Source organism: Diplotaxodon limnothrissa, linkage group LG14 (genome assembly GCF_057381915.1).
Source record: "Diplotaxodon limnothrissa isolate DT_005_m linkage group LG14, D_limnothrissa_male_GT1.1, whole genome shotgun sequence".
Lineage (NCBI taxonomy): Eukaryota > Metazoa > Chordata > Actinopteri > Cichliformes > Cichlidae > Diplotaxodon > Diplotaxodon limnothrissa.
This window is the reverse complement of record NC_140609.1, coordinates 10,129,292-10,201,380: the sequence shown is the minus strand read 5'-3', so window position 1 is coordinate 10,201,380 and position 72,089 is coordinate 10,129,292. Positions and strand designations below refer to the sequence as shown.

The 72,089-nt window shown below is 41.9% G+C and overlaps 1 protein-coding gene, 1 non-coding gene and 5 pseudogenes across 2 annotated transcripts; 5 read left to right on the top strand and 2 right to left on the bottom strand.

Annotated features, from left to right (window-relative positions):
- Positions 1-24,152: 24,152 nt before the first annotated feature.
- LOC146618454 (U5 spliceosomal RNA) lies at positions 24,153-24,265 on the top strand. The gene has a single exon (XR_014906842.1). It is a non-coding gene; the product is annotated as a U5 spliceosomal RNA (small nuclear RNA).
- A 1,099-nt stretch (positions 24,266-25,364) lies between these two features.
- On the top strand, positions 25,365-25,480 carry LOC146618453 (U2 spliceosomal RNA; annotated as a pseudogene).
- Positions 25,481-47,430: 21,950 nt separating this feature from the next.
- LOC146618452 (uncharacterized) lies at positions 47,431-51,609 on the top strand. The gene is made up of 2 exons (XM_085371503.1): positions 47,431-47,874; positions 50,929-51,609. The coding sequence occupies exons 1-2, from the start codon at positions 47,431-47,433 to the stop codon at positions 51,607-51,609; spliced, it is 1,125 nt and encodes a 374-aa protein (XP_085227629.1).
- An 897-nt stretch (positions 51,610-52,506) lies between these two features.
- On the top strand, positions 52,507-52,683 carry LOC146618451 (U2 spliceosomal RNA; annotated as a pseudogene).
- Positions 52,684-54,044: 1,361 nt separating this feature from the next.
- On the top strand, positions 54,045-54,772 carry LOC146618450 (uncharacterized; annotated as a pseudogene).
- A 2,914-nt stretch (positions 54,773-57,686) lies between these two features.
- LOC146618449 (uncharacterized) lies at positions 57,687-58,437 on the bottom strand (annotated as a pseudogene).
- A 4,344-nt stretch (positions 58,438-62,781) lies between these two features.
- Positions 62,782-71,765, bottom strand: LOC146618448 (uncharacterized; annotated as a pseudogene).
- Between the last annotated feature and the right edge of the window lie 324 nt (positions 71,766-72,089).

The following is a 72,089-nucleotide window of genomic DNA, read 5'->3' as shown; positions in this document are numbered from 1 at the left end:
CCTCGAAGTATTCCTTCCACCGCCCGACAATTTTCTCAGTCGACGTCAGCAGCGCTCCGCCAGCACTATACACAGTGCAGGTAGAGCACCGCTTTCCCCTCCTGAGACGCCTGACGGTTTGCCAGAATCTCTTCGAGGCAGTCCGAAAGTCTTTTTCCATGCCCTCTCCGAACTCCTCCCACACCCTCGTTTTTGCTTCAGCCACTGCCCGAGCCGCATTCCGCTTGGCCTATCGATACCTGTCGGCTGCCTCCGGAGTCCCACGGGCTAACCAAGCCCGATAGGACTCCTTCTTCAGCCTGGTGGCTCCCTTCACCTCTGGTGTCCACCATTTGGTTCGGGGATTACCACCACGGCAGGCACCAACCACCTTGCGGCCGCAGCTCAATGCAGCAGCTTCGGCAATGGAGACGCTGAACATGGTCCATTCGGACTCAATGTCCCCAGTCTCCCTTGGAATGCTGTTGAAGCTCTGCCGGAGGTGTGCGTTGAAGATCTCGCGGACTGGGGCCTCTGCTAGACGTTCCCAGCACACCCTCACTACGCGTTTAGGTGCACCAGGTCTGTCCAGACCCCCCACCACCTGATCCAACTCACCACCAGGTGGTGATCAGTTTACAGCTCAGCCCCTCTCTTTACCCGAGTGTCCAGAACATATGGTCGCAGGTCTGCTAATACGATTACAAAATCGATCATCGACCTACGGCCTAGAGCGTCCTGGTGCCACGTGCACTTATGGACACTCTTATGTTCGAACAGGGTGTTCGTTATGGCCAAACTGTGATTAGCACAAAAGTCCAATAACAAAGCACCGCTCGGGTTCAGATCAGGGAGGCCGTTCCTCCCAATCACGCCCCTCCAGGTCTCGCTGTCGTTACCCACATGAGCATTGAAGTCTACCAGCAGGACAACAGAGTCTCCAGGTGGAGCACCCTCCAGCACCCCCCCCCCCCCCCCCCCAGGGACTCTAAGAAGGCTGGGTACTCTGAACTGCCACTCGGCGCATAAGCGCAGATGACAGCCAGGACCCGTTCCCCGACCCTAAGGCGCAGGGAACAAACCCTCTCGTCCACCGGGAAAAACCCCAACGTACCGGCAGCAAGCCGAGGGGATATTAGAATACCCACCCCAGCCCGCCGCCTCTCACCAGGGGCAACTCCAGACTGAGACAGAGTCCAGCCCCTCTCCAGGAGACTGGTTCCAGAGCCCAAGCCATGTGTATAGGTGAGCCCGACTATATCTAGCCGGTACCTCTCAACCTCACGCACTAACTCAGGCTCCTTCCCCACCAGAGAGGTGACATTCCATGTCCCTATTGCCAGTCTTGGCAGCCGGGGGTCAGTCCGCCAGGGCCTCCGCTCCTGGCCGCCACCCGGCACACAATGCACCCGACCCCTATGGCGCATCCTGCGGGTGGTGGGCCTGCGGGAGGATGGGCCCATGTCTCCTCTTCGGGCTGTGCCCGGCCGGGCCCCATGGACTAAGGCCCGGCCACCAGACGCTTGCCCTCGGGCACCCTCCCTGGGCCTGGCTCCAGGGCGGGGCCCCGGTAACCCTATCCCGGGCAGGGTAAACTGTTCCCTCGGTATCCTTTTCATAAGGGTCTTCTGAATCGCTCTTTGTCTGGTCCCTCACCCAGGGCCAATTTGCCATGGGAGACCCTACCAGGGGGCAAAAGCCCCCAGACAACATAGCCCCTGGGATCCCTGGGACACACAAACCCCTCCACCACGATAAGGTAGCGATGCTGGAGACATTTACCTTTTCACACACTTTCCTTGGCTGAACAATGACACAGTCTTAATCTACCTTATGCATCTCTCTTTTTTTATAGAAAAGGTTTTCATGTGAATGATTTCCTTTTGTTTATTTTATACAATCTGGGCATGATCGTCATGCCAACTATATTTCATTGTTTAGTTCTGTTTGTAAGGTTCCTCTTAAAATAGTTACTGCAGAGGGACTGCATTTCCCCTCCCACGCAGGACAATTTCGTTTCTTTGGATTTCTCCACCTACCTGCACTTATTCGGCCGGCGCCGGGATATTTTTTGTCTAACCACTGTTCATCTGCCGTGAGTTTAGTTTCGTTATTACCCATTTGGTTTCGTTTTGTAGAAGGTTTGTTTACAAGGTATTTTATTGAGTTAAATATACAGTCTGACCCGTGAAGCTGTCACTGGCACGAAGAACGAGATAAGTTATCAACAACAGGCTTCTACTTTCAAGCTATTCTTGAAAGCGGTTGTCGATTTTACGTGATGACGCACAACTTTTTTTCTCATTCAGCCAGTACGTGAGCTATCAACGGTAAACAATTCAGTGGAGTAGTTCAGCCACCTTAATGTGCTGTTATATCAACTTACTCCACCAACAAAACAGTAAAAACAGTTTATGCGCGTAAAATTTATGCTGGACAGTCTGGGTGTCTCTTTAGTATCTGCTACCAGCCGTCTTTCAGGCGAGCTGCTAACCGTTATACTGCTTCTAGCCCTATTTCAGGCGAGCGGATAACTTGTCGGGCTTTGAGCCGCTATTTCAGGCAAGCGGACAAAATCAGTCTTTCCATAGACTCTTGTTAGCGAATAGTTCCTATTTTAATATACTTAGACCAGACAGACTGTCCCAGCCGATCGTTTTACGCGAGGTGTGTCAAATGTGGAATAATCACCTGGCTTCGCTGTTGCCGGTCTGTCGGGCGTCCTCCTTCAAGCCCCACCGCCGTGGGCCTGTATAAGACGTTGGCCAGGACCCGAATTTTAACGTCCCTGGACTTTCAACCCTTCCTGGAGGGCGCTCTGCAGAGGCTTCAACGCAGGTTTGTCACGGCGTCGGGACTTGAGGAAGGATACCACTGTGAAATGGAGCATAATATTATTATTAATACCAGTCCATTAACGGCTTCGAAGGACCAATTAAATGTCAGAGATTTACAGTTAACAAACAGTCAGGTGAGTAAACAACACTGAGACACTTGTTACTGATAACGTGCGGCACGGGTGAATCTCAGACAGAGAGACACATCGTACTGCAGTATTCGTTTATTTTTATAGGTTACATCGTCAATATGCAAATATAATCACATTTCCTGTTACGCAGGTCCTGATGCTGTCTGTGTGTAAGCTGTGTGTGTGTGTCACAAAGTGTGTGTGTGTGCTACAAGTCAATTTCTAAGAATAAGATAATGCAAGTCAACTTCTGCGGATGTGTATTTCTGTACTGATCTCTTGCGGTAAATGTTACAGTGTCACAGGGTCAGCTTCCTGTTTTTACAGAAAGCTGTGTCTGGTGAAATATGTGAACATAAGTATAACATAACATTTGAAGCATAATCAAATAAAACAGTAAAAATTCCATAACAACCAACTTGCGACATTGAAGATAACATGACAATTCTTCCCGAATTGTCACCACAAGTAAACGTAAGTGTAGCGCTGACATCACAAAAACGACAGATAAACACTTCAACCGAGTCGTCTACAGGGAATTTGGATTCAGAAAGTCAGGACCAAATAGACTCCTCGTCAATACCCGTACTTGAAGAACACAGACTGATATCTACCCAGGGAGTTGTTCAGGAAAGTCAGCAGGAAAGTAATGATGTGAGCGCTCCGTTTACAGTATGGCTCCCACGGAAAAAGAAAAAGAAGAAGGTAAAACCATAGCAAGAGACTTTATTAATAAAAGCCAGAGTGTAAAGATTCCCCCTATTTAGTAATAACATAAACTCTTTTCATGTATCGACAATCAATACAAGACGGTTGAACGATGTAGTGAAGTGTCAATCTGTCTTTAATGTATTACATGAAACGGGTGGGGACATTTGTCTTCTTCAAGAATGTGCCCTTCCCTTTATGGACAATGTTAGATTATAATATTATTTTATGCCATGTTAGACCCCTAATTAAAGGTTGTGAATTATTATGTAGTTTTAGTTTGCATTATTCTCCTGAATTAGAAGAAGCTGATAACTATTGCATTTGTTAAACTGATTTGCATTACATTAGACTGCTGATTTATTGTGGATGAATGATATTGTTTTATGATGTTATAAGAAATACTGTTTGCAGAAAGTCATCGCCTTATTTGTCTGATTAGAAGAGAACGGAACATGCTGGAGTTTTCTGCCCCATCTCAGCAGGAGCAGATAAACAGGGAGCCAAGGTCGTAGCTTAGGCGCCGTGTGAGAGAAAGCATGTGAATGTTTAGGCTTTTATGATAAGGTGGGGACACCAGAGGCTATAAGAGTTTGATCAATGCTCCACCATTTTGAGATCTGAGGCTGTCTGCATACAGTGTCCATCTCCCACGCGTGTGACTATTAAAATCATCGTTTGACTTAACCCGGCCAGACCAGTGTTGTTATTGTGGTTTTTCCTCTTGTCTCCATCCCCAATTTTGAACTCGTAACAGCTTGGGGGCTCGTCCTGTGGTATTGGGGTGGAAGTTAGAGGTTTGGACGGTCCGAGGTTGTCGAGCGGACAGGCACAAGCCAGTGGTCTGACGTGAGTGGGCATAAGCCGGCTTATCCAAAGGTAAGGCACTACCTGTTGAATTATTTCCAAAGTGTGCCAAATTGGACATGATTAAATTAAAAGTCTACTCACTGAAATTACTGGTAGAGGTCCATCCATCCATTCGCTTCCGCTTATCCTTTTCAGGGTCGCGGGGGGCGCTGGAGCCTATCCCAGCTGTCATAGGGCGAGAGGCAGGGTACACCCTGGACAGGTCGCCAGTCTGTCGCAGGGCTAACACATAGGGACAGACAACCATTCACACTCACATTCACTCCTAGTGGCAATTTGGATTATCCAATTAACCTACCCCCACAAGCTGCATGTCTTTGGACGGTGGGAGGAAGCCGGAGTACCCGGAGAGAACCCACGCAAACACGGGGAGAACATGCAAACTCCACACAGAAAGACCCCGGCCTGATGGTGGAATTGAACTCAGGACCTTCTTGCTGTGCGGCAACAGTGCTAACCACCGTGCCACCGTGCTGCCTCTACTGGTAGAGGGTCTGTTTTAATTTTGATGAGGATCCGCGTGTGTCTAATGCAGTTAAAGTCGGTTAAGAGTGTTTAATGAAGTTGAAAAAGTATGAAAGAAATGCTGGGTTAGAGTCCCAAGCAATTGAGTTAGAGTCTCAAGTACTTTGGTAGGGAATTGCTCATGTCGTTGGTTAAAGTCCAAATTGGTTATAAGTGTGGACCTGTGTGATTATAAGTGAGGGAAAGGCTCCATTGACCTCTAGGTTGCACTTGCCTTAGTCAGACTCTTGTTTTAGGGTGTTGACTGTTGTTTCAAAGTGTTATAAATTATTATAGGACGGCAGTCGGAAACTGCTAAGAAGCGCATTGCTCAGAGGTAACGCTTGCCAGGGTTGGGGACGCCCAATGCTTGTCCTCTTTGAGGGATAGTCAGTTGGTCACTATGTGCTTTTTTGGATACAGTTAAATTGAGTTAGGGACTTTAGAAATGAGGCCAGATACAGTTAGAGTCTGATACTGGTTAATTGATTACAAAAAAGTTAGACTTTCTTCGGTGAGACCCGTTAACTTAAATTTGTCGAAATTGTGTAGGCGCTCTTTAGAAATTAGGCCAGAGAATGTGGAAACAGATTCTGGTTAATTGATTACAAAAAAGTTAGACTTTCTTCGGTGAGACCCGTTAACTTAGATTTGTCGAAATTGTATAGGCGCTGTCAATGGAAAATTGTATTTAGTAGTCAGTATAATCTTTTAGTGATATAAGCAGTGTTGGGGAGTAACGGAATACATGTACCACCGTTACGTATTTAAAATACAAAATATGAGTAACTGTATTCCGTTACAGTTACCGTTTAAAAAGGTGGTATTCAGAATACAGTTACTTTGTTGAAATAAATGGATTACACTGCGGTACTTTCCTGTTTCATTTTGTCGCAGGTCAGGACTGTTTGGGTTTTGTTTGACAGCCACGTTCTGTTGTTCCAGGTGGCAGCGTTACGGTTGCCATGGTTACAGGGCAACGCTCTCTCTCTCTCTCTCTCTCTCTGCGACTGTGTGTTTCCTGGGTGAGAGAGCGCCTTTTCGTTGTTGTTGTTGTTGTGCTAAGCTAACAGGCAGAATGCTACAAGCATAGCTCTAAAGAATGTAGCATCATGGGCAGTGTAGTCCGTGTTGCAGGGAGAATGCACTGCCATACCCGTTATGGGTCTGTGAGTGCGAGGAGGGAGAAAAAGGGGAGTGGAAAGGTACGAGTTGTCATCGAGGAAAAACGGGAGCTGGAAGCATGTAAATGTAATAATAACCACTGCAGCCAAGAAGAGTGCCTGACGAGCCCAGTTGTAAGTAAGCTATTAAGACTCGACTGTACACCGTGTTCGTGTTTTCCTCCGAAAACAATAAGTTCCGTTGGAGCAGTCTTTCAACGCCTCTCTCTGTCTCTCGCAAGAAAAGTTGACCCACACAACAAAGTAAAGCTATTTTTTGGCTACGAGCCGACAGGGACCCCGCCGTATTAGTCAGAGGTCCCTTTACTACAGTTCGGAGTCGCGGACCTTCAGTAATAGTAATAAATCACACAGCAATAGTACATTCACGTTGTTGTAAAAAGCATGATATAGCATAATATATTAAGTAATCCAAAGTATTCAGAATACGTTACTGTCATTGAGTAAGGTAACGGAATACGTTACAGAATACATTTTGGGGCATGTATTCTGTATTCTGTAATGGAATACATTTTAAAAGTAACCTTCCCAACACTGGATATAAGTTTGCATATGATAGAATACTGCATGTAGTTATTTGTATTAGGAAATATTCAACCATGTATACTTAGAGGCATATAATCAATTGTGTGTGATCTCTAACAGGCTGCAGGCTTGGTGTGCACTCCAGGAATGCACCCCCACGTCCTGGGAGCATGAGAGTTCGTACCTTGTTTTATTGTTTTACGGTAGGATTAACGTAGCTATGTCTGTTTTAGTTTAAGTGCTTCTTTACATATAGATGAACTGCTGGACTTCCTCACCATGTTATTTAGGGTGAGGGGGAGACTGCCCTCTTTGTGACCAAGGATGTACCTTTTGTGCCTTCATGTTATATGACCCTTTGATCAGCAGGACACACACACACACACACACACACACACTGAAGTATAAAATAAAGACAGGGGGCAGTGCTCAGCGCGAGTCTCTCTGTCTGGAGGTTGCCCTTGCTAGCAAGACGTTCTGTGTGTCTCTCTTCTCTGAGTCTTTACTGAAGAAGTGTTTTAGAACATTTTCCTTAACAGGCACTAAACCTGCCAGGCCTGTCAGTGGTTGTAAATATAAGACGTCTTTGTAATATAAAATAACAGAGCTTTGTGTGAGACTGTGTGTGACGACAGTGCACTGTAGCGCTGCGAGCTATTTTTAGACGGTGTGTGAACATGCAAATGAGGTGGCTGCTGTGAAGCGCACAGAGGACTTTTGCTTCCTGTTTAGCGTGTTATTGAGTTTTATAATTATGATTTGCAAACAATGATACATGCCTGTAATTAAAACGCTGATTTTGCTGATTATAATACTACAAATAAGGTTTTGAATGACTACGCTGAATGTTTGATGTTTGGCTGGGTTTTGATATAGAAGAGACAAATCGTGCATGATTTAGACCGGCACTTCAGTCGGCAGAGTAAGATTGTGATGAAAATGATATTAAATAAATCTCTTAGTGTGTTGATACAGGTGGCTACGGGCCTGGACCAACTGCCCCCACAAGCACAGCGGCTGAAGCAAAATTATAGTAATGGAAACCACACTCAGCAAGAATCAGCAGCTGTGGAAAAGACAGCAGCTAGGAAAGAATTAGAGAAGAAATTAAGAGAAGTTTTTAACACATAAAATTGGGGCCAACAGACTTGTGGAGGTTGGGAAGGCGTCCGGAGCATCACAACAAAAAGGTGAAACACACACAAGCAGAGTAATGTGAGAGAGAGGCATGTGCTAGAGGAATGCCTTGTTTGAGAAAAAAAAAGTTAAATTAACCCACCTACAAACGCACATACACGCAATGAAGAAACAGCTTACATTCATGAACACGTGAAGATTTTCCAACAAGGTTAAAGTAGCGAAACTTAACACACACCTGTTGTTGAATAATAAAGTTTTCTCTGGTCCCCTCCCCAATCAGACCAGGAGTGACATGTTTAGCCGCATGTTCTCCTTAAATTGCTGGCTCTCTGAGTGGTGTCCCAGAAACGATGTGGGCTTCATAGATAATTGGCAAACCTTCTGGAGGAAACCTGGTCTTGTTAGGAGAGACGGCATCCATCCCACTTTGGATGGAGCAGCTCTCATTTCTAGAAATATGGACAAATTTATTAAACCCCCCAAAATATGACTATCCAGAGTTGGGACCAGGAAGCAGAGTTGCAGTCTTACACGCCTCTCTGCAGCTTCTCTCCTCCTGCTACCCCCCCCAAAAACCCATCTCCATAGAGACTGTGTCAGCTTCCAAAAAGACAAAAAACAAACTAAAAACCAGCAACAAACAACTTAAACATAAACAATTACAAAGAAAGAACAATACAGTATCCACATCTGAACCAAAGAGTAAAACAGTGAAATGTGGATTATTAAATATTAGGTCTCTCTCCTCCAAGTCTCTGTTAGTACATGACTTAATAATTGATCAACAAATTGATTTACTCTGCCTTACAGAAACCTGGTTGCAGCAGGATGATTATGTTAGTTTAAATGAATCAACACCCCCGAGTCATTCTAACTACCAGAAATCTCGAAGCACAGGCCGGGGGGGCGGTGTGGCAGCAATTTTTCACACCAGCCTATTAATTAATGAAAGACCAAGACAGACTTTTAATTCATTTGAAAGCCTGATGCTTAGCCTCGTCCACCCCAGCTGTAAAACTCAGAAACCAGTCTTACTTGTTATCATCTATCGTCCACCTGGGCCTTACACAGAGTTTCTGTCTGATTTCTCAGACTTTTTATCTGATTTAGTTCTCAGCTCAGATAAAATAATTATTGTGGGTGATTTTAACATCCATGTAGATGCTAAAAATGACAGCCTCAACATGGCATTTAATCTGTTATTAGACTCAATTGGTTTCTCTCAAAATGTAAAAGAACCCACCCACCACTTTAATCACACTCTAGATCTTGTTTTAACATATGGCATAGAAACTGAACATTTAACAGTGTTTCCTGAAAACCCTCTCCTGTCTGATCATTTCCTGATAACATTTACATTTACAATAATTGATTACACAGCGGTGGAGAGTAGACGTTATCACAGTAGATGTCTTTCTGAAAGCGCTGTAACTGAGTTTAAGAATATAATCCACCCACTGTTATCATCTTCAATGCCCTGTACCAACATAGAGCAGAGCAGCTATCTGAACGCTACCCCAACAGAGGTCGATTATCTTGTACGACTCTGGATACTGTAGCTCCTGTGAAAACTAAGGTCTCTAATCAGAAGTACCTGACTCCGTGGTATAATTCTCAAACACGTACTCTAAAGCAGATGACTAGTAATCTGGAGAGGAAATGGCGTGTCACAAATTTAGAGGATCATCATTTAGCCTGGAGAAATAGTTTGCTGCTTTATAAGAAAGCCCTCCGCAAAGCCAGAACATCTTACTATTCATCACTGATTGAAGTAAATAAGAACAACCCCAGGTTTCTCTTCAGCACTGTAGCCAGGCTGACAAAAAGTCAGAGCTATTTTGAGCCAACAATCCCTTTAACGTTAACTAGTAATGACTTCATGAACTTCTTCACAAATAAAATTTTTATCATTAGAGAAAAAATTACCAGTAATCATCCCACAGATGTAATATTATCTACAGCTACTCTTAGTACCATTGATGTTAAGTTAGACTCTTTTTCTCTAATTGATCTTTCTGAGTTAACTTCAATAATTACTTCCTCCAAGCCATCAACGTGTCTTTTAGACCCCATTCCTACAAAACTGCTCAAAGAAGTCCTGCCATTAATTAATTCTTCGATCTTAAATATGATCAACCTATCTCTAATGATCGGCTATGTACCACAGGCCTTCAAGCTAGCTGTAGTTAAACCTTTACTCAAAAAGCCATCTCTAGACCCAGCAGTCTTAGCTAATTATAGGCCAATCTCCAACCTTCCTTTCATATCAAAAATCCTTGAAAGAGTAGTTGTCAAACAGCTAACAGATCATCTGCAGAGGAATGGTTTATTTGAAGAGTTTCAGTCAGGTTTCAGAGCTCATCACAGCACAGAAACAGCTTTAGTGAAGGTTACAAATGATCTTCTTATGGCCTCTGACAGTGGACTCATCTCTGTGCTTGTCCTGCTAGACCTTAGTGCAGCATTCGATACTGTCGATCATAATATCCTATTAGAGCGATTAGAACATGCTGTAGGTATTACAGGTACTGTGCTGCAGTGGTTTGTATCATATCTATCTAATAGACTCCAGTTTGTTCATGTAAATGTAAATGGAGAGTCCTCTTCACACACTGAGGTTAATTATGGAGTTCCACAGGGTTCAGTGCTAGGACCAATTCTGTTTACATTATACATGCTTCCCTTAGGCAGTATCATTAGAAGACATAGCATACATTTTCACTGCTATGCAGATGACACCCAGCTCTATCTGTCCATGAAGCCAGATAACACACACCAATTAGTTAAACTGCAGGAATGTCTTAAAGACATAAAGACCTGGATGGCCGCTAACTTTCTGCTTCTTAATTCAGATAAAACTGAGGTTATTGTACTCGGCCCTGAAAAGCCTAGAAATATGGTATCTAACCAGATTCTTACTCTGGATGGCATTACCTTGGCCTCCAGTAACACTGTGAGGAACCTTGGAGTCATTTTTGACCAGGACATGTCCTTCAATGCACATATCAAACAAATATGTAAGACTGCGTTCTTCCATTTGCGCAACATCTCTAAAATTAGAAATATCCTGTCTCAGAGTGACGCTGAAAAACTAGTTCATGCATTTATTACTTCCAGGCTGGACTACTGTAATTCATTATTATCAGGATGTCCAAAAAACTCACTGAAAAGCCTTCAGCTAATCCAAAATGCTGCAGCAAGAGTACTGACAGGGACTAGAAAGAGAGAGCATATTTCTCCTGTTTTGGCTTCCCTTCATTGGCTTCCTGTTAAATCCAGAATTGAATTCAAAATCCTGCTCCTCACATACAAGGTCTTAAATAATCAGGCCCCATCTTATCTCAATGACCTTGTAGTACCATATCACCCTATTAGAGCACTTCGCTCTTGCTCTGCAGGCCTACTTGTTGTTCCTAGAGTATTTAAAAGTAGAATGGGAGGGAGAGCCTTCAGTTTTCAGGCCCCTCTTCTGTGGAACCAGCTTCCAGTTTGGATTCGGGAGACAGACACTATCTCTACTTTCAAGATTAGGCTTAAAACTTTCCTTTTTGCTAAAGCATATAGTTAGGGCTGGACCAGGTGACCCTGAATCCTCCCTTAGTTATGCTGCAATAGACATAGGCTGCCGGGGGATTCCCATGATGCATTGAGTTTTTCCTTTCCAGTCACCTTTCTCACTCACTATGTATTAACAGACCTCTCTGCATTGAATCATATCTGTTATTAACCTCTGTCTCTCTTCCACAGCATGTCTTTTATCCTGTCTTCCTTCTCTCACCCCAACCGGTCGCAGCAGATGGCCGCCCCTCCCTGAGCCTGGTTCTGCCGGAGGTTTCTTCCTGTTAAAAGGGAGTTTTTCCTTCCCACTGTTGCCAAAGTGCTTGCTCATAGGGGGTCATATGATTGTTGGGTTTTTTTCTCTGTATCTATGAAGCGCCTTGAGGCGACTTATGTTGTGATTTGGCGCTATATAAATAAAATTGAATTGAATTGAATTTATCCACTAATAACAAATAAACTCTCTGGGTTGCAGGACAACAACTTAACTTAAAAAAAAAAAAAGACACTGGTCTGACCAACCAGGGAAGACACAACAAATTTAGTGGTAAAAAGATTCAAATTGTGACATGTTTTCTGCTGATTGATTAATACAAGTGATTACTGAATGAAGGAAAATCCCATTTTTGGGCTTTTAAACATGATCTTAAGAATTTTAACATGTACCTGTGTTGTCCTGTCAACTTGGCGGGTCATGAGTGGATTATATGGTGAGAAAAAACAAAAAAAGGGGGAGAGAAGGCTGACACAGGGCCTGGTCCCGTTGTTTCTCCCCTCTCTGAATAACGTAGCCAAAATAACATCATTTTCCTGTTCGTTCGTTTTTGTTTTGTGTTTGTTTTGTTTTTTCTCTGTATGTTTGATTACAGGCTGCCTTGTCGGCCCGGAAAGCCGAGGCTGACCTGGACTCCTGCTCTCCCCCCCTACCATCTTTGCTCTCTCCTCTACTATCTTTGATGTGACCCTGACCAAATGCTACAGCAGCTGGACCCACAACAACAACCTGAAAATGTCAACAGTGCTGCAGGAAAACGATCTCATGCAACGGAGACGGAGAGCGTTAAATCCAAGGCCCGTTTCACTACACGGGGGAGATTTCCAGACAGCTTCAGCTGACAGAGCTGTGACGAGACGCCCATTAAGCCCGGAGGAAAAGTGAGGCCGAGCAAGACAATGCTGACCTTAACAACTCTGCATTAAAACTGTGCAGGACAGTGACGGACCAACACGGATGATCGGGCAGCAAAAAGGGCGTGCCAGAAACAGGAGGAGTAACTGAGGTCAGGAGGCACCTCGGAATGAACAAAGGCACCAGGAGAAAATAAGCTGAAGGCACAGGTGTCGGGGCTCGGCCAGGAGCTGACCTCTGAGAAGAGCCGAACAGCAGAGCTGTAGAAGGCCGTGGAGCAAAGCAAGGGAAACATCAATGGACTTCAATCTGACTTGTACGGAAAAGACTCTGAGGTTTCTCAAGGCATCAGAGCAGAAACTGAGCATGGCTCAGGAGGAGCTGGCTGATAATCGAACCCATCAGGCTTGGAGTCCCAGACACAGGACTTGAAATCAGGCCGGACCTTGCTGGAGCAGGAGGTCGCCAAACCTGACGAAAAAGCTCCAACAGCAGGAGCAAGCCCTGAAGGAGCTACAGAAGCAAAAGGGTCAAGTTAAGGAGGAGCGGAACAAGGAGAAGATGCAGGACACTGGAGAAAAGCACTGCCTCAATTGGGGCCAGAACCAGTATGGACAGAACTTTGAGCAGCAGCAGCACCAACGGATGCAAACGGACTGAAAAGGAGGAGGGCAGGACCCCAGGGCACGCTTCAGGCCGTGGTTTACCCAGAACACCAGAACAGGAAAGTGATGAATACAAACACCCACACAAACACACACATCCACATGCACTGACTCAGAATGAAGAGAAACACACATATGCACATATGCACTCGTTGATTGAGTGAGAAATGACACACACACACGTGCAAAAAATCGAAATGCTGATTCAATTCACTGAAGAGTGATACACACACACACGCTGATGCAATGAAGAATGCTTTACTAACAAATGCTGCACACAAACATCCAAATATGGAGTCGGTTACAACAACAAGAACCCATTGATTGTTTATTGGTTAAATGCATTTCATGTCACCCAGAGGGCATTTGTGTAGATTTAGGGGACAAGGTCTAAAGCAGTTGGGTTGTGAAAACAATGTCTGTGCGTGATGTCTGTTTATGGCTTAAGGCCTCCACTGAATTGTTTATTGTGCTTCACACAGCCTCATAAGGAGCAGTGGTACAGAGTGAAAATGATGAATTAACGGTGTGAGTTTTATTTCGGAGAGAATATGAAAAGGTTGTGTTGATTTAACTCAGTTGTTTAAGTTTCTGCCAAAGCAAAGCATTTGTGTGCAACCAGTGTCCAACATGTTTTTGTCAGTGCAAAAAGGAGTTACAGTACCTGCATGCCTACACAATATTGTCCTGGGAGGGAGAAAAACTTTCTGGTGAAGTTTTGGTTGATTTTTGGGTTTTGTTTGACACTAGGTTGATTCTATCAGTGAGGTTTGGATTGTTTTCCTTCTCTAAGAGAGAGAAGGATGGTTTTAGGCTTGGACATGTTTGCAATGGGCCCCAGTATTTGTTATTATTTGAGTATTTTATTGTTTACGTTTGTTTTTGCTTTTGTTACAGTGCACTGAAATAAGAACATCTGAGAGGTGTGATCCACCGGTGGTGATATTTTGGTATTTTGTGAGTTCCCGATTTAACAAATCGGCTCTTTAATCCAGGCCTGAGAGATTGAACTTTAAAGTGCTATAAAATGTTCTTACTGAAAACAGTCGCGAAGTATTTTTCTCCATGATTATAATGGGCTTGGGAGAAATTCACTTATATGGGACACTGATCGAATGAGAAGTCCTGAGCCTAAAAGGATTGCAGTGAGTCAATCCAGTCCAAAGAAGGAAAAAACAAACAAGGAACTGTTTCCTTTAAAATGATGACGTCATCTTGCTGGTGATGGAGGCTCGAATAGGTTGCGCGTGACACTCTTCGTGAGACTCCCTTATCAGCAATACCTGGTATAAATGTGTGTGGATGTATGCATGTGACTGGACTGTGACGGACTGACGACTAAAAGTTTTAACTGACTTAATACTGAGACAAAAACGGTACTGACTTTAGGATTAGTAGATGTCCACAGACAATTCACCCAGCCTGTAAAAGAAGGGTGGATGTTTTGTCTTGCTTTGTTTTTGTTTTTGCAGGAACAGAAGGAGGACAGAGACTAAAGAGGGAGGCTGTAGCTTCACAGGAGTGTGAACTGCAGACTTAACCCTTTGGTTGCTAATTTTGAGTTACTGATGTTTACATTAAGAAAATTGTGTTTTAGTAGCTGTGTTTCGATTAATGTATCATATTATATGGTTGGGAATGTTAAATGCTAAAGTGAAGAAAAGGTTTGATTTCACTCATGACTGAACATGTTATTATTAACCATAGCGGGTCACTGTAAAGAGTCAATTAACTTTTATAGAGGTAAAAAAAAAAACCTCCACTGAGGTCTATGAATAACAGGGGAATGATAGATTTGTCACACTCAAAATGGAGATATGTAATGATAGACACTTTTGGGTGCTTTCTTGAAATAATTAGCAATTTAAAAGTAAGATAGAACCAACAGGGGCATGTGCTGAGGGGTGGTACTGCACAAGAACAAGAGCAAAATAAAGAAAAATATTGTGTTTAGCTTTGAGAAATTAAAATTAAAATGTACCATTACACTCAGAGGATCAATATGAAGTTCGATATATGCTAATTTTGTATGAAGTACATGACTGGTGACTGTTCTGTCCTGAGCTTTTGTTTTTACAGCACCCGCTTGACCACACCAACAGTTTCTCGCCACCGAAAAGGGGTACTTGCAAAGAATAGAGAATGGGGAGGAATATCATCAAAACTGGGAAAGGTAAGCCCCAACGGGGGTGATAACGCCATAACTTTCACTTATGGTCAAATTCTCAAAATTTGACCCCGAACTTGAAAAATTCTTCAAACATTTAGAGACAGAGTGGAGGTTTAGATAAACATAATGTCACAAACCACATAAGGATGGAGCACTTGAATCGATAAGATGGTGAATTGACACGCAGTAAAATGTTGATCATGTTGATTATGTTTATTCCAGTGTGCAGAGCAAGATTATTATTATTAGAGAAAACAAATGAAATAACGAAAACTAGAAGTGGAAAAACATTCGCGTTAATGAAAATAAAATCAAAACAAAAAAGGAAAACTGACTAAAAACTGTAATGAATGTTCACAAAACTAACTAAACTTAACTGGATTTATAGCAAAATGTGTTTAGTTTCATTGATGTGTGCGTGCCCTGCAATAGTGAAGTCAAGGCAGAACGTTGGTCAAGTCGTCTGTGTTGCTGCTCCGTCCACGCGTAGAACCATGTCAGGAAAAGTCGGGAGAAAGCGCCAGAGTCCAATTTAGGATTACTTTGAATATGACTGTTTTTTAGATATAGCAAGTGGCTTGTAGTGGAAAGAGACACAATGTCCTCCTGAGACCCAGGGAGAGAAGAAAAAAAAGGGAAAAAGTATTTTCGTTTTTTCTTTTTCTTTTTTCTTTAAGATAAATCAAGTGTTGGGACGGTAAAAAAAAAAAACACATTACAAAAACAAAATTGTTTTTAACTAATTTTATTGAAATTTTACAATATGTGCACTACAGTGCACAAGGGGAGTTCATTGATCATGAATGTGAAACTAACAAAATTCAAGAGCTATTTAAGAAAATTAAATGTTCCACTGAAATTTTTGTAAGCAGGATATTAAAACTTATTTATATAACAATATCATAAAAATGTAGATCAGGGATCAACTTAGAATACACTGACATTTCACTAGCTGTAAGCCATTGGTTCAGGAACAAGTGATTGCACTGGGCTTTCTATTTCACAAAAGTCAATTCATTTATGATATCTGAGGAAGTACTGTGATTTTTTTTATTCGGAGACACAAAGGAACATTTGGCACTTCCCACATCTCACATATGTTTTACTGTTGCACCCAACCATTCTACAACTGAAATGCCTTGGACTGTTAACCATTTCAGGCAAGTGGAGTGAACCATATTTTGCTACATTCTCATCTGATTGGGGCTTCCTTTTCTTGATTTTTGGAGAGAACTCTTAATTACTGGTATTATTCAGGTCTCGCTCACATGTTTGTCCCTGGTTTCTCAGCCAAGAGGAGCTTGAACTCCAGATACTGTGAGTTCTTTTCACACATTGAGATCATTGATAATTTTTAGCAACGACGTGATCTTGTAGAAATAATTAGGTGTCATGGATTTAGCTATAAATGCGACTCTTATTTTTTACCTTACTGGAAAACATTTCTGCATTTTACCCATATTTTATTTTTAACTCAAAATCAAAAATTCCAGATTCTCCTACATGTTGGTTTTGGACCAGATAGGACGACAGATTTCAGGTGGCCCTGTGTTTTTCTCTATTACATCTGCCACTGAATCTCGATAATCTTTGTGTGGCTCCTCCTGGGTTCTCACCCTCTCCTATCTGGCTCACATGACTCTCATCTTCTGAAAAATCTATGTTTGAATCTCGCTCAATTATTCTGTTGAGAATTTTCTCTGCCTTTGTTAAAGAGTTGTCTACTAGGAAAAAGTGAAATAAATATAAGTACAAAGTCCCGACGTGCACTAGAGTACACATTAATAAATTAGTCATTTCCTCTGTGAAACTAAATAAGCATAATTCTTAAGAACCCCTCAAATTATTTACTAGATGTTTATTTTTGAAAATTAATCAAGATCTGAGTTTAACAAAACATTTTAATTGTATCAAGTTTACCTTTCTTTCTTCCATAAAATGTGCTTGTGGGCATGCCAGCCATTTTGAAAAGGTGGGGGGAAAAAACAAAACAATTGGCAAGGCCACGCCCCCACACATTTGATATAATTTTAAAGGTACTGTTGTCCTCTCTAAGAAACATCAGGACTTAGATGAGTGGTAAGTAGAGTATGAGAGCTACAAGCAAAAACTAAATGTGTACTAGTGCGCAAAAATGAAGTACTGGGTCATCAGGAGGTTATGAGGGACATTTATAAAACTAAAAATCCCACAAACCTTGAAGGGCACTTGAAAAGCTCACACAAGAAGGCTAACCTAGCTTACCTTGAAGAGCTCATCAGGGGGAGCACACTCCCCCTCCTTGAAGAGCTCCCCCACTCAACCCGCATCCCCAGAAAACAGCTAACCCCAGATAAGGCAGCGTGATGCATCCCGAGACAACAGGACGGGGACACCTATATAACTGTGTGAGTCAATCGCCTTCAAAAAGTTTATCAATTCACTTGAACCAAAATTAGGAGCACCCGGTGCTGCAAGAGTTAATAGTCTCAATACCCAAGGATAAGCAGAAGAGCATGACTGATATGATGGAGCTGGGATTTGGTGACACTTAATTTTTGCAAAACACTACTAAAACTATAACTGGCGCTAATCAAAACATTTTTATACATATTGCAGTTTGTTGCTCATTATAGAGTTGTGCTCAAGTTAATAAGGGTTAAAAGCTACAGTCAGCACGATGTCTGGCTGATCTATGGAGGGGAAAGGCTTCGAGCATGGAAGGCCGCACGCGCTTACATAACACTGATATCATGTTATTCTCTGTGATCTTTTATTCAATTATATCTTTAAGTTAAGTTTTAAGTAGTGGCAGTTAATTACACGAGATTCATTTAATATTATATACCTGAGTCAGAGAATCACATGCAGATCAACTTGACAACCTGGGAGACCTTGTAGCTGCAATATTGTGTCTCCATAAGGGACAGTAGGCAGAAGCAAACACATGATTTTTGGGGGGCAAATGTTAGGATTAAAAATGGCTAATTTGTTTTTGATGTCTTTTCTTAATATGAGTGGCTTTAGTAATTTTCAGACACACTTTGCAAATGTGCTTATAATGAGTTGGCACTCAGTCTTTTGAAGGTCATAAGCTTCGTTCGGCGTGATGGTCCGGACTGATAAAGTGTAGGAAATGCCTTGAGTGCAGAGGGCTAAATGCAAACACGCTTACACACACATAGGATATGATTAGAATAAGTCCCTGGGACATTCTGAATATTCTAAACCAATTCTGAATCACTAGAAGGTCAGTAGATAACAACATTAGGTTATTAGGGTTAGGAAGAGAGGTGTTTTGGTTTTCTGTCTCTTACAGAGAAAGGAACAGACACCAGACGAGGTCACAGATAGGCGAGGATCCTTCGCAGCAGAGACGGACACAGTGACTGCCGAGACGCCAGCTGGGTGCAAGTGTCATGGCGTTTGGGCTCCAGCTAGTCACCTCAAAAGGATGGATCCCATAAACACAGCAATAACCATGAAGGGGTTGGCGGAAATCCGGGAACACCAGACCAACGAGGTTCGAGAGGCTCTTGGGCAAAAGGGGGACGCGTTCCTGTTCTTTTTCTGGAGGATACACAGGACACACAGGACCCGAGGATACACAGATCGTCGTTTGAAATCGAGGCAGAATAATCCCCTGATCTGTGCCACGACTGAAGGGTTGTCTAACCCCTGAGGTTGAAGAAAGAAGAGCAGAGGATCACCCAACTGGACGACACTGGTAGCTGCAGCAATAAAATAAAGGCTAAAAGCTCCTTGGACAGAGGTTCTAGTCTGAGTACGTCTGAAGGGTATAAGGTAGCACCAAATAAAGCTGTGGGAGAACTGGGGAGTGTCATCTGTACCGGCTACTGTTGTAATAATAGTTTTTCTTACATCTGAACTGCGCAAACTCAGAGGTCATCTCACATGTGGTTCGCCCATCAGGGGGACAAAGGACCTCAGGAGTAAGAAGAAATGAACCCGGCCACACTGGAGTACAGGGTGTAGGTGAGCTCATTATTCTAACGAGCTCATCAGGGGAAGTGTTAGATTATAATATTATTTTATTCCATGTTAGACCCCTAATTAAAGGTTGTGAATTATTATGTAGTTTTAGTTTGCATTATTCTCCTGAATTAGAAGAAGCTGATAACTATTGCATTTGTTAAACTGATTTGCATTACATTAGACTGCTGATTTATTGTGGATGAATGATGTTGTTTTATGATGTTATAAGAAATACTGTTTGCAGAAAGTCATCGCCTTATTTGTCTGATTAGAAGAGAACGGAACATGCTGGAGTTTTCTGCCCCATCTCAGCAGGAGCAGATAAACAGGGAGCCAAGGTCGTAGCTTAGGCGCCGTGTGAGAGAAAGCATGTGAATGTTTAGGCTTTTATGATAAGGTGGGGACACCAGAGGCTATAAGAGTTTGATCAATGCTCCACCATTTTGAGATCTGAGGCTGTCTGCATACAGTGTCCATCTCCCACGCGTGTGACTATTAAAATCATCGTTTGACTTAACCCGGCCGGACCAGTGTTGTTATTGTGGTTTTTCCTCTTGTCTCCATCCCCAATTTTGAACTCGTAACAACAACTACACGAAGTTTGCAAAACGATGGACATATGGCCAATCCTTTTGGTCAGGGGATAACCAAAATCGGATGTCTGGTGTAGGTTTTTTGATTAACAATAAAACTGTTAATATAGAAAAAGTGGAGGTAGTGGTGGACGGAAGAGCTTTATGTGGACATACAGAGTTGAAAGAACGGACGGCATTATTTCAAATATTACAACCATTTCTTTGTAATAGAAGACCGATAATAATGGGTGGGGATTTTAACTGTACACCAGAAACAAGTGGAATCCAGGGGGCGGCTTCAACAGTGAAGAAAGATTCAAGCACTTGTGCATTAGATAATTTGATTAAAGACGGTAATTTGAAAGACGTGTTTAGATTTCTTAACCCGTCAGACCCTGGATATACCTGGTCTAATAATAAGTCCTCTTCACGGATTGATTTTTTGTTTGCCAGTGAAGGCTTAATACCCCTGTCATGTAAAGTGGAACCAGTACCTTTTTCTGATCACCATAAGGTCATGTGTGGATTTAGTATTCAATCTTCTTTTCAGTCGGCCCCAGGGCCATGGAAACTAAACCTGAATCTATTGAAGGACGGGAAGGTTACGGGAAGGTATAAACTTAAATTACAACAATGGGTCTCTCTACAACCACTATATGAATCTGTAGGGGAATGGTGGGAGAGTATAAAGATTAGGACCCAAGTATTTTTTAGTCTTGAAGGGAAAAGGCGGGCAAAGAGGAGGTTATTGAGAAAGCAAGAAAAATTACAAAGGTTTTACAACCTCCTGAATTTGGGCTTTGATGTTAGTGAAGAGATTACAAATCTGAAAAAAGAAATGATGGTAGTTTTAAATGACAAAAGCAAGGGAGTATTAATATGGAGTAGGGTAAAACATGTGGAAGAAAATGAAAAATGTACGAGATATTTTTTTTAAAAATTGTATAAATCTAAACCTGCTATTGACAGCCTGATTAATGAAGAAGGGAAAGAAGTGAAAAGTACCCAAGAAATTTTAAAGGTAGTATATTCCTTTTATATCAACTTGTACAAAGAACAAAGTATTGATGAGGCGATTGTAGAATCCTTTATCTCAAAGTTAACACAAAAATTGGATCCAGAAGATGGTATAAATTTAGATGAAGGTATAACACTAGAGAAAATCACAAGAGCCATGGAAAGTATGCAAGATATCAAGTCACCAGGTATGGATGGCTTACCTAAGAAATACTATCAGGCCTTTTGGGAACAACTTAGCCTGTCGTTGTGCAAGGTTTATAAAGAAGCATGGGATAAAGGTGTATGGTCAACGTCCATGAATACAGGAGTGATTTCCCTGTTATGGAAAAGGGGTTCTAAAAAAGATTTGAGAAATTGGAGACCCCTGACATTGTTAGGGGTAGATATTAAGATTTTAGCAAAAGCCCTTTTTTTTCGTTTACAGACAGTAGTACCTAAGTTAGTTGGAGTGGAACAAACATGTGGGATACAAGGACGTAAGATGACAGATAGTTTAGTGATTATAAGGGATAGCTACCTTTATAGCCATGAGCGGAATATCCCCCTTTGTGGGTTAAGCTTGGATTTAGAAAAAGCCTTTGACAATGTCAGTCATGCCTTTCTGATGAAAGTCCTAGATAAATTAGGATTTGGAGAAGTCTTTCAGAGATGGATTGAGGTGTTGTATTCTGGTTGTAGTAGTGTTGTGAATGTGAATGGTGTACAGACTACTACAGTTGCAGTGAAAGCTGGAGTAAGGCAGGGATGCCCGTTGTCTCCCACCTTATTTATATTGGTGATGGAGCCATTAGCGTGTGCATTACGAGCTAATGAGCTAATTAAAGGGTTGACCCCACCGGGTAGCGGAGGGTTGGAAATTAAATTTTCCATGTATATGGACGATATAACTCTGCTGCTTACGGACAATAAGTCGATTGAAGTAAGTTTGGCAGTTTGTGAAGCTTTTTCAGCAGCCTCAGGGATGAAAATGAATAAAGAGAAGAGTGAGGTGATTTATTTTAAGTGGCGGAAGATTAAAGAAAAATGGGGATTGCAAGAAAAATCAGAAACGTTGAAAATTTTAGGGGTGGAAATAGGAGAAAATATGAGAATTAAGAACTGGAATTCAAAATTACAAAAAATATGATGATGATGATGATGATGATAGGGTGGGGGTCGCTAGGACCCCCTCGGGGCATATATGTGTTATGATGATGATGATGATGATGATGATAGGGTGGGGGGGGGGTCGCTAGGACCCCCTCGGGGCATATGTGTGTTATGGTGATTAGGGTGGGGGTCGCTAGGACCCCCCTCGGGGCATATGTGTGTTATGATGATGATGATGATGATGATGATGATAGGGTGGGGGGGGGGGGGTCGCTAGGACCACCGTGGGGCGCTTGTGTTATCACGGCGTCGGTGGCGTCTGGGGAGCGGCGGCGCGGGAAGAAGCGGCGCAGTTGGGACAGTACGTGACGGCGCAGTTTGTACACACGTGCACTCGGCACTCGCGGCACAGGATCTTGGTCTTGACGTCTTTGCTCATTTTTGCTCAAATGAAAAAGAAAGAGGAAAAAGGGGCAATTATGGAACTGGAAAGGGAAGGGAAATCGGTTACTGGACGGGATAATATTTTGAAGATGGTAGAGGAGTACTACAGTTCATTGTTTGGTGTGGAAGAAGTAGATAGAGGGGCTCAAGAAATGGTTTTAGGTTTTCTGAAAGAGAGGTTACCAGAGGACGCAAGGAAGCTTTTGGAAAGGAGCATAACAAACCACGAACTATACGAGGCGATAAAGACAATGAAGAATAACAAGGTACCTGGGATAGATGGACTCACAAAGGAGTTTTACATCACCTTTTGGGATCTCATCGGAGACCACTTGCTGGAGGTATTTGAAGAAATGTGTGAAACGGGTAGAATGCCAAAGAGTATGAGGACGGGTGTGATAAGTTTTCTACATAAGAAAGGCTCACCTGCTGTGCTTTCAAATTATAGGCCTCTTTCAATGGTCTGTGTGGACTACAAAATTTTGAGTCGAACTCTAGCAAGACGCCTGGCCCGAGTCTTGCCTGCTATTATTAATGCAGACCAGACATGCGGGGTAAAGGGCAGGCAGATTGGTTGGAACTTACAATTACATAGAGATGTGCTTACATACATCGAAGAGAGGAACTTGACAACAATATGCGTAACACTTGATCAGGAAAAAGCTTTTGATAGGGTCAATCATGATTTCTTATGGAGGGTGATGAGAAATTTTGATATAGGAGGTAAATTTTTGAATTGGATAAGTATGATGTATACTGACATAATCTGCAAGATAAAGATAAATGGACACTTAACAGAGGAAGTACAACAAACGAGAGGGCTACGGCAGGGTTGCCCCCTGTCCGCCCTACTCTATGTTATATATGTAGAACCTTTAGCATGTGCAATAAGAGGAAACGAGAAAATTAGAGGAGTGCCCTTGCCAGGGGGGAGGTGTTGAAGATCTCCCAGTACGCTGACGACACAGTTCTTTACTTGGAAGATGATGGAAGTGTGAGGGAGATGATACGAACAATACAGACCTTTGAGAGCGCTGCGGGGTCAAAGGTCAATGAGGAGAAATCAAAATATAAATTTTTGGGACGATGGGCAGGTAGGAGACAGACGCTTTGCGGGCTTTCTTTGTGTGAAGGGTCCATGCAGGTCCTGGGCATTGATTTTGGAAATCCAGCAAATTACAACTGGGATTTGAAGATAGCGAAGATCTTAAAGAAATTGGGGATGTGGTCAAAAAGAAAGCTCACTATAACTGGCAAAGTTTTGGCCGTAAAAGCTGACATCTTACCTGCCCTACTCCATTTGGCATATGTCTTTCCAATGCCACAGACTCATAGGAAGGTGCTAACACGGGGAATTTTTAAATTAATATGGGGGGGGGGGGGGTATGAATATGTAAAAGAACAACTATGTATCAGACAATATCAAAAGGTGGGAGGGATGTCCAATACATCCCTTTGAAATTGGATGTGATGTATTACAGTAACATATGTGCTCCTCTCCAGTCACCCCTTTCCTGTCAAAGTGGAACTCTGGAGCAGAGCAGGCGGGGCCTGAGATCTGCCCCTTCAGCCAAGCAAACAGGGCCTACCGTGACGCCGGAAGCCGGGACGAGGAGTCACTGCGGCTTCCTGCGAGGCCAAAGAAACACACACTCTGGCTTCTCTTCAAAACGTACAAGTCTTTCGCCTTTTACTAAAGACTTCCGTGGAGAGTGAGGCTAAGGAGTTGCACCTATTTTTGGCAGGGTCTGCCGTCTGGCTGGCCCCTCTCCTCGTTGTTCAAAAGAAGAAATAGAAGAAAGCGCGTGTAGCAGATTTCAAATGGTTGACTGCGTTGTGACGACAGACTGGCTGGAAACTGGATTTATTTCTAAAAGACAAAGTGCAGCAGCAAAATCAGTGTCACACAGCAACAGCAGGCCTCTCCTCATCCCAGTGTGGAGTCCATGCAGCTCTGCTTACAATATATAAAAGAAAATACAATCTATCAAAACAACGATTCTCCCAACAGCCACTTTAAAGTCAAATGTTATAGTGGGGTAAAACAGAGACAAATATGAAGCCACTAATAATAACTTGTAATATTTAAATCCCCACTAAGATGGATCAATTACACAATACATATTCAAACAACTTTAACTTTTCTCAACATGGCTGAAAATACTATGCAGTGTGCAGCCTCAGGTGATGAACTCATTATACACATAAAACATAACCTATACATTTACACATACCTAGAAGACAAAGTGCAGCAGCAAAATCAGTGTCACACAGCAACAGCAGGCCTCTCCTCATCCCTGTTTAGCACAAGTAAGGACCACATAAACGGATGGTGTAACAGATAAAACGCAGTTCCAATTACTATTTTTCTCGTTCAAAGCAATCAAAAACACTTTGGGAGCTTTTAGCCATGAGAACTAATAGTTAGCAAAGAAAAATACACCAAATTTAAATGTATAATTTAGTACAGGGAGAGGAGCTACAGAAAGTGTGCCTCACCAGTGTGGAGTCCATGCAGCTCTGGCTGGGAAACCCCACACACGCAACATGTTTACAAGTGGCGTCACACTGATTAATGCCCCACTTCAACAGTGACACGTGGAACCTTAGTTTTACATAAATTAAATTTACACAATAAAAAATAAATAAACTATATACAATACAGTTTTGAGAATGTTCACACTCAGTATATTATATCTCAGCTACACGCACAGTTCCAGGAAGCTCCGCAGGCCTCTGAAGTACTGTAGGTGGGCGGAGATTTGAAGCGGCTCCCTCCCTGTGAGCCAAGTGAAAGAGCGCACCGTCACAAGCGAGAAGTGTCCCGAGAAGGCGGCTCAGCCAGGAACCTGCGGGAGGCCATCGCTTCTCGGCCTTTTGGCTAAGATCAAGTGTAGTATCTGTTCTTATCAGTTACAAGGCGAGAAGCAATGTAGGATGGCGGCGACGTCGGCCAATTTTTCGGAGAGGAATACATGGTCGTATGGAACGAGGAATACCTTGAGATTCGAACTAATGGATAAAGAAAAGGATTTCCATGACAGAATTAATTTCGGACGAAGGATCCTTTATGATGCATTGAAGGTACAACCAGAGGAAATCTACTGCCTCCAGCAAAGCACGGCAAGTAAGCACTATGACGTGACTTTTTGCACGGGAGAGTACGCGGAGGAGGTGAGAAAGAGATGTGGTACAGAAGAAAATGAAGAACTAAAAAAATATATGGTAACCCCGTTATACAGGAACGATTATAGGATTTTAACGGTGCACATGTATAATCCCTGGGTTACAGAAGAGACCATTAAGTACTTCCTGGGGCGGTACGTTACAGTGCTCCCAGGGATACGAAAAATAAAGGACGGGCTAGGCCTATGGACTGGAAAAAGACAGTTTCGGGTAAAACTTAAAATGGATATGACAACGGAAGATGGATACTGCCACCCGCCTGCAGTGTTTTCCATCGGAGCAGACAGAGGTTTTTTGGTGTATGCAGGACAGCCACAAGCATGCAGAAAATGCGGCAGTACGGGACATAATGCAGACAATTGTGAGCAGGTGAGGTGTAGGAGCTGCGGGAAAAATGGCCATATCACAAGAGACTGCAAAGAGCCTAGAAGGTGTCACTTATGTGGCTCAGATACACATATGGCAAGAGATTGCACTAGGCCCAGATCATATTCGGAAGCAGCTAAAGCAGGGACCGAGGTAGAGCGGTATGAAGAAACGGATATAGGAACAAATATTGGGGAAAGCGCACAAGAGGCGCCACCAGCAGAAAGGAATCAGACTAATGAGGAAGAAGGGGGGGGGGGAGAGCATGGGGCCGAACAAGGAAAAGAAGAAGGCGATAAGATGGGGGAGAAAAATGGGGAGAAGCAGTGCGAAGAAGGACAAATATGGGAAGTGGCAGCTAAGCCACGAAGAAAGTCGGCCAAAAGGCGTAGGAAAGTGAGCTCGGGAGTCCCTCCAGGAGAGACTAATTTGAAAGAAGGTAAAGGAGAGCGGATGGAAGAGGGAGGGGAGATGGGAGCGTATGTGTTGAGAGGGACGCAGACTGAATGTATGCACACACCAATGAGTGATTTAACGAGTGATGGAGACGTTGAAGAAGAAGAAGTAGAAAGTGAAGAAAGATCGGAAGATTCATTTATAAAAAATTTGCTGGCGCAAGTCAACATGGACTAATAAGGGAGGGGAAAATGGACGACAGAGGTTTTTCTTTTTTTTTCTTTTTTGGCTCTAATTTTGTAAAGTTTTCCTTTTTTTCAGGGGATATGAAGATCAAAAAGACAACTAGGAGATGGTATCTGTTTTTTTTTCTTTTGTTTCTTTGTTATAAAATTATTAAGTGCCCTCTGCTTAGGTGTATAGATACCCTTTTTTTTACTACAAAATGGTGAGGTTCCGAATAATTACGTTAAATGTAAGGGGGTTAAAAAATGCCAGAAAAAGACAAATGGTATATGAATTTCTGTTGTTTTATAATTTTGATGTATGTTTATTACAGGAGGTACATTTGAAGGACGAGAAGGATGTTGTTATTTTTTCGGAGCAGTGGAGGGGGGGTGAATCGGCATGGAGTATAGGAGGAGTATATGGGACAGGGGTGGGAGTGTTGTGTGGAAATAAAAGTATAAAAATAAAAGAAAGTTATACGGTGATACAGGGAAGAGTGATGGTGGTAGATGTAGAAAAAAACGGGGTCCAAAGCCGGATAATAAATGTGTATGCACATGTGGATCCAAAACAAAGAAGAGAACTCCTTTTGTCAATGGACACTTGTTTTATTACAAGGAAAAATATTATAGTGGGAGGGGATTTTAATGTATCTTTAGAAAAAGAAAAATTTTCTCTCCCATTAAAGACATTTATAAGACAATACGGGTTAACGGACGTTATGGGCAGACTTCTGGGGAAAAAAGTAGGGTATACATGGAGAAATACAAGGGGGGTACAGAGTAGGTTGGACTATATTTTGATAGATAAAAAGTGTAAAATTAAAGGGGGAAAAACGATTCCGGTTCTATTCACGGATCACCAGGCGGTAGAGGTGGATTTGGAGATAGAAGGGATGGAATACGGGAAGGGATATTGGAAATTAAATAATGAGGTGTTAAAGGAAAAAGATTATAGGGATAAATTTTTAGAGATCTTCCCTTTATGGGTGAAAGTAAAAGAACTTTATGGAAAAAAAGGGGATTGGTGGGAGGATGTAAAATGCAAGATAAAAAAATTTACGATAGAATATTGTACAGATAGATCTAAACGTAGAAAAGAAGAATTTAATATGTTACAAAAAGAGATAGAACATATTTATGTTATACAAAAGGAGGGGAAGGAAAAAAATGTAGATTTGAAAATTGAAGACTTAAAGGTGAGGCAAGAAGAGTTATTAGAGAGGAAGGCAAGAGCAGAAACATATAAATTAAAACAGAAAGAGTATGAGGAAGATGAAAGGTGTTCCGCATATTTTTTTAAAAAGATGAAAAGTAGGGATAAAAGGGGGGTTATAGAGAAATTGGAAAAGGATGGGAAGGAGATTATAGGGAGGGAAAGCATGTTGGGGGTAGTAAAAGAATATTACGAGGATTTATTTAGAAAAGAAAAAGTAGGGACAGAAAAAAGAGATGTTCTTTTGGGGTCATTAAAGAGGAGATTAGTAGAGGAAGATAGGGAGTTTCTGGAAAGGGAAATAACGATGGAAGAGGCATATAAGGTGGTGAAGGGAATGAAGGTAAATAGGGTACCAGGAATAGATGGAATAACGAAAGAATTTTATGAGGTATTTTGGGGAGTGATAGGGTTACATTTGTTGGAGGTCTTTAAAGAAATATTAGAGGGGGAAGAGATGGCGGAGAGTATGAGGACGGGTGTGATTTCGTTATTATTTAAGAAAGGGAATCCTCATTTACTTGATAATTATAGACCGCTCACTATGTTATGTGTAGATTATAAGATTTTAAGTAAGATAATTGCAAATAGATTGGTAGGGGTAATGTCGGATATAGTGGGAAGTGATCAAACGTGTGGGGTGAAGGGGAGACAAATTTCATGGAATATACAATTACATAGAGACATACTTGCATATGTAAAGGATAGAAAAATGGCGGCAATCTGTGTAAGTTTAGACCAACAAAAGGCATTTGATAGGCTAGATTACGAAATTTTGTGGGAGGTAATGACTAAGATGGGCTTGGGAAAACAATTTATAAGGTGGGTGAGGATCCTTTATAAAGAGATATATTCAAAAATCAAATTGAACGGGTTCCTCACGGAAAAAGTTCATCAAGCGAGGGGGTTGAGACAAGGGTGCCCGTTATCGGTGGTACTCTATGTATTATATGTTGAACCATTGGCTTGTGCGATTCGGGAAAATAAAAGAGTGAGGGGGATAATGATGCCGGGGGGGGAATGTTTGAAAATATCTCAATATGCGGATGATACTATACTATATTTAGCGGATGACGACAGTTTAAGAGAAGTTGTGGAAATATTAAAAATATATGAAGAAGTTACAGGATCAAAAATAAATAAGGAAAAGACAAAATATAAGTACTTGGGGACGTGGGAAGGTAGAAAGGAAAATATTTGTGATTATACTTTGTGTGAAGGTCCTATGGACATTCTAGGAATTTCTTTTGGGAATAAGGAGGGCGATGCTATTTGGAACTGGAAGGGGAAGATGGCAGAGGTGGAAAGGAAATTACGACTATGGAAAATGAGGAAGCTCACAATTACTGGGAAGGTGTTAGTGATAAAGAGTGAGGTGGTGCCGAAATTATTGTATCTAGGCTATGTGTTCCCGATGCCACAAGTATTTAGAGCACAAATAATGAGGGGAATATTTAACTTTATATGGGGAGGTTACGAGTACGTAAAGAGAGTACAAATGTATCAGGAGGTTGCCGATGGGGGAAAAGGGGTACCGAACATTCCGTTAAAGTTAGATACGATTTTTTATGCAAATGTGTGTACGCTGTTAAAGAAGCCATATATTCATAAATGTCAGATATTGTTATGGTTCTGGTTAGCTATTCCATACCGGTTTTTAATTGGGTGGGAAAATCAGGGGCCGAAGGCAGAGACAAGACCAGAATACTTTCAGAGGATGGTTAAGTGGGGAAAGAGACATATAGAGTGCAGGGAAGTGGATACAATACAAAATCATAAACTTCTGTATAAAAAACTGGTGAGGAATGCTAACTACAACCAGGGGATAGTGAGTTCGGAAGTTTGGGAATATGCACAGGATAAGAGTTATAAGAATGTTTTGAAAGATTTTAATTGGATGCACCTACATAGGAAATTACCTGTAAGGACTACGATGTATGCACATAATTTGGGGAAGTTAAAAGAATGTCCGAGGGATAATTGCACAGAGGAAGAAACGATTGAACACGTCCTATGGGGGTGCAAATATGCAAAAAAGGTATGGGCTGGAATGAAGAGGAGGTATAAGGGACTAGAGGCTTTGACATATGAGGAAATAACTTATCTTAGGCCTAAGGATAAAAAGAAGGAGGAAAATAAAATACGTTGTATGTTGTTATCAATTACAAAACTTAAGATATGGAGGGCAAGACAGGGGTATATAAGGGGGGGGTATGAATGGAAAGAGATGGGAACAATAAAGGATATAGAGAGGGAATTTGAGGGGATATATCGGCATGAATTACAAAGATGGGGAATAGACACGATTAAGGACAGGTGGAAGGATTATTATGAATGATGTAAAAGATGTTTTTGTGAAATATGAAAAGTATTCAATGGAATGTTGAGTAAATGGAAATGTAAGATGGTGTTGTAAGTAAAAATAAAAAAGGAAAAAAAAAAATCTGTTCTTATCAGTAGGCGAGAAGCAATGAAGGATGGCGGTGGCGTCGGCCAATTTTCATGAGAGGAATGCATGGACGCATGGTACAAGAAATACTTTGAGATTTGAACTTATGGAGAAAGAAGAAGATTTCCACGACAGAATCAACTTTGGACGAAGGATCCTCTATGAAGCTTTAAAGATACAGCCGGAGGAGATCTACTGTCTTCAGCAGAGCACGGCGAGTAAACACTACGACGTGACTTTTTGCACGGGACAGTATGCGGAGGAAGTAAGAAGGAGGTGCATCGGAGAAGAAGATGAAGAACTGAGGAAATATACGGTAACTCCATTGTATAGGAATGATTATAGGATCTTAACTGTACACATGTACAATCCTTGGGTTACTGAAGAGACTATTAAGTATTTCCTGGGAAGATACGTTACTGTACTCCCAGGAGTACGGAAAATAAAGGACGGTTTGGGCCTATGGACCGGAAAAAGACAATTTCGTGTCAAACTTAAAGTGGATGCGGCCACCGAGGACGGGTATTGTCACCCGCCCGCGGTGTTCTCTATTGGAGCGGATAGAGGCTTCCTGGTTTATGCAGGGCAGCCTCAAGCATGCAGGAAATGTGGTAGCACTGGGCATAATGCAGACAAGTGTGAACAAATGAGGTGCAGGAGTTGTGGAAAAATTGGCCACATAACAAGAGACTGCAAGGAGCCTAGAAGGTGTCATTTATGTGACTCGGATGCGCATATGGCAAGAGACTGTACTAAGCCCAGGTCATATTCGGAGGCGGCAAAGGTTGGAATCGAGGTTGAACATCACAGAGAAGCGGACATAGAAACTGATACTGGAGAAAAAGCACAGGAGGTGCCACCAGCTGCCGAAAATCAGACTAATGAGGAGAAAGCTGGGAGTATGGAAGATAGAGTGGAACAGAGAAAGGAGAAAGGATTTGTGAACAGGATGCCGAGAAGCAAGGTGAGGACGGTCAGATATGGGAAGTGGTAGCTAAGCCACGGAGAAAAACTGCCAAGAGACGGAGGAAGGTGAGTTCGGGCGCTTCTTCAGAAGAGACTAAGATGAAAGGTAAGGAGGGCAGAGAGGAGCGGACTGAGGAGGTGGGGAATGAGGAGGGGTACGTCCTGAGAGGAACACAGACTGAATGTATGCATACTCCTACAAGTGACTTAACAAGCGATGGGGACATAGAAGAGGAGGTCGAAAGTGAAGAAAAGTCAGAAGATTCCTTTATAAAAAACTTATTGGCACATGTTAATATGGACAGTTAAAGTTGGTATTTTTATTTTTATTTTTCTTTGTTGTTGTCCCCGGATCTTAAGTTTAAATATGTCCCCATGGTTTTGTTTTTGTATTTCCTTTTTGTTGTTGGGATATGGGGAAAATTCGAATAATTACGTTAAACGTAAGGGGGCTTAAAAATGCCCGAAAGAGACAAATGGTTTATGAATTTTTATTATTTTATAATTTTGATGTTTGTTTATTGCAAGAAGTACATTTAAAGGATGAAGGGGATGTTGCTGTTTTTACGGAGGAATGGAGAGGAGGAGAATCTGCGTGGAGTATAGGGGGGGTACATGGGACAGGGGTTGGAGTGTTATGTGGAAATAAAAGTATACAGATAAAGGAAAGTTATACGATAATACAGGGAAGGGTGATGGTCGTAGATGTGGAAAAAAGCGGGATGCAAAGTCGGATAATAAATGTGTATGCACAGGTGGATCCAAAGTTGAGAAGAGAACTTTTTTTAAAAATGGATACCTGTTTCATGACAAGAAAGAATATTATAGTGGGAGGGGATTTTAATTGTTCTTTGGAGAAGGAAAAATCTTCCCTCCCCTTTAAGACATTCATAAAAAAATATGGTTTGATAGATGTAATGGCCAAATTACAGGGGAAACGAGTAGAGTATACATGGAAGAATACAAGAGGGGTGAAAAGTAGATTGGATTATATATTGGTAGACAAAAAGTGTAAAATAAAGCGAGGGAAAATAATACCGGCACTGTTCACGGATCATCAAGCTGTAGAGGCGGAATTGGAGATAGAAGGAACGGAATTTGGAAAGGGATATTGGAAATTAAATAATGAAGTACTTACGGAAAAAGATTATAGGGAAAAATTCTTAGAGCTCTTCCCGTTATGGGCAGAGATGAAAAATCTATATATGAAGAAATTAGATTGGTGGGAGGATGTAAAAAATAAAATTAAAAAATTCACAGTGGATTACTGTACGGAGAGGTCAAAATCAAGAAAAGAAGAATTTTGTACGCTACAGAAAGAGATAGAACATACTTATGTAAAACAAAACGAGGGAAAAAATAAAAATATGGACGAGAAAATAGAAAATTTAAAATTGAAGCAAGAAGAATTACTTGAGAGGAAGGCAAGGGCTGAAATATATAAAATAAAGCAGGAGGAGTACGAGGAAAATGAGAAATGTTCAGCTTTCTTTTTTAAAAAAAATGAAAAGTAGGGATAAAAGAGGGGTTATAACGAAATTAGAGAAGGATGGGAAAATGATCGAGGGGAGGGAAAATATGTTAAAAGTGGTGAAAGAATATTATGAGGATTTGTTCAGGAAAGAAAAACTAGAGGGAGAGAAGGGGGATTTCTTCTTAAAGAAAATAAAGAAGAGATTAACGGGAGAAGAAAGGGATAGGCTAGAAGGAGAAGTGACAATAGATGAGGCATATAACGTGATAAAGGGAATGAAGGCAAATAAAGTGCCGGGAATAGATGGTCTAACAAAGGAATTTTATGAGACGTTTTGGGGAGTGGTGGGGATACATTTGTTGGGGGTTTTTAAGGAAATCATGGAGGGAGAGGTGATGACAGAGAGTATGAAGATGGGCGTGGTTTCTATATTATTTAAGAAAGGTAATCCACATCAACTCGATAATTATAGACCTCTAACCATGTTATGTGTGGACTACAAGATTTTGAGCAAGATACTCGCAAATAGACTGGTAGGAGTAATGTCACACATAGTGGAGAAGGATCAAACGTGTGGGGTCCAGGGGAGGCAAATTACTTGGAACGTACAATTACATAGGGATATACTTACATATGTAAGAGATAGAAATATAGCAGCAATTTGTGTTAGTTTGGATCAGCAAAAGGCGTTCGATAGGGTAGATCATGATTTTTTGTGGAGGGTAATGGAGGAAATGGGGTTAGGAGAGGCTTTTATAAAAAGGGTAAAAATTTTATACAAGGGTATAAACTCAAAAATTAAATTAAATGGTTTTCTTACAGAAAAAGTGTACCAAACAAGAGGTTTGAGACAAGGGTGTCCATTATCTGTAGTACTTTACGTGCTTTATGTCGAACCTCTGGCCTGTGCAATAAGGGAGAGCCAAATAGTGAAAGGGATAATGATGCCACGGGGGGAAAGCTTAAAAATATCGCAATATGCAGACGATACGATATTATATCTGGCAGATGATGACAGCTTAAGGGAAGTGATAGAAATTTTAAAAGCTTACGAAAAAGCGACGGGATCGAAAATAAATAAAGAGAAAACAAAGTACAAATATTTGGGGATATGGGAGGGTAGAAAAGACAACATTTGTGAATTCACTTTGTGTGAAGGTCCTATGGACATTTTAGGAATTTCATTTGGAAATAAGGAAGGTGATGCTTTCTGTAATTGGAAAGAGAAGATGAATGCGGTGGATAAAAAATTAGGCCTATGGAAAGCAAGAAAACTTACAATATCGGGGAAAGTTTTGGTCATAAAGAGCGAGGTAGTGCCGAAACTATTACATTTGGCCTATGTGTTTCCGATGCCTCAGATTTACAGAGTACAAATAACGAGGGGGATATTCAAATTCATATGGGGGGGGGGGTTATGAGTATGTAAAAAGAGTACACATGTATCAAGAAATTGCAGATGGTGGGAAAGGGGTACCGAACGTTCCTTTAAAGTTGGATACAATATTTTATGCAAATGTTTGTACATTATTGAAAAAGACTTATATGCATAAATGCCAAATATTGTTATGGTTTTGGTTAGCGATACCATACCGGTTTTTGATTGGGTGGGAAAATAAAGGTCCCAAAGCAGAGTCTAGACCAGAATATTTGCAGAGGATGGTTAGATGGGGGAAGAAACATTCGGAATGTAAAGAGGTGGATACAGTATTAAATCATAAACTTTTATACAAAAAACTGGTATGGAAAGCTAATCACAATCAGGTAACGGCGAGCCCGGAAGTGTGGGAACTTGCACAGGACAAGAGTTTCAAAAATGTTTTAAAGGACTTTAACTGGATGCACTTACATAAAAGGCTACCAGTGAGGGTCACAATGCATGCACATAATTTGGGGAAACAAAAAAAGTGTCCAAGGGAAAATTGTGTAGAAGAAGAAACAATTGAACATGTACTATGGGGATGTGAATACGCTAAAAAGGTATGGGAAGGGGTAAAGGGGAAGTACAAAGGGTTGGGGATGGTGACGTATGAAGAAATCACTTTTTTTAGGGCTAAGGGCAAAACAAATGAGAGACATAAAATACGTTGTATGTTGTTGTCAATTATTAAGCTTAAATTATGGAAGGCAAGACAGGGCTGCATAACGGGGGGATTTAAATGGGGGGAAATTGGGACGATTAAGGCTATAGAGAAGGAATTTGAAGGGATATATTGGTACGAACTACAAAAATGGGGAATCGATACGATTAAGGATAGATGGAAAGATTATTTTTTGAAAGTACCCAAAAGGAGGTGGTAGATAAAGGGTAAGGGGTAAAGTGGGGAGGGGGAGATAACAAAAGGCAAAGGAAGGAAGAAAAGATACAGGCAGATCCTCAGGAGAAGATGAGCGGCAAAAGGAAAAGGAAGGAAGAAAAGATACAGGCAGAGCCTCAGGAGAAGATGAGCGACAAAAGGAAAAGGAAGGAAGAAAAGATACAGGCAGAGCCTCAGGAGAAGATGAGCGGCAAAAGGCAAAGAAAGGAAAAAAAGATACAGGCAGAGCCTCAGGAGAAGATGAGCGGCAAAAGGCAAAGAAAGGAAAAAAAGATACAGGCAGAGCCTCTGGAGAAGATGAGCGACAAAAGGCAAAGGAAGGAAGAAAAGATACAGGCAGAGCCTCAGGAGAAGATGAGCGGCAAAAGGCAAAGAAAGGAAAAAAAGATACAGGCAGAGCCTCAGGAGAAGATGAGCGACAAAAGGAAAAGGAAGAAAGAAAAGATACAGGCAGAGCCTCTGGAGAAGATGAGCGACAAAAGGGAAAGGAAGAAAGAAAAGATACAGGCAGAGCCTCTGGAGAAGATGAAGAGTGAAGCCAAAGTAGGAAAGAGAAAAGAAAAAGTACAGCAGGAGCCTCTGGAGAAGATGAAGCGTGAAGACAAAGTAGAAAAGAGAAAAAAAAGTACAGCAGGAGCCTCTGGAGAAGATGAGTGAAGGGGGAAAAAGGACTCTGAAAATAAGGTGCAATTTATTCCATTGCTCCCAGTAAGCCCAAGAAATGCCTTATTTGAGGGCTTTTGCATTGTATTTGTTTTTGAAGATCCCACTTTTTTATTACATAAAAGAGTTGTTAATAAAAAGTGATCATCTAATACTGTGAAAAAAAAAAAAAAAAAAAATCTGTTCTTATCAGTAGGCGAGAAGCAATGAAGGATGGCGGCGGCGTCGGCCAATTTTCATGAGAGGAATGCATGGACGCATGGTACAAGAAATACTTTGAGATTTGAACTTATGGAGAAAGAAGAAGATTTCCACGACAGAATCAACTTTGGACGAAGGATCCTCTATGAAGCTTTAAAGATACAGCCGGAGGAGATCTACTGTCTTCAGCAGAGCACGGCGAGTAAACACTACGACGTGACTTTTTGCACGGGACAGTATGCGGAGGAAGTAAGAAGGAGGTGCATCGGAGAAGAAGATGAAGAACTGAGGAAATATACGGTAACTCCATTGTATAGGAATGATTATAGGATCTTAACTGTACACATGTACAATCCTTGGGTTACTGAAGAGACTATTAAGTATTTCCTGGGAAGATACGTTACTGTACTCCCAGGAGTACGGAAAATAAAGGACGGTTTGGGCCTATGGACCGGAAAAAGACAATTTCGTGTCAAACTTAAAGTGGATGCGGCCACCGAGGACGGGTATTGTCACCCGCCCGCGGTGTTCTCTATTGGAGCGGATAGAGGCTTCCTGGTTTATGCAGGGCAGCCTCAAGCATGCAGGAAATGTGGTAGCACTGGGCATAATGCAGACAAGTGTGAACAAATGAGGTGCAGGAGTTGTGGAAAAATTGGCCACATAACAAGAGACTGCAAGGAGCCTAGAAGGTGTCATTTATGTGACTCGGATGCGCATATGGCAAGAGACTGTACTAAGCCCAGGTCATATTCGGAGGCGGCAAAGGTTGGAATCGAGGTTGAACATCACAGAGAAGCGGACATAGAAACTGATACTGGAGAAAAAGCACAGGAGGTGCCACCAGCTGCCGAAAATCAGACTAATGAGGAGAAAGCTGGGAGTATGGAAGATAGAGTGGAACAGAGAAAGGAGAAAGGATTTGTGAACAGGATGCCGAGAAGCAAGGTGAGGACGGTCAGATATGGGAAGTGGTAGCTAAGCCACGGAGAAAAACTGCCAAGAGACGGAGGAAGGTGAGTTCGGGCGCTTCTTCAGAAGAGACTAAGATGAAAGGTAAGGAGGGCAGAGAGGAGCGGACTGAGGAGGTGGGGAATGAGGAGGGGTACGTCCTGAGAGGAACACAGACTGAATGTATGCATACTCCTACAAGTGACTTAACAAGCGATGGGGACATAGAAGAGGAGGTCGAAAGTGAAGAAAAGTCAGAAGATTCCTTTATAAAAAACTTATTGGCACATGTTAATATGGACAGTTAAAGTTGGTATTTTTATTTTTATTTTTCTTTGTTGTTGTCCCCGGATCTTAAGTTTAAATATGTCCCCATGGTTTTGTTTTTGTATTTCCTTTTTGTTGTTGGGATATGGGGAAAATTCGAATAATTACGTTAAACGTAAGGGGGCTTAAAAATGCCCGAAAGAGACAAATGGTTTATGAATTTTTATTATTTTATAATTTTGATGTTTGTTTATTGCAAGAAGTACATTTAAAGGATGAAGGGGATGTTGCTGTTTTTACGGAGGAATGGAGAGGAGGAGAATCTGCGTGGAGTATAGGGGGGGTACATGGGACAGGGGTTGGAGTGTTATGTGGAAATAAAAGTATACAGATAAAGGAAAGTTATACGATAATACAGGGAAGGGTGATGGTCGTAGATGTGGAAAAAAGCGGGATGCAAAGTCGGATAATAAATGTGTATGCACAGGTGGATCCAAAGTTGAGAAGAGAACTTTTTTTAAAAATGGATACCTGTTTCATGACAAGAAAGAATATTATAGTGGGAGGGGATTTTAATTGTTCTTTGGAGAAGGAAAAATCTTCCCTCCCCTTTAAGACATTCATAAAAAAATATGGTTTGATAGATGTAATGGCCAAATTACAGGGGAAACGAGTAGAGTATACATGGAAGAATACAAGAGGGGTGAAAAGTAGATTGGATTATATATTGGTAGACAAAAAGTGTAAAATAAAGCGAGGGAAAATAATACCGGCACTGTTCACGGATCATCAAGCTGTAGAGGCGGAATTGGAGATAGAAGGAACGGAATTTGGAAAGGGATATTGGAAATTAAATAATGAAGTACTTACGGAAAAAGATTATAGGGAAAAATTCTTAGAGCTCTTCCCGTTATGGGCAGAGATGAAAAATCTATATATGAAGAAATTAGATTGGTGGGAGGATGTAAAAAATAAAATTAAAAAATTCACAGTGGATTACTGTACGGAGAGGTCAAAATCAAGAAAAGAAGAATTTTGTACGCTACAGAAAGAGATAGAACATACTTATGTAAAACAAAACGAGGGAAAAAATAAAAATATGGACGAGAAAATAGAAAATTTAAAATTGAAGCAAGAAGAATTACTTGAGAGGAAGGCAAGGGCTGAAATATATAAAATAAAGCAGGAGGAGTACGAGGAAAATGAGAAATGTTCAGCTTTCTTTTTTAAAAAAAATGAAAAGTAGGGATAAAAGAGGGGTTATAACGAAATTAGAGAAGGATGGGAAAATGATCGAGGGGAGGGAAAATATGTTAAAAGTGGTGAAAGAATATTATGAGGATTTGTTCAGGAAAGAAAAACTAGAGGGAGAGAAGGGGGATTTCTTCTTAAAGAAAATAAAGAAGAGATTAACGGGAGAAGAAAGGGATAGGCTAGAAGGAGAAGTGACAATAGATGAGGCATATAACGTGATAAAGGGAATGAAGGCAAATAAAGTGCCGGGAATAGATGGTCTAACAAAGGAATTTTATGAGACGTTTTGGGGAGTGGTGGGGATACATTTGTTGGGGGTTTTTAAGGAAATCATGGAGGGAGAGGTGATGACAGAGAGTATGAAGATGGGCGTGGTTTCTATATTATTTAAGAAAGGTAATCCACATCAACTCGATAATTATAGACCTCTAACCATGTTATGTGTGGACTACAAGATTTTGAGCAAGATACTCGCAAATAGACTGGTAGGAGTAATGTCACACATAGTGGAGAAGGATCAAACGTGTGGGGTCCAGGGGAGGCAAATTACTTGGAACGTACAATTACATAGGGATATACTTACATATGTAAGAGATAGAAATATAGCAGCAATTTGTGTTAGTTTGGATCAGCAAAAGGCGTTCGATAGGGTAGATCATGATTTTTTGTGGAGGGTAATGGAGGAAATGGGGTTAGGAGAGGCTTTTATAAAAAGGGTAAAAATTTTATACAAGGGTATAAACTCAAAAATTAAATTAAATGGTTTTCTTACAGAAAAAGTGTACCAAACAAGAGGTTTGAGACAAGGGTGTCCATTATCTGTAGTACTTTACGTGCTTTATGTCGAACCTCTGGCCTGTGCAATAAGGGAGAGCCAAATAGTGAAAGGGATAATGATGCCACGGGGGGAAAGCTTAAAAATATCGCAATATGCAGACGATACGATATTATATCTGGCAGATGATGACAGCTTAAGGGAAGTGATAGAAATTTTAAAAGCTTACGAAAAAGCGACGGGATCGAAAATAAATAAAGAGAAAACAAAGTACAAATATTTGGGGATATGGGAGGGTAGAAAAGACAACATTTGTGAATTCACTTTGTGTGAAGGTCCTATGGACATTTTAGGAATTTCATTTGGAAATAAGGAAGGTGATGCTTTCTGTAATTGGAAAGAGAAGATGAATGCGGTGGATAAAAAATTAGGCCTATGGAAAGCAAGAAAACTTACAATATCGGGGAAAGTTTTGGTCATAAAGAGCGAGGTAGTGCCGAAACTATTACATTTGGCCTATGTGTTTCCGATGCCTCAGATTTACAGAGTACAAATAACGAGGGGGATATTCAAATTCATATGGGGGGGGGGGGTTATGAGTATGTAAAAAGAGTACACATGTATCAAGAAATTGCAGATGGTGGGAAAGGGGTACCGAACGTTCCTTTAAAGTTGGATACAATATTTTATGCAAATGTTTGTACATTATTGAAAAAGACTTATATGCATAAATGCCAAATATTGTTATGGTTTTGGTTAGCGATACCATACCGGTTTTTGATTGGGTGGGAAAATAAAGGTCCCAAAGCAGAGTCTAGACCAGAATATTTGCAGAGGATGGTTAGATGGGGGAAGAAACATTCGGAATGTAAAGAGGTGGATACAGTATTAAATCATAAACTTTTATACAAAAAACTGGTATGGAAAGCTAATCACAATCAGGTAACGGCGAGCCCGGAAGTGTGGGAACTTGCACAGGACAAGAGTTTCAAAAATGTTTTAAAGGACTTTAACTGGATGCACTTACATAAAAGGCTACCAGTGAGGGTCACAATGCATGCACATAATTTGGGGAAACAAAAAAAGTGTCCAAGGGAAAATTGTGTAGAAGAAGAAACAATTGAACATGTACTATGGGGATGTGAATACGCTAAAAAGGTATGGGAAGGGGTAAAGGGGAAGTACAAAGGGTTGGGGATGGTGACGTATGAAGAAATCACTTTTTTTAGGGCTAAGGGCAAAACAAATGAGAGACATAAAATACGTTGTATGTTGTTGTCAATTATTAAGCTTAAATTATGGAAGGCAAGACAGGGCTGCATAACGGGGGGATTTAAATGGGGGGAAATTGGGACGATTAAGGCTATAGAGAAGGAATTTGAAGGGATATATTGGTACGAACTACAAAAATGGGGAATCGATACGATTAAGGATAGATGGAAAGATTATTTTTTGAAAGTACCCAAAAGGAGGTGGTAGATAAAGGGTAAGGGGTAAAGTGGGGAGGGGGAGATAACAAAAGGCAAAGGAAGGAAGAAAAGATACAGGCAGATCCTCAGGAGAAGATGAGCGGCAAAAGGAAAAGGAAGGAAGAAAAGATACAGGCAGAGCCTCAGGAGAAGATGAGCGACAAAAGGAAAAGGAAGGAAGAAAAGATACAGGCAGAGCCTCAGGAGAAGATGAGCGGCAAAAGGCAAAGAAAGGAAAAAAAGATACAGGCAGAGCCTCAGGAGAAGATGAGCGGCAAAAGGCAAAGAAAGGAAAAAAAGATACAGGCAGAGCCTCTGGAGAAGATGAGCGACAAAAGGCAAAGGAAGGAAGAAAAGATACAGGCAGAGCCTCAGGAGAAGATGAGCGGCAAAAGGCAAAGAAAGGAAAAAAAGATACAGGCAGAGCCTCAGGAGAAGATGAGCGACAAAAGGAAAAGGAAGAAAGAAAAGATACAGGCAGAGCCTCTGGAGAAGATGAGCGACAAAAGGGAAAGGAAGAAAGAAAAGATACAGGCAGAGCCTCTGGAGAAGATGAAGAGTGAAGCCAAAGTAGGAAAGAGAAAAGAAAAAGTACAGCAGGAGCCTCTGGAGAAGATGAAGCGTGAAGACAAAGTAGAAAAGAGAAAAAAAAGTACAGCAGGAGCCTCTGGAGAAGATGAGTGAAGGGGGAAAAAGGACTCTGAAAATAAGGTGCAATTTATTCCATTGCTCCCAGTAAGCCCAAGAAATGCCTTATTTGAGGGCTTTTGCATTGTATTTGTTTTTGAAGATCCCACTTTTTTATTACATAAAAGAGTTGTTAATAAAAAGTGATCATCTAATACTGTGAAAAAAAAAAAAAAAAAAAATCTGTTCTTATCAGTAGGCGAGAAGCAATGAAGGATGGCGGCGGCGTCGGCCAATTTTCATGAGAGGAATGCATGGACGCATGGTACAAGAAATACTTTGAGATTTGAACTTATGGAGAAAGAAGAAGATTTCCACGACAGAATCAACTTTGGACGAAGGATCCTCTATGAAGCTTTAAAGATACAGCCGGAGGAGATCTACTGTCTTCAGCAGAGCACGGCGAGTAAACACTACGACGTGACTTTTTGCACGGGACAGTATGCGGAGGAAGTAAGAAGGAGGTGCATCGGAGAAGAAGATGAAGAACTGAGGAAATATACGGTAACTCCATTGTATAGGAATGATTATAGGATCTTAACTGTACACATGTACAATCCTTGGGTTACTGAAGAGACTATTAAGTATTTCCTGGGAAGATACGTTACTGTACTCCCAGGAGTACGGAAAATAAAGGACGGTTTGGGCCTATGGACCGGAAAAAGACAATTTCGTGTCAAACTTAAAGTGGATGCGGCCACCGAGGACGGGTATTGTCACCCGCCCGCGGTGTTCTCTATTGGAGCGGATAGAGGCTTCCTGGTTTATGCAGGGCAGCCTCAAGCATGCAGGAAATGTGGTAGCACTGGGCATAATGCAGACAAGTGTGAACAAATGAGGTGCAGGAGTTGTGGAAAAATTGGCCACATAACAAGAGACTGCAAGGAGCCTAGAAGGTGTCATTTATGTGACTCGGATGCGCATATGGCAAGAGACTGTACTAAGCCCAGGTCATATTCGGAGGCGGCAAAGGTTGGAATCGAGGTTGAACATCACAGAGAAGCGGACATAGAAACTGATACTGGAGAAAAAGCACAGGAGGTGCCACCAGCTGCCGAAAATCAGACTAATGAGGAGAAAGCTGGGAGTATGGAAGATAGAGTGGAACAGAGAAAGGAGAAAGGATTTGTGAACAGGATGCCGAGAAGCAAGGTGAGGACGGTCAGATATGGGAAGTGGTAGCTAAGCCACGGAGAAAAACTGCCAAGAGACGGAGGAAGGTGAGTTCGGGCGCTTCTTCAGAAGAGACTAAGATGAAAGGTAAGGAGGGCAGAGAGGAGCGGACTGAGGAGGTGGGGAATGAGGAGGGGTACGTCCTGAGAGGAACACAGACTGAATGTATGCATACTCCTACAAGTGACTTAACAAGCGATGGGGACATAGAAGAGGAGGTCGAAAGTGAAGAAAAGTCAGAAGATTCCTTTATAAAAAACTTATTGGCACATGTTAATATGGACAGTTAAAGTTGGTATTTTTATTTTTATTTTTCTTTGTTGTTGTCCCCGGATCTTAAGTTTAAATATGTCCCCATGGTTTTGTTTTTGTATTTCCTTTTTGTTGTTGGGATATGGGGAAAATTCGAATAATTACGTTAAACGTAAGGGGGCTTAAAAATGCCCGAAAGAGACAAATGGTTTATGAATTTTTATTATTTTATAATTTTGATGTTTGTTTATTGCAAGAAGTACATTTAAAGGATGAAGGGGATGTTGCTGTTTTTACGGAGGAATGGAGAGGAGGAGAATCTGCGTGGAGTATAGGGGGGGTACATGGGACAGGGGTTGGAGTGTTATGTGGAAATAAAAGTATACAGATAAAGGAAAGTTATACGATAATACAGGGAAGGGTGATGGTCGTAGATGTGGAAAAAAGCGGGATGCAAAGTCGGATAATAAATGTGTATGCACAGGTGGATCCAAAGTTGAGAAGAGAACTTTTTTTAAAAATGGATACCTGTTTCATGACAAGAAAGAATATTATAGTGGGAGGGGATTTTAATTGTTCTTTGGAGAAGGAAAAATCTTCCCTCCCCTTTAAGACATTCATAAAAAAATATGGTTTGATAGATGTAATGGCCAAATTACAGGGGAAACGAGTAGAGTATACATGGAAGAATACAAGAGGGGTGAAAAGTAGATTGGATTATATATTGGTAGACAAAAAGTGTAAAATAAAGCGAGGGAAAATAATACCGGCACTGTTCACGGATCATCAAGCTGTAGAGGCGGAATTGGAGATAGAAGGAACGGAATTTGGAAAGGGATATTGGAAATTAAATAATGAAGTACTTACGGAAAAAGATTATAGGGAAAAATTCTTAGAGCTCTTCCCGTTATGGGCAGAGATGAAAAATCTATATATGAAGAAATTAGATTGGTGGGAGGATGTAAAAAATAAAATTAAAAAATTCACAGTGGATTACTGTACGGAGAGGTCAAAATCAAGAAAAGAAGAATTTTGTACGCTACAGAAAGAGATAGAACATACTTATGTAAAACAAAACGAGGGAAAAAATAAAAATATGGACGAGAAAATAGAAAATTTAAAATTGAAGCAAGAAGAATTACTTGAGAGGAAGGCAAGGGCTGAAATATATAAAATAAAGCAGGAGGAGTACGAGGAAAATGAGAAATGTTCAGCTTTCTTTTTTAAAAAAAATGAAAAGTAGGGATAAAAGAGGGGTTATAACGAAATTAGAGAAGGATGGGAAAATGATCGAGGGGAGGGAAAATATGTTAAAAGTGGTGAAAGAATATTATGAGGATTTGTTCAGGAAAGAAAAACTAGAGGGAGAGAAGGGGGATTTCTTCTTAAAGAAAATAAAGAAGAGATTAACGGGAGAAGAAAGGGATAGGCTAGAAGGAGAAGTGACAATAGATGAGGCATATAACGTGATAAAGGGAATGAAGGCAAATAAAGTGCCGGGAATAGATGGTCTAACAAAGGAATTTTATGAGACGTTTTGGGGAGTGGTGGGGATACATTTGTTGGGGGTTTTTAAGGAAATCATGGAGGGAGAGGTGATGACAGAGAGTATGAAGATGGGCGTGGTTTCTATATTATTTAAGAAAGGTAATCCACATCAACTCGATAATTATAGACCTCTAACCATGTTATGTGTGGACTACAAGATTTTGAGCAAGATACTCGCAAATAGACTGGTAGGAGTAATGTCACACATAGTGGAGAAGGATCAAACGTGTGGGGTCCAGGGGAGGCAAATTACTTGGAACGTACAATTACATAGGGATATACTTACATATGTAAGAGATAGAAATATAGCAGCAATTTGTGTTAGTTTGGATCAGCAAAAGGCGTTCGATAGGGTAGATCATGATTTTTTGTGGAGGGTAATGGAGGAAATGGGGTTAGGAGAGGCTTTTATAAAAAGGGTAAAAATTTTATACAAGGGTATAAACTCAAAAATTAAATTAAATGGTTTTCTTACAGAAAAAGTGTACCAAACAAGAGGTTTGAGACAAGGGTGTCCATTATCTGTAGTACTTTACGTGCTTTATGTCGAACCTCTGGCCTGTGCAATAAGGGAGAGCCAAATAGTGAAAGGGATAATGATGCCACGGGGGGAAAGCTTAAAAATATCGCAATATGCAGACGATACGATATTATATCTGGCAGATGATGACAGCTTAAGGGAAGTGATAGAAATTTTAAAAGCTTACGAAAAAGCGACGGGATCGAAAATAAATAAAGAGAAAACAAAGTACAAATATTTGGGGATATGGGAGGGTAGAAAAGACAACATTTGTGAATTCACTTTGTGTGAAGGTCCTATGGACATTTTAGGAATTTCATTTGGAAATAAGGAAGGTGATGCTTTCTGTAATTGGAAAGAGAAGATGAATGCGGTGGATAAAAAATTAGGCCTATGGAAAGCAAGAAAACTTACAATATCGGGGAAAGTTTTGGTCATAAAGAGCGAGGTAGTGCCGAAACTATTACATTTGGCCTATGTGTTTCCGATGCCTCAGATTTACAGAGTACAAATAACGAGGGGGATATTCAAATTCATATGGGGGGGGGGTTATGAGTATGTAAAAAGAGTACACATGTATCAAGAAATTGCAGATGGTGGGAAAGGGGTACCGAACGTTCCTTTAAAGTTGGATACAATATTTTATGCAAATGTTTGTACATTATTGAAAAAGACTTATATGCATAAATGCCAAATATTGTTATGGTTTTGGTTAGCGATACCATACCGGTTTTTGATTGGGTGGGAAAATAAAGGTCCCAAAGCAGAGTCTAGACCAGAATATTTGCAGAGGATGGTTAGATGGGGGAAGAAACATTCGGAATGTAAAGAGGTGGATACAGTATTAAATCATAAACTTTTATACAAAAAACTGGTATGGAAAGCTAATCACAATCAGGTAACGGCGAGCCCGGAAGTGTGGGAACTTGCACAGGACAAGAGTTTCAAAAATGTTTTAAAGGACTTTAACTGGATGCACTTACATAAAAGGCTACCAGTGAGGGTCACAATGCATGCACATAATTTGGGGAAACAAAAAAAGTGTCCAAGGGAAAATTGTGTAGAAGAAGAAACAATTGAACATGTACTATGGGGATGTGAATACGCTAAAAAGGTATGGGAAGGGGTAAAGGGGAAGTACAAAGGGTTGGGGATGGTGACGTATGAAGAAATCACTTTTTTTAGGGCTAAGGGCAAAACAAATGAGAGACATAAAATACGTTGTATGTTGTTGTCAATTATTAAGCTTAAATTATGGAAGGCAAGACAGGGCTGCATAACGGGGGGATTTAAATGGGGGGAAATTGGGACGATTAAGGCTATAGAGAAGGAATTTGAAGGGATATATTGGTACGAACTACAAAAATGGGGAATCGATACGATTAAGGATAGATGGAAAGATTATTTTTTGAAAGTACCCAAAAGGAGGTGGTAGATAAAGGGTAAGGGGTAAAGTGGGGAGGGGGAGATAAGGAGTAATATGATAAGTTATTTGAAAATGTTACTTTGTATGGGGAAAGATGAAAATAGGATTTTTTTTTTTTTTTTTTTTTTTTTTTTTTTTTTTGTGTTATGAACGAATGTTGGGAGAAAAGTGAATGTAACCTTATCATTTTAAAGGAAAAGGTAAAATGTTGGAATTGTTGTGGAAAGAAAATAAAAAGAAGGAAAGAAAATCTGTTCTTATCAGCGCAAAGGTACGTGGTTTTTTATAGAAATTATTTGTTTGTATTGAAAACGTTTCCTTTTTAATCTTCTGTTGTGTGTTTGTAGCAGGTGTTTTTTCTAAACCTTTGGTGCCTCCGCAATGGCTGGGTATGCCAGTATGCGGAGGCACCACTGTGTGCGCTTCAGTTTAATTGAGAATGTTGGAGAAGTGCCAAAGATGTCCAGGCTGGATTTCTCCAGGAAATTGATTCAACAGGTGTTGGGATTTTCACCAAATGACTTGAATTGCATTTTGACCCTCCCTTTTAACAGGGGTTTTGATGTAAGTTTCAGCTCAAGCGAATTGTTGGAAGAGTTTTGGAGAAGATTCGAAAATTTGAGACCACAATTTGAAATTTTCAATGTGGAGAAACTGACAGACAATACTATGAAAACAGTAATAGTTAAAATGTTTAATGAAACGGTGAATGCCCAAGACATTTGTGTGTGGTTGGGGAGATATTGTACGGTGAAGGGTCAGCCGAGGAAGGTGAGAGATGTGGATGGAATATGGAATTGTGTATGGAAAGTACCAATACAGCAATGGGAAGATCCCCAAGGGTTCCGGGGTTTAAAACATCTCCCGTCCATGATAGTTTTGGGAGATAATAGAGGCTATATCCATTACCAGGGCCAACCAAAGCTCTGCCGGAGGTGTGGGGAGCATGGGCATTTGATAGAGGCATGCGAGGAAATCATCTGTGGGAAATGTAAAGAGAAAGGGCATACGTATGCTGATTGTAAAAATGACCGTAAGTGTAACTTGTGTGGAGGGGAAGGTCACCTCTTTAGGGACTGTCCGCGGTCCTTTGCAAATAAACTTAAAAAAGGAAACCAGATTAATGAGGGAAACCTGATTGCAATGGTAAACGAGGATGTCTTGATTGATGCAGCTGGGACAGATATTTTAAATCAGTTCCCAGCACCTGAAGACGGAGGGGAGGAACAGGAGGAGGAGGGAAAAGGGGAGGAGCATGGAAGACCTGCCCAACCAGAACCCTCAGAGGAGGGGGAGAGAGGGCAGGAGGAGAGTGGAGTTCAGAAAGGAGTAAGTGGTGAAAGTGAAAATGCTCAAGGGCAGCCCCCCCCTGCCCCCCCTGTCCCCCCTGGCCTTCCTGATTCACAGGTGGCAAAGAGGACTGCAGCAGAACTGTCTTCTGGGACAATTGTTTCAGGAAAGAGAGGGAGGCATGAAACACCTTCAGGGAGTTCCTCAGGGGAGGACTCCAGGGTCTTCCCCTCTGACTCACCAAATGAGGTTTCCTTCCTTAACATAGTTCTGCAGTCAACGCCAAAGGAGCGGATGGTAAATGCAGCTCTGCGACAAAGGCCGTCACCTAGAGTACGAAAAGGGAATAGAGTGGCGGTCCCCCCTTCGGAACCCGGAGAGGTGAAGGAAGAGTTAGACTCACAAGAAATAAATTGATGGTATGCCCCCCCAAAGTTTGGGTTGAGCCTTTGAAGAGAACAATCTTTCCTTAGTTTCATAATGACTAGCTTGTGTTCTGTATTAATCTTCATGGCTCTGACCTTCTCATCCATAAATGTCAGGAGTGTTAGGTCTAAAGTAAGAGCCCAAAGTGTTCTATCCTTCTTGAATAGTGTAACATCAGATGTTATTTTAATACAGGAATGTGCTATACCTTTCCTAAAAGCATATGGTCAGTGGCAGGATATGTGGCCACAAATGTCCATCTGGAGTGGATCAAATGAAAATAAAAATGATGGAGTAGCCATATTGGTGAAAAACCCTCTGGTGTCGGTGAAGGGAAGTACTGTAGTAAGTGATGGAAGAGCACTTGTTGTTAACCTTATTTATATGGAAAAGGAATTTAAGCTCTTGAACATTTATGGCCCAAATGACAAACACGAAAGATATGATCTTTTAGAGGCTTTGCAACCCCACTTGTTGGGAAAAGCGCCTTTAGTGTTTGGAGGGGATTTTAACTGTATTTTAAACAGGAAAGATAGAAAAAGAGCCACACAAGATGTGAAGATTGATAAGACGTCACTTTTACTACAAGGTTTAGTCAGAGACTTTAAATTGATAGATTGTTTTCCAACGGTTCATCCAATGGAGGAGGGTTTTACTTGGTATAGTGGAAACGGTGACAGGGCCTCTAGAATTGATTATATCTTTGTTAGAGACTTTTCACCAGTAGAGGCCACTTTGATGCCCGTCTTTTTTTCTGACCATCTGATGTTAACTGTTAAAATTTCCCTTGAACTAGATATAACAATGGGGAGGGGAGTGTGGAGGTTAAACTGCTCCCTACTGGAGGATCAGGATCTGCTCAGACAGTATAAGGAGAGGTATACTGAATGGCAGACTCTCCAGGATTTCTATGCAACACGTGTCTCATGGTGGGAAATGGTGAAGTGTAGGACTCGGTCCTTTTTTAAACAAGCAGGAAAGAGAAAGAAGGCCGCAAAAGACAGGTGTATGAGAGGACTACAGAAAAGGTTACAGAGGTACCATCTCTTAAATAGGTGGGGTTTACACTTCTACGAAGAAATTTGAGAGGTTAAAAAAGAAATGCAGAAAATAGCAAATGATAAAAGTATGGGAGTCATACTAAGGAGTAGAGAGAGAGCGAGAGAGGAGGGAGAAAAATGTACGAGATACTTTTTCAAAAAAATTATGAACAAACCTGGCTCTGTCTCTCAGCTAAGAAACAGAGCTGGAGAAAAAGTAGTGAGTACTGAAGGTATAATAAAAGTGATTGAAGAATATTATGAAAACCTGTATGGGGAGAAAAATGTGGAGGAAAGAGTCATTGAGCAAACCCTGGAATATATTGATAAGATTGTTGAGTCTAGTGATATGTTAAGTCAACCTTTTACTACAGCCGAGTTAGGTCAGTGTCTTAAGAGTTTTAAAACTGGAAAATCCCCTGGTTTAGATGGCCTGCCGATTGAGTTTTATCTGACATTTTGGGATATTTTAGCTACTGATTTACTTTCAATTTTTACAGATTTTAGTGAATTAGATAAGCTGCCTGAAAGTTTTAGAATGGGTTTAGTCACACTCGTTCATAAAGGGAAGGATAAAACTCTCTTGGGAAATTGGAGACCGATTACGCTTTTAAACTGTGACTGTAAATTATTCAGCAAGCTTCTAGCAGAAAGGACAAGACCGGTTTTGGACCAGATAATCCACCAAGACCAAGCATGTACTGTAAAGGGCAGGAAGATCACGGATAGTCTGGTGTTGATTAGAGACACGATTTGTTTTGCTCGAAAGAGAAACAAGCGACTGATTGTTTTGAATTTAGACTTTGAAAAAGCCTTCGATAGAATATCTCACCGGTACCTTTTTAAAGTTTTGCAGAAGATGGGTTTCCCAGAAAGGCTTATATCCTGGGTAAAGTTGTTGTACACAGATATAAAGAGCAGATTTGTCATGAATGGGACCCTGACGAATGCAGTTCAGGTGAACTGTGGTTTACGACAGGGATGTCCCCTGTCCGCTCTTTTATATGTTATTTGTATTGAACCCCTGGCACAAATTTTGAGGAAAGATAAGAGTATAAACGGGATGAACATACCTGGGAGTGGGGGGCAGGTGGCAAAGTGTGTACTGTACATGGATGATATTAGCATCCTGTGTACAGACATATCCTCGATGAGAAGGACTTTTGAAGTTACGGACTGGTTCGGAAGGGCTTCGGCCTCTAGACTCAACAGGGGCAAGACTCAGGTACAATTCTACGGGCCATGGGAGACTATAGAATTGACTGGACTTGGAATAAATGTGACACAAACCGACCAAAAAATTTTAGGGGTTAGATTTGATAAGGATGGTGGAGGAAAGGCAAATTGGCCGGGAATGATAGGAAAAGTGAATCAACGATTAGGCCTATGGAGACTGAGAAAGCTGACTCTTGGAGGGAAGGTTTTAGTAATTAAGGCAGTGATTTTACCCTTGCTTCTTTTAGTCAGCGCAGTCTTTTTGCCACCAAAGGACGTATTGTTAAAACTAGAACGAGCCATCTTTTACTTTCTATGGGACTCCAAATGGGAGAGACTTAAAAGAGGGATAATGAAGAAATTAAAGGAAGATGGTGGCAAAGGAGTCCCAGATCTGTATTTATTCATGGGAAGCCTCTATACAAGTAGCCATATGAGACAGGCTACGAGTCCTAATAGTAATCCTCTGACACAGGCATGGGTTAGATTTTGGTTAGGTAGCTACCTAAGACAAAAGAAAATCCTGCCAGTAGATCTTAGAGTCCCCGTCTCCTTTGATGTTCCTGAAGCCTATGTAGAGCTGAAATCCTTTTTAACCTCCTTTAAATTGGAAGATCAGAGTTTGGACATTTTAACAAAACATCATTCTCTCATTTCAGTTGTGCAGGAGAGGGGAGAGGTGGTCCCAGTCAGAGGCCTCCCTATTGGAGAGGCCATAGAAGTGTGGCGTCTGACAAACCATCCCGTCCTTTCTAACAGGCTCCAGGATGTGTCCTGGATGGTGGCTCATGAGATTCTCCCAGTCAGGGCTGTCATGCACTCCAGAGGAATGTCGACAACAGAAATGTGTCCCCGACCGGGTTGTGGCGCGCCTGAGACGGTGAGGCACCTACTCTGGGAGTGCAGTGCTGCTATAGACCTGTGGGACATGGCCGGCTCCTTAAATTTCCCGTACTTACCAGCAAGGGAGGTCCTGACAGCAAACCTAATCCTCTATGGGGTGAGCCAAGGAGTGAAAACGCAAAGAAAAGGCTTTGAAAAGCAGTGGCTCGCCCTTGCTGCTATAAAAGACGCCATTTGGACCTCCAGAAACTTGTTGGTGAGCAAGCACACGCAGATCCCCCCCGTGGCTGCTCTCCGAATGGCAACAGCAACAGTAAAAGAGATCTGTGCCAGAAATACTAAGTTGAGAGAGCAGCCGCAAAGAAGAATCGCCTCTGTGCCCATTCGGATGGAGGAGCCGGGTTCGCACATAGAAAGGTCTAAGCAGCAACAGCCTGGCTCTCCGGGAGAGGTCGGTGTGGAAGGAGCAAGTTGGGGAGAGTCCCCTCTGAGCACCGGAAGCTTGTGAAGGGATGGGATGGTTTTTTTTAAATAATTTAAATTCTCTATGGAAAAAAAAAAAAAAGGAAAAAACATTTAACCCTCCTGCCTTCTTGGGACCTTTTTGTGCCACTGCTCTGTGTTAAATGGCTGCCATTTCCACTGTGTTCAGTGGAATATAACCAAACTTGCCACAGGATAGTTTTTACCTGTCAATGTTAATATTCCAGTGTGAATTCCTTAAATCAGCCTAAAATGGCTGAGCAGCAGAAATCCCATCACCCTGGGGACCATTTTCTGCCCATTGACTTCCATTATAAATGCTATTTTTCAACCCCAAATTATCATCATATGATTTTATTTTTTCTTCTTTTCTTGGATGTCAATGAAGACTCAGGGCCTTGAAGTTTTAATTTTTAAATTGCAAAAAAAATGCAAAAAAAATAATGGCAGGTCAAAATGTATGTTGGTGCCAATCTTTGGTCCATCTAAAGGCCTACTTATAATGACAATCACATATTACTTCAACTGGTTTTTTGTGGAAATATTTAGTTTCGTTTTTTGGTTTTTGGGGCTTATAACACAGGGCGCTCATGTAATAACACTGGGATTTGAAGGGTTAAAACAACGAAAATATAATTAAAACTTTACATGAATATTTCAGGGAGAAGTAGTTTTACAAGGTTGGCTAATTTAAAGTGGAATAAAATATGGATATATGGTCTTTTTATGGCATGGCTGAGAATGGTCCCTAGGGTGATGGGTGTGAGTTTTTTAAAGGATGGCAGGAGGGTTAAATATTTGTTTTCCTGTTGTATTTTAAAAGGGGATGGGAGATAATAAAGAAGTAATCCTTTTAAATGGGGTGGGCTTATGAAAATAAATGAGATGATGATGATGTTGTTATATGTCTGAGTATCAATAAAAAAATTTTCAAAAGAAAAAAAAATCTGTTCTTATCAGTTTAATATCTGATACGCCCCCGATTTGGGGGCAACGTATTAAACGCATTTTTAGAACAGGGAGCCGAATAAGGGGCTCGCTCCGTTCGCTCCACGCATCCACCCGGTATTGCAGCGCCTCCGGGAACGGTGCCCCCTTTGCTGACTTTGTGCAAAAGCAAGAAAGCCAAACAAAGTAAGGTCGGCCAAACCAAGAGCCAGAAAGCAGCCGCAAGCGGCGAAAGTGCAGGGATAGAAGCTCAGAGAAATAAGGAAAAAAACTGGGAAGATAGCAAGGAACTGAATATATTATTAAAGGAACAGGAGGTTTTGTTTCAGGAGAGGGCGAAAACAAGAATGTTTAAATTTATGCAGGAGGAGTATATGCAACAGGAGAAGTGCTCGGCCTATTTTTTTGCTCAAATGAAAAAGAAAGAGGAAAAAGGGGCAATTATGGAACTGGAAAGGGAAGGGAAATCGGTTACTGGACGGGATAATATTTTGGAGATGGTAGAGGAGTACTACAGTTCATTGTTTGGTGTGGAAGAAGTAGATAGAGGGGCTCCTAAATTGCGATTGCAAGCTATTTAGTAAGCTCTTAGCAGCACGGATACGACCGGTTTTAAGCCAGATAATTCACCCGGATCAAGCCTGCGCTGTAAAGGGCAGGAAGATCGCAGACAGCCTCGTATTGATCAGGGATACCATTTGTTTTGCAAGGGATAGAAACAAGCGATTAATCGTCTTGAATTTGGATTTTGAGAAAGCTTTTGACCGAATATCACATCAGTATCTCTTCAGAGTGCTGCAGAAAATGGGCTTTCCAGAACGACTTATTTCTTGGGTGAAGCTGCTATATAATGGGATCGGGAGTAGAATTGTTGTCAATGGGACCCTGACCAGTGAGGTGGGGGTACACTGTGGTGTCCGTCAGGGATGCCCTTTGTCTGCACTACTATATGTCATTTGTATAGAACCACTGGCACAGATCTCGAGGAAAGATAAAGGAATAAAGGGGATGGAAATACCTGGGAGTGGTGGACAAACAGCAAAGTGCGTTCTGTACATGGATGATATTAACATTTTATGTACAGACCTTCCATCGGTGAAGAGGACCTTTGAGGCTACTGACTGGTTTGGGAAGCCCTCAGCTTCCAAGCTCAACAAGAGTAAGACTCAGGCGCGATTTTATGGACCATGGGGGACTACTGATCTGACTGGACTTGAGATGAACGTGGCACAAAATGACCAGAGGATTTTAGGGATTAGATTTGACAAGGAAGGAGGAGGTAAGACAAATTGGCCTGAAATTATAGGGAAAGTAAAGCAACGACTGGGGTTCTGGGGACTGAGAACGCTGACTTTTGAGGGGAAGGTGTTAGTCATTAAGGCAGTGATTTTACCCTTGCTTCTACTAGTTAGCGCAGTTTTTCTGCTACCCAGAAATGTGCTGCTAGAACTGGAACGGGCCATATTCTACTTCCTATGGAGTTCTAAATGGGAAAGACTCAGAAGGGAGATAATGAAGAAGATGAAGGAGGATGGAGGAAAGGGAGTCCCAGACTTGTATTTGTTTGTGGGAAGCCTCTATACGAGCAGCCACATGAGACAGGCTACGGGCCGTAGTAGCAACCCCCAAACACAGGCGTGGGTTAGATTTTGGTTGGGTAGCTATTTAAGACAGAGGAAACTTATACCAGTAGATCTTAGAGTACCTGTCTCTTTTACTCTTCCTTCAGCCTATGCTGAGTTAAAATCCTTTTTAGTCTCTTTTAATTTGGAGAATCAAGGCTTGGACATTTTAACTAAACACCATTCTCTCATTTCTCTTGTGCAGGAGCGGGCAGTTGTGACTCCAGTCAGAGGCCTCTCTATTGGAGAGGCCACAGATGTGTGGCGTATGGTGAACCATCCCATTCTTTCAAACAAGCTCCGGGATTTGTCCTGGATGGTGGCCCATGGGATCCTCCCAGTCAGGGCCGTCATGCACTCCCGGGGCATGTCTGCAACAGCTATGTGTCCCCGACCTGGTTGTGGCGCGCCAGAGACGGTGAGGCACCTACTCTGGGAGTACTCTGGCCGGCTCCTCGCAATTCCCGTACTTACCAGCAAGGGAGGTCCTAACAGCACAGTTAGTACTCTATGGGGTGAGCCAAGGAGCAAAGGCACAAAGGAAAGACTTTGAAAAGCAGTGGCTCACTCTCGCTGCCATAAAAGACGCCATCTGGACCTCCAGAAACTTGCTGGTAAGCAAGCACATGCAGATCCCCCCCGTGGCTGCTCTCCGAATGGCAGCAGCAATAATAAAAGAGATTTGTGCCGCAAGCAGCAAGCCTTGAGAGCAGCCACAAAGAAGAATCGCCTCTGTGCCATTCGGACGGAGGAGTCGGAGTCTCATACAGGAAGGTCAAAGCAGCAGCGGCCTGGCTCTCCGGGAGAGGCAGGTGGGAAGGTGCAAGGTGGCGAGGATCCCCTCTGAGCACCAGCAGCTTGGGAAGGGACGGGATGGCTCCATTGAACGTTTTAACGAAACGGGAAAAGGGGAAGGGAACTAAAAAGTAACTTTTAAACCGGGTGGGATTGAGAATTGAATGAGATGATTGTGTTTGGTTTTTATGTGTTTGGTTTTTATGTTTGAGTGAATCTGTTCTTATCAGTTCGCACTTGATTCTCGGTCGTAGGCTAGGACTGCGATCCTCTCCTTTGGGTGTCCGGGCGGTAAAACCTTGGGTATTTACTGCAGCTGGAAGGTAGGTGGCGCTTATAGAAATTATTGTTGTATATTGAAAACCTTCCAGTATTTTGTTTGTTGTTCTTTGATTGTATCAGGCGTTGCCTGATTTTGGGTGCTTCCGTCATGGCGGCTTATGCCAGCATGCCGGTGGAGGCACCACAAAGCTAACAGACACCTTTGAAACAATTAAAGACAAGACACAACAAGGAATGCTTTCAAAAAGGGCAAATAGTAACAACACTTACCTTCAAGGTGAGGGGAATCCCAAAGTATTTTCGTAATTCTTTTAGTAGACCAAGCACCCAAAGGAGACGATCGCAGTCTTAGCCCCGGCCGAGAAAACAAGTGTAAACTGATAAGAACAGATTTTTTCTTTCGAAAAATTTTATTGACACTCAAACATAGAAACCAAACACAGTCATCTCATAAAATTCAAATTCCCACCCAATTTAAAAGATTACTTTTTATTTCTTCCCACCCTTTCCTTAAAAGAAAATGCACAGGAGCGATAAAAAACAGTTTATAAAAGCCGTCCCGTCCTTTCACAAGCTCCTGGTGTTCAGGGGGGATCCTCACCACCTTGCTCCTTCCCACCTGCCTCTCCCGGAGAGCCAGGCCGTTGCTGCTTTGACCTCCCTGTGTGTGGCACCGGCTCTTCCGTCCGAATGGGCACAGAGGCGATTCTTTTTTGTGGCTGCTCCCACGGCTTGCTGCTTGCAGCACAGATCTCTTTTATTGTTGCTGCCGCCATTCGGAGAGCAGTCACGGGGGGGATCTCTTTGCCAGCTGGGTATCAGGGGGGGACTGATCTTGGGCGCTATCGCTTGAAGTATTTCCACCTCCTTGTGTTCCACTTTCGACCTGTCCGCCCTCCTCCTCCTCTGAGGTTTCTGGTCGGACAGGCCCCCCATGCTCCTCCCCATTTCCCGCCTCCCCCTGTTCCTCTCCTCCACTCACAGGTTTTGGCGGCAAAATCAAATTTTCAGGCCCAGCTGCATCAATCAAGTCTTCCTCATTACCTATTTCATTCAGGTTTTGCTCTCCAATCAAGCTTGTCCTCTTAAGTTTGTTTGCAAATGACCTAGGGCAATTTCTAAAGAGATGCCCCTCTCCTCCACACAAATTACACTTACGGTCATTTCTACACTCAGAATACGTATGTCCTCTTTCCTTACATTTCCCACAAATGATTTCCTCACATGCTTCCACCAAATGCCCATGCTCCCCACACCTCCGACATAGCTTTGGTTGCCCCTGGTAGTGAATGTAGCCTCTATTGTCCCCCAAGACTATCATAGATGGGAGATGTTTCAGGCCCCGAAACCCATGGGGGTCTTCCCATTGCTGTATGGGGACCTTCCATGCACAGTTCCAGATTCCGTCCACATCCCTCACCTTCATAGCCTGCCCTTTCACCGTGCAGTATCTTCCCAGCCACACGCAGATCTCTTGAGCACTAACAGTTTCATTAAACATTCTAACAATCACCGTTTTCAAGGTGTTGTCAGTCAGTTTCTCAACAATAAATTCTTCAAATTGCGGTTTCACATTCTCATACCTTATCCAGAAATCCTCCAGATAAACGTTTGAGCAAAAGCTCACGTCAAAACCTTTGTTGAATGGGAGGGTCAGGATACAATTCAGGTCATTTGGTGAAAACCCCAACACCTGTTGAATCAATTTCCTGGAAAAATCCAATCTAGACATCTTTGGCAACTCTCCTTCATTTCTAATTAAGCTAAAACGCACACTGTGGTGCCTCCGCATGCCGGCATGGTTGGCCGCCATGGTGGAGGCACCACAAAGCTAACAGACACCTTTGAAACAATTAAAGACAAGACACAACAAGGAATGCTTTCAAAAAGGGCAAATAGTAACAACACTTACCTTCAAGGTGAGGGGAATCCCAAAGTATTTTCGTAATTCTTTTAGTAGACCAAGCACCCAAAGGAGACGATCGCAGTCTTAGCCCCGGCTGAGAAAACAAGTGTAAACTGATAAGAACAGATTTTTTCTTTCGAAATTTTTTATTGGCACTCAGACATAAATCAAAACATCGTCATCTCATTTGGTTCACAATCCCACCCCATTTAAAAGGATTACTTCTTTTTATTGCCTCCCTTCACCCCCTTAAAATACAGACTAATAAAATTTAAAAGGTTAAAATAAACCATCCCATCCTTTTACAAACTCCTGGTGCTCAGAGGGGATCCTCCCCAACTTGCTCCTTCCCACCAACCTCTCCCGGAGAGTCAGGCCGCTGCTGCTTTGACCTTTCTATGTGCGGTACCGACTCCTCCATCCGAATGGGCACAGAGGCGATTCTTCTTTGTGGCTGCTCTCTCAGCTTGATGTTTGTAGCACATATCTCTTTTATTGTTGCTGTTGCCATTCGGAGAGCAGTCACGGGGGGGATCTGCATGTGCTTGCTTACCAGCAAGTTTCTGGAGGTCCAGATGGCGTCCTTTAAAGCAGCGAGGGCAAGCCACTGCTTTTCAAAGCCTTTTCTTTGTGCCTTCCCTTCTTGGCTCACCCCATAGAGAACTAGATTGGCTGACAGGACCTCCCTTGCTGGTAAGTACGGGAATTGTGAGGAGCCGGCCAAGTCCCACAGGTCTACGGCAGCCCTGCACTCCCAGAGTAAGTGCCTCACCGTCTCAGGTGCGCCACAACCCGGTCGGGGACACATTTCCGTTGCAGACATTCCTCTGGAGTACATGACAGCCCTGACTGGGAGAATCTCATGAGCCACCATCCAGGACACATCCTGGAGCCTGTTTGAAAGGATGGGATGATTCACCAGACGCCACACATCTGTGGCCTCTCCGATAGAGAGGCCTCTGACTGGTATCACATCTCCCCTCTCCTGCACAACAGAAATGAGAGAGCGATGTTTCGTTAAAATGTCCAGGCCCTGGTTTTCCAAATTAAAAGAGGTTAAAAAGGATTTCAGCTCCCCATAGGCCGCAGGGGTATAAAAGGAGACAGGGACTCTAAGATCTACTGGTATGAGTTTCTTTTGTCTTAGGTAGCTACCTAACCAAAATCTGACCCATGCCTGTGTTAGGGGATTACTATTAGACCCGGTAGCCTGTCTCATGTGGCTACTTGTATAGAGGCTACCCATGAATAAATACAGATCTGGGACTCCCTTGCCTCCATCCTCCTTTAACTTCTTCATTACCTTTCTTTTAAGCCTCTCCCATTTGGAGCCCCATAAAAAATAAAAGATGGCTCGTTCTAGTTCTAGCAATACATTTTTAGGTGGTAAAAAGACTGCGCTAACTAAAAGAAGCAAGGGTAAAATCACTGCCTTAATGACCAAAACCTTCCCCCCAAGAGTCAGCGTTCTCAGTCCCCAAAAAACCAGTCGTTGCTTCACTTTTCCTGTAATTCCCGGCCAATTAGCCTCTCCTCCACCATTCTTATCAAATCTAACCCCTAAAATTTTTTGGTCAGTCTGTATCACGTCTATCTCAAGTCCAGTCAGTTCTGTAGTCTCCCATGGCCCGTAAAATTGTGCCTGAGTCTTGCCCCTATTAAGTTGGGAGGCAGAAGCCCTTCCAAACCAGTCCGTGACTTCAAAGGTCCTCCTCACCGAAGGTAGGTCTGTACATAGGATGTTAATATCGTCCATGTACAGGACGCATTTTTCCGTCTGCCCCCCACTCCCAGGTATTTCCATCCCTTTTATATTCTTATCCTTCCTCAAAATCTGTGCCAAGGGTTCTATACAAATAACATATAAGAGAGCAGACAAAGGGCATCCCTGCCGTACACCACAGTTTACCTTAACTGCACTCGTCAGGGACCCATTCATAACAAATCTACTCTCTATTTCTTTGTATAATAGCTTAACCCAGGAGATAAGGCGTTCTGGAAAGCCCATCTTCTGTAACACCTTAAAAAGGTACCGATGTGATATTCTATCAAATGCTTTTTCGAAGTCCAGATTCAAAACAATCAATCGCTTGTTTCTGTCTCTCGCAAAGCAAATCGTATCTCTAATCAACACAAGGCTATCCGCGATCTTCCTGCCCTTTACAGCACATGCTTGGTCCTGGTGGATTATCTGACTAGGAACCGGTCTTATCCTTACTGCTAAAAGCTTGCTAAATAACTTACAATCACAATTTAAAAGCGTGATCGGTCTCCAGTTTTCCAAAACAGTCTTATCTTTTCCTTTATGAATGAGTGTGACTAGACCCATTCTAAAACTCTCAGGCATCTTATCTAATTCACTAAATTCTGTAAAAACTGAGAGTAGGTCCGTGGCTAAAATGTCCCAAAATGTCAAATAGAACTCAATCGGCAGTCCATCCAACCCGGGGGACTTTCCAGTCTTAAAACTCTTAAGACACTGCCTTAAATCAGCTGCAGTAAAAGCTTGTCCTAGCGTATCACTGGACTCGACAGTCTTATCAATATACTCCAGGATTTGTGCAATGACTCGTTCATCCACACTTTTCTCCCCATACAGGTCTTCGTAGTATTCTTCAATCACTTTAATTATTCCTTCGGTATTCCCCACTTTTCCTCCAGCTCTGTTTCTTAACTGAGAGACAGAGCCAGGTTTGCTCATAATTTTTAAAAAAAAGTATCTCGTACATTTTTCTCCTTCCTCTCTCACTTTCTCTCTACTTCTTAATATAACTCCCTTACTTTTGTCGTTTGCTATTCCCTGCATTTCTTTTTTTACCTCTCTGATTTCTTCATAAAAGTCCAACCCCCACCGATTTAAGAGATGATACCTCTGTAGTCGTTTCTGTAATCCTCTCATACACCTGTCTTTCGCAGCCTTCTTCTTTTTCCCTGCTTGTTTGAAAAAGGACTGAGTCCTGTCCTTCACCATTTCCCACCACGAGGCACGTGTTACATACAAATCCTGGAGAGTCTGCCATTCAGTATACCTCTCCTTATACTGTCTAACCAGATCCTGGTCCTCCAGCAGGGAGCAGTTAAGTCTCCACACTCCTCTCCCCATTGTTATACCTAGTCCAAGGGAAATTTTAACGGTTAGCATCAGGTGGTCAGAGAAAAAGACGGGCATCAAAGTGGCCTCAGTTGGTGAAGCGTCTCTCACAAAAAAATAATCGATCCTGGAGGCCCTATCGCCAACTCCACTAAACCAGGTAAAACCCTCTTCCTTGGGATGAGCCGCTGAAAAACAATCTGTCAATTTAAAATCTCTAACCAAACCCTGTAGTAGGAGTGACGTCTTGTCAATCTTAAAATCTCGTCTAGCTTTTCTCCTATCTTTCCTGTTTAAAACACAATTAAAATCCCCCCCACACACTAAAGGCGCCCTCCCCAGCAAGTGGGGCTGCAATGCCTCTAATAAATCATATCTCTCATGTTTATCATTTGGGCCATAAATATTCAAGAGATTTAATTCCTTTTCCATATAAATAAGATTGACTAGGAGTGCTCTTCCTTCACTCACTACGGTACTTCCTTTCACCAAGACAAGTGGGTTTTTTATCAGTATGGCTACACCATCGTTTTTATTCCCGTTTGATCCACTCCATATTGACATTTGCGGCCACATGTCCTGCCACTGATTGTATACGTTTAAGAAGGGTATGGCACATTCCTGAAGTAAGATAACGTCTGTTGTTACACTATTCAGAAAGGACAAGATACTTTGGGCTCTTACTTTGGACCTAACACTCCTAACATTTATAGATGAGAAGGTCAGAGCCATAAGAAGTAAAAACAGTAGCGAACCAGTCATTTTAAAACTAAAAGAAGTTTATTCTCTCCACGGCTCAACCCAAGAAGTCGAGGGGTCATACCATCAATTAATTTCCTTTGAGCATAGCTCTTCCTTCACTTCCTCGGGTTCCACAGTAAGAGCAGCCGCTCTATTCCCTTTTCGGATTCTAGGTGACAGCCTTTGTCGTAAGGCAGCGTTTGCCATACATTCCTTAGGAGTTGACTGTAAAACTATATTTAAGAAGGAAACCTCATTTGGCGAATCGAAAGGAAAAACCCTGGGGTCCTCCTCAGAGGAACTTCCTGAAGGTGTTTCAAGCCTACCCCTCTTCCCTGAAACAATTGTCCCGGAAGACAATTCTGCTGCAGTCCTCTTTGCCAACTGGGTGTCGGGGGGGGTGATCTTGACCTTTGTCGCTTTCCTCGCTTTCTCCTCCCCTCACCTCCTGTCTGTTTTCCTTCTCCTCTTCATTTCCTGACCGGGCAGGTTTTCCATGTTCCTCCTCATTTCCCGCCCCTCCCTGTTCCTCCCCTCCACTCCCAGGTGCTGGCGGTAGATTCGAATCATCTGCCCCAGCTGCACCAATCAAGACGACCTCATTTCCTATTTCCATCAGGTGTTGCTCATTTATCAGATTGTCCCTTTTAAGTTTATTTGCAAAGGACCTCGGGCAGTCCCTGAAAAGATGACCTTCCCCCCCACATAAATTACATTTTCGGTAATTTTTACATTCAGCATATGTATGCCCCTTTTCTCTACATTTCCCACAAATTATTTCCTCACACGCCTCCACCAAATGCCCGTGCTCCCCACACCTTCGACAGAGCTTTGGCTGGCCCTGGTAGTGAATGTAACCTCTATTATCCCCCAAAACTATCATAGACGGCAGGTGTTTTAGACCACGGAACCCTTGCGGGTCTTCCCATTGCTGTATGGGTACCTTCCATGCACAGTTCCATATCCCATCCATATCCCTTACCTTCCTTGCCTGACCCTTCACTGTACAGTACCTCCCCAACCATATACAATTCTTGGGCATTTACCGTTTCATTGAACATTCTGACAATGACCGTCTTCAAAGTATTGTCCGTCAATTTCTCCACATTGAAAATTTCAAATTGTGGTCTCACATTCTCATACCTCATCCAGAACTCCTCTAGCAGAGCACTTGAGCAAAAACTTACGTCGAAGCCTCTGTTGAAAGGCAGAGTCAGGATGCAGTTTAAGTCATTTGGCGAGAAGCCCAACACCTGTTGGATCAGCTTCCTAGAAAAATCCAACCTGGACATCTTTGGTAATTCTCCAACATTTTCAGTCAAGTTGAAACGCACACTGTGGTGCCTCCGCATGCTGGCATAAGCCGCCATGACGGAGGCAACCAAAATCAGGCAACGCCTGATACAATCAAACAACAACAAACAAAATACTGGAAGGTTTTCAATATACAACAAATAATTTCTATAAGCACCACCTACCTTCCAGCTGCAGTAAATACCCAAGGTTTCACCGCTCGGACACCCAAAGGAGAGTATCGCAGTCCTAGCCTAAGACCGAGAATCAAGTGGGAACTGATAAGAACAGATTTTTTTCTTTTGGAAAATTTTTTTATTGATACTCAGACATATAACAACATCATCATCATCTCATTTATTTTCATAAGCCCACCCCATTTAAAAGGATTACTTCTTTATTATCTCCCATCCCCTTTTAAAATACAACAGGAAGACAAATATTTAAACGTTTTTTCCTTTTTTTTTTTTTTTTTTCCATAGAGAATTTAAATTATTTAAAAAAAACCATCCCATCCCTTCACAGGCTTCCGGTGCTCAGAGGGGACTCTCCCCAACTTGCTCCTTCCACACCGACCTCTCCCGGAGAGCCAGGCTGTTGCTGCTTAGACCTTTCTATGTGCGAACCCGGCTCCTCCATCCGAATGGGCACAGAGGCGATTCTTCTTTGCGGCTGCTCTCTCAACTTAGTATTTCTGGCACAGATCTCTTTTACTGTTGCTGTTGCCATTCGGAGAGCAGCCACGGGGGGGATCTGCATGTGCTTGCTCACCAACAAGTTTCTGGAGGTCCAAATGGCGTCTTTTATAGCAGCAAGGGCGAGCCACTGCTTTTCAAAGCCTTTTCTTTGCGTTTTCACTCCTTGGCTCACCCCATAGAGGATTAGGTTTGCTGTCTGGACCTCCCTTGCTGGTAAGTACGGGAAATTTAAGGAGCCGGCCAGAGTACTCCCACAGGTCTATAGCAGCACTGCACTCCCAGAGTAGGTGCCTCACCGTCTCAGGCGCGCCACAACCCGGTCGGGGACACATTTCTGTTGTCGACATTCCTCTGGAGTGCATGACAGCCCTGACTGGGAGAATCTCATGAGCCACCATCCAGGACACATCCTGGAGCCTGTTAGAAAGGACGGGATGGTTTGTCAGACGCCACACTTCTATGGCCTCTCCAATAGGGAGGCCTCTGACTGGGACCACCTCTCCCCTCTCCTGCACAACTGAAATGAGAGAATGATGTTTTGTTAAAATGTCCAAACTCTGATCTTCCAATTTAAAGGAGGTTAAAAAGGATTTCAGCTCTACATAGGCTTCAGGAACATCAAAGGAGACGGGGACTCTAAGATCTACTGGCAGGATTTTCTTTTGTCTTAGGTAGCTACCTAACCAAAATCTAACCCATGCCTGTGTCAGAGGATTACTATTAGGACTCGTAGCCTGTCTCATATGGCTACTTGTATAGAGGCTTCCCATGAATAAATACAGATCTGGGACTCCTTTGCCACCATCTTCCTTTAATTTCTTCATTATCCCTCTTTTAAGTCTCTCCCATTTGGAGTCCCATAGAAAGTAAAAGATGGCTCGTTCTAGTTTTAACAATACGTCCTTTGGTGGCAAAAAGACTGCGCTGACTAAAAGAAGCAAGGGTAAAATCACTGCCTTAATTACTAAAACCTTCCCTCCAAGAGTCAGCTTTCTCAGTCTCCATAGGCCTAATCGTTGATTCACTTTTCCTATCATTCCCGGCCAATTTGCCTTTCCTCCACCATCCTTATCAAATCTAACCCCTAAAATTTTTTGGTCGGTTTGTGTCACATTTATTCCAAGTCCAGTCAATTCTATAGTCTCCCATGGCCCGTAGAATTGTACCTGAGTCTTGCCCCTGTTGAGTCTAGAGGCCGAAGCCCTTCCGAACCAGTCCGTAACTTCAAAAGTCCTTCTCATCGAGGATATGTCTGTACACAGGATGCTAATATCATCCATGTACAGTACACACTTTGCCACCTGCCCCCCACTCCCAGGTATGTTCATCCCGTTTATACTCTTATCTTTCCTCAAAATTTGTGCCAGGGGTTCAATACAAATAACATATAAAAGAGCGGACAGGGGACATCCCTGTCGTAAACCACAGTTCACCTGAACTGCATTCGTCAGGGTCCCATTCATGACAAATCTGCTCTTTATATCTGTGTACAACAACTTTACCCAGGATATAAGCCTTTCTGGGAAACCCATCTTCTGCAAAACTTTAAAAAGGTACCGGTGAGATATTCTATCGAAGGCTTTTTCAAAGTCTAAATTCAAAACAATCAGTCGCTTGTTTCTCTTTCGAGCAAAACAAATCGTGTCTCTAATCAACACCAGACTATCCGTGATCTTCCTGCCCTTTACAGTACATGCTTGGTCTTGGTGGATTATCTGGTCCAAAACCGGTCTTGTCCTTTCTGCTAGAAGCTTGCTGAATAATTTACAGTCACAGTTTAAAAGCGTAATCGGTCTCCAATTTTCCAAGAGATTTTTATCCTTCCCTTTATGAACGAGTGTGACTAAACCCATTCTAAAACTTTCAGGCAGCTTATCTAATTCACTAAAATCTGTAAAAATTGAAAGTAAATCAGTAGCTAAAATATCCCAAAATGTCAGATAAAACTCAATCGGCAGGCCATCTAAACCAGGGGATTTTCCAGTTTTAAAACTCTTAAGACACTGACCTAACTCGGCTGTAGTAAAAGGTTGACTTAACATATCACTAGACTCAACAATCTTATCAATATATTCCAGGGTTTGCTCAATGACTCTTTCCTCCACATTTTTCTCCCCATACAGGTTTTCATAATATTCTTCAATCACTTTTATTATACCTTCAGTACTCACTACTTTTTCTCCAGCTCTGTTTCTTAGCTGAGAGACAGAGCCAGGTTTGTTCATAATTTTTTTGAAAAAGTATCTCGTACATTTTTCTCCCTCCTCTCTCGCTCTCTCTCTACTCCTTAGTATGACTCCCATACTTTTATCATTTGCTATTTTCTGCATTTCTTTTTTAACCTCTCTAATTTCTTCGTAGAAGTGTAAACCCCACCTATTTAAGAGATGGTACCTCTGTAACCTTTTCTGTAGTCCTCTCATACACCTGTCTTTTGCGGCCTTCTTTCTCTTTCCTGCTTGTTTAAAAAAGGACCGAGTCCTACACTTCACTATTTCCCACCATGAGACACGTGTTGCATAGAAATCCTGGAGAGTCTGCCATTCAGTATACCTCTCCTTATACTGTCTGAGCAGATCCTGATCCTCCAGTAGGGAGCAGTTTAACCTCCACACTCCCCTCCCCATTGTTATATCTAGTTCAAGGGAAATTTTAACAGTTAACATCAGATGGTCAGAAAAAAAGACGGGCATCAAAGTGGCCTCTACTGGTGAAAAGTCTCTAACAAAGATATAATCAATTCTAGAGGCCCTGTCACCGTTTCCACTATACCAAGTAAAACCCTCCTCCATTGGATGAACCGTTGGAAAACAATCTATCAATTTAAAGTCTCTGACTAAACCTTGTAGTAAAAGTGACGTCTTATCAATCTTCACATCTTGTGTGGCTCTTTTTCTATCTTTCCTGTTTAAAATACAGTTAAAATCCCCTCCAAACACTAAAGGCGCTTTTCCCAACAAGTGGGGTTGCAAAGCCTCTAAAAGATCATATCTTTCGTGTTTGTCATTTGGGCCATAAATGTTCAAGAGCTTAAATTCCTTTTCCATATAAATAAGGTTAACAACAAGTGCTCTTCCATCACTTACTACAGTACTTCCCTTCACCGACACCAGAGGGTTTTTCACCAATATGGCTACTCCATCATTTTTATTTTCATTTGATCCACTCCAGATGGACATTTGTGGCCACATATCCTGCCACTGACCATATGCTTTTAGGAAAGGTATAGCACATTCCTGTATTAAAATAACATCTGATGTTACACTATTCAAGAAGGATAGAACACTTTGGGCTCTTACTTTAGACCTAACACTCCTGACATTTATGGATGAGAAGGTCAGAGCCATGAAGATTAATACAGAACACAAGCTAGTCATTATGAAACTAAGGAAAGATTGTTCTCTTCAAAGGCTCAACCCAAACTTTGGGGGGGCATACCATCAATTTATTTCTTGTGAGTCTAACTCTTCCTTCACCTCTCCGGGTTCCGAAGGGGGGACCGCCACTCTATTCCCTTTTCGTACTCTAGGTGACGGCCTTTGTCGCAGAGCTGCATTTACCATCCGCTCCTTTGGCGTTGACTGCAGAACTATGTTAAGGAAGGAAACCTCATTTGGTGAGTCAGAGGGGAAGACCCTGGAGTCCTCCCCTGAGGAACTCCCTGAAGGTGTTTCATGCCTCCCTCTCTTTCCTGAAACAATTGTCCCAGAAGACAGTTCTGCTGCAGTCCTCTTTGCCACCTGTGAATCAGGAAGGCCAGGGGGGACAGGGGGGGGGCAGGGGGGGGCTGCCCTTGAGCATTTTCACTTTCACCACTTACTCCTTTCTGAACTCCACTCTCCTCCTGCCCTCTCTCCCCCTCCTCTGAGGGTTCTGGTTGGGCAGGTCTTCCATGCTCCTCCCCTTTTCCCTCCTCCTCCTGTTCCTCCCCTCCGTCTTCAGGTGCTGGGAACTGATTTAAAATATCTGTCCCAGCTGCATCAATCAAGACATCCTCGTTTACCATTGCAATCAGGTTTCCCTCATTAATCTGGTTTCCTTTTTTAAGTTTATTTGCAAAGGACCGCGGACAGTCCCTAAAGAGGTGACCTTCCCCTCCACACAAGTTACACTTACGGTCATTTTTACAATCAGCATACGTATGCCCTTTCTCTTTACATTTCCCACAGATGATTTCCTCGCATGCCTCTATCAAATGCCCATGCTCCCCACACCTCCGGCAGAGCTTTGGTTGGCCCTGGTAATGGATATAGCCTCTATTATCTCCCAAAACTATCATGGACGGGAGATGTTTTAAACCCCGGAACCCTTGGGGATCTTCCCATTGCTGTATTGGTACTTTCCATACACAATTCCATATTCCATCCACATCTCTCACCTTCCTCGGCTGACCCTTCACCGTACAATATCTCCCCAACCACACACAAATGTCTTGGGCATTCACCGTTTCATTAAACATTTTAACTATTACTGTTTTCATAGTATTGTCTGTCAGTTTCTCCACATTGAAAATTTCAAATTGTGGTCTCAAATTTTCGAATCTTCTCCAAAACTCTTCCAACAATTCGCTTGAGCTGAAACTTACATCAAAACCCCTGTTAAAAGGGAGGGTCAAAATGCAATTCAAGTCATTTGGTGAAAATCCCAACACCTGTTGAATCAATTTCCTGGAGAAATCCAGCCTGGACATCTTTGGCACTTCTCCAACATTCTCAATTAAACTGAAGCGCACACAGTGGTGCCTCCGCATACTGGCATACCCAGCCATTGCGGAGGCACCAAAGGTTTAGAAAAAACACCTGCTACAAACACACAACAGAAGATTAAAAAGGAAACGTTTTCAATACAAACAAATAATTTCTATAAAAAAACCACGTACCTTTGCGCTGATAAGAACAGATTTTTTTTTTTTTTTCCTCTTTTTATTTTCTTTCCACAACAATTCCAACATTTTACCTTTTCCTTTAAAATGATAAAGTTACATTCACTTTTCTCCCAACATTCGTTCATAACAAAAAAAAAAAAAAAAAAAAAAAATCCTATTTTCATCTTTCCCCATACAAAGTAACATTTTCAAATAACTTATCATATTACTCCTTATCTCCCCCTCCCCACTTTACCCCTTACCCTTTATCTACCACCTCCTTTTGGGTACTTTCAAAAAATAATCTTTCCATCTATCCTTAATCGTATCGATTCCCCATTTTTGTAGTTCGTACCAATATATCCCTTCAAATTCCTTCTCTATAGCCTTAATCGTCCCAATTTCCCCCCATTTAAATCCCCCCGTTATGCAGCCCTGTCTTGCCTTCCATAATTTAAGCTTAATAATTGACAACAACATACAACGTATTTTATGTCTCTCATTTGTTTTGCCCTTAGCCCTAAAAAAAGTGATTTCTTCATACGTCACCATCCCCAACCCTTTGTACTTCCCCTTTACCCCTTCCCATACCTTTTTAGCGTATTCACATCCCCATAGTACATGTTCAATTGTTTCTTCTTCTACACAATTTTCCCTTGGACACTTTTTTTGTTTCCCCAAATTATGTGCATGCATTGTGACCCTCACTGGTAGCCTTTTATGTAAGTGCATCCAGTTAAAGTCCTTTAAAACATTTTTGAAACTCTTGTCCTGTGCAAGTTCCCACACTTCCGGGCTCGCCGTTACCTGATTGTGATTAGCTTTCCATACCAGTTTTTTGTATAAAAGTTTATGATTTAATACTGTATCCACCTCTTTACATTCCGAATGTTTCTTCCCCCATCTAACCATCCTCTGCAAATATTCTGGTCTAGACTCTGCTTTGGGACCTTTATTTTCCCACCCAATCAAAAACCGGTATGGTATCGCTAACCAAAACCATAACAATATTTGGCATTTATGCATATAAGTCTTTTTCAATAATGTACAAACATTTGCATAAAATATTGTATCCAACTTTAAAGGAACGTTCGGTACCCCTTTCCCACCATCTGCAATTTCTTGATACATGTGTACTCTTTTTACATACTCATAACCCCCCCATATGAATTTGAATATCCCCCTCGTTATTTGTACTCTGTAAATCTGAGGCATCGGAAACACATAGGCCAAATGTAATAGTTTCGGCACTACCTCGCTCTTTATGACCAAAACTTTCCCCGATATTGTAAGTTTTCTTGCTTTCCATAGGCCTAATTTTTTATCCACCGCATTCATCTTCTCTTTCCAATTACAGAAAGCATCACCTTCCTTATTTCCAAATGAAATTCCTAAAATGTCCATAGGACCTTCACACAAAGTGAATTCACAAATGTTGTCTTTTCTACCCTCCCATATCCCCAAATATTTGTACTTTGTTTTCTCTTTATTTATTTTCGATCCCGTCGCTTTTTCGTAAGCTTTTAAAATTTCTATCACTTCCCTTAAGCTGTCATCATCTGCCAGATATAATATCGTATCGTCTGCATATTGCGATATTTTTAAGCTTTCCCCCCGTGGCATCATTATCCCTTTCACTATTTGGCTCTCCCTTATTGCACAGGCCAGAGGTTCGACATAAAGCACGTAAAGTACTACAGATAATGGACACCCTTGTCTCAAACCTCTTGTTTGGTACACTTTTTCTGTAAGAAAACCATTTAATTTAATTTTTGAGTTTATACCCTTGTATAAAATTTTTACCCTTTTTATAAAAGCCTCTCCTAACCCCATTTCCTCCATTACCCTCCACAAAAAATCATGATCTACCCTATCGAACGCCTTTTGCTGATCCAAACTAACACAAATTGCTGCTATATTTCTATCTCTTACATATGTAAGTATATCCCTATGTAATTGTACGTTCCAAGTAATTTGCCTCCCCTGGACCCCACACGTTTGATCCTTCTCCACTATGTGTGACATTACTCCTACCAGTCTATTTGCGAGTATCTTGCTCAAAATCTTGTAGTCCACACATAACATGGTTAGAGGTCTATAATTATCGAGTTGATGTGGATTACCTTTCTTAAATAATATAGAAACCACGCCCATCTTCATACTCTCTGTCATCACCTCTCCCTCCATGATTTCCTTAAAAACCCCCAACAAATGTATCCCCACCACTCCCCAAAACGTCTCATAAAATTCCTTTGTTAGACCATCTATTCCCGGCACTTTATTTGCCTTCATTCCCTTTATCACGTTATATGCCTCATCTATTGTCACTTCTCCTTCTAGCCTATCCCTTTCTTCTCCCGTTAATCTCTTCTTTATTTTCTTTAAGAAGAAATCCCCCTTCTCTCCCTCTAGTTTTTCTTTCCTGAACAAATCCTCATAATATTCTTTCACCACTTTTAACATATTTTCCCTCCCCTCGATCATTTTCCCATCCTTCTCTAATTTCGTTATAACCCCTCTTTTATCCCTACTTTTCATTTTTTTAAAAAAGAAAGCTGAACATTTCTCATTTTCCTCGTACTCCTCCTGCTTTATTTTATATATTTCAGCCCTTGCCTTCCTCTCAAGTAATTCTTCTTGCTTCAATTTTAAATTTTCTATTTTCTCGTCCATATTTTTATTTTTTCCCTCGTTTTGTTTTACATAAGTATGTTCTATCTCTTTCTGTAGCGTACAAAATTCTTCTTTTCTTGATTTTGACCTCTCCGTACAGTAATCCACTGTGAATTTTTTAATTTTATTTTTTACATCCTCCCACCAATCTAATTTCTTCATATATAGATTTTTCATCTCTGCCCATAACGGGAAGAGCTCTAAGAATTTTTCCCTATAATCTTTTTCCGTAAGTACTTCATTATTTAATTTCCAATATCCCTTTCCAAATTCCGTTCCTTCTATCTCCAATTCCGCCTCTACAGCTTGATGATCCGTGAACAGTGCCGGTATTATTTTCCCTCGCTTTATTTTACACTTTTTGTCTACCAATATATAATCCAATCTACTTTTCACCCCTCTTGTATTCTTCCATGTATACTCTACTCGTTTCCCCTGTAATTTGGCCATTACATCTATCAAACCATATTTTTTTATGAATGTCTTAAAGGGGAGGGAAGATTTTTCCTTCTCCAAAGAACAATTAAAATCCCCTCCCACTATAATATTCTTTCTTGTCATGAAACAGGTATCCATTTTTAAAAAAAGTTCTCTTCTCAACTTTGGATCCACCTGTGCATACACATTTATTATCCGACTTTGCATCCCGCTTTTTTCCACATCTACGACCATCACCCTTCCCTGTATTATCGTATAACTTTCCTTTATCTGTATACTTTTATTTCCACATAACACTCCAACCCCTGTCCCATGTACCCCCCCTATACTCCACGCAGATTCTCCTCCTCTCCATTCCTCCGTAAAAACAGCAACATCCCCTTCATCCTTTAAATGTACTTCTTGCAATAAACAAACATCAAAATTATAAAATAATAAAAATTCATAAACCATTTGTCTCTTTCGGGCATTTTTAAGCCCCCTTACGTTTAACGTAATTATTCGAATTTTCCCCATATCCCAACAACAAAAAGGAAATACAAAAACAAAACCATGGGGACATATTTAAACTTAAGATCCGGGGACAACAACAAAGAAAAATAAAAATAAAAATACCAACTTTAACTGTCCATATTAACATGTGCCAATAAGTTTTTTATAAAGGAATCTTCTGACTTTTCTTCACTTTCGACCTCCTCTTCTATGTCCCCATCGCTTGTTAAGTCACTTGTAGGAGTATGCATACATTCAGTCTGTGTTCCTCTCAGGACGTACCCCTCCTCATTCCCCACCTCCTCAGTCCGCTCCTCTCTGCCCTCCTTACCTTTCATCTTAGTCTCTTCTGAAGAAGCGCCCGAACTCACCTTCCTCCGTCTCTTGGCAGTTTTTCTCCGTGGCTTAGCTACCACTTCCCATATCTGACCGTCCTCACCTTGCTTCTCGGCATCCTGTTCACAAATCCTTTCTCCTTTCTCTGTTCCACTCTATCTTCCATACTCCCAGCTTTCTCCTCATTAGTCTGATTTTCGGCAGCTGGTGGCACCTCCTGTGCTTTTTCTCCAGTATCAGTTTCTATGTCCGCTTCTCTGTGATGTTCAACCTCGATTCCAACCTTTGCCGCCTCCGAATATGACCTGGGCTTAGTACAGTCTCTT

Coding starts and splice junctions, on each gene's coding strand:
- LOC146618452 (XM_085371503.1), top strand. CDS start 47,431: ATGGTAAACGAGGATGTCTTGATTGATGCAGCTGGGACAGATATTTTA. Junction 47,875..50,928: donor CAACGCCAAAGGAGCGGATG/GTAAATGCAGCT, acceptor GTTGTGCAGGAG/AGGGGAGAGGTGGTCCCAGT.